The sequence below is a fragment of the Taudactylus pleione genome, unplaced genomic scaffold, assembly GCF_031769625.1.
Source record: "Taudactylus pleione unplaced genomic scaffold, aTauple2 ptg000179l, whole genome shotgun sequence".
Lineage (NCBI taxonomy): Eukaryota > Metazoa > Chordata > Amphibia > Anura > Myobatrachidae > Taudactylus > Taudactylus pleione.
The window spans coordinates 36,357,240-36,429,328 of NW_028284581.1; positions in this window are offsets into that span (position 1 = coordinate 36,357,240).

Sequence of the window (72,089 nt, forward strand, 5' to 3'; positions counted from 1 at the left end):
AAACACCTCCTCTTCCTGCACACACCCCTGTGCCAGCTCCTCCAAATCTGTAAGCTCCAGTGACACAGGGGTTGGCCCATGACCTGTCCCCCCTGCATGCCTAGCCCTATCTGCCAGTTTTTGTTTCAGCCGGTATTTGAAGTCACTCCACCTTTAGTTTTTCAAATGTTTAATATTGTTATTTTTTCATTTTCAACGTACTTTTGAAATAGGTTAGTGCATTTACGTACCGCCTCTTGACCTCTTTTGTGGATCGGACAAAATCTCCCACACCATTGACAGCACTGGCTATGTCCTCCCACAGTTTCCATCTCTGTGTTGCACCCATATTGCGTGATGCCTGTGACAAATTATCGATGCACATTTGCACCAAAACCTCCATCTCTTTTCTTGTGAATTGTGGCTGCCTCTTGCGTTTGGTCCGGCCCTGGCTACTTGGCCTCGCAGCCTCCTCATTCTCAGCCTCAACACCTTTAAATTAAAAATGTTTTTGGTTGTAAAGTTTATAAAATGTTATTTTAAACTTTGGTAATACTTTTGTGTGTCCTTACTTGGTGGTCCAGGTTGTTGGCTTTGCTGCTGTTCGGTGGACATGTTGTTACACCAGAATTGAGCTGACCAATTTTGGACTGTCATGACGTATTTATAGATACGTGTGTGCGGCTATTGTGCGTCATTGATTTGTGCGGGAAAATAGGCTATTTAAGGGCTATTGGTTTCCTCATTTAGGTGTGGGTTGTTGGTTGGAGTGTCGTGGTTGGAGTGTCGTGGTTGGAGTTGGTTTTTTTGTTTTTAACTTTTGTGGTTTTGTGAGCAAAACTAATATATTATTTTGAAGGTAAGTTTTTTTTTAACCTTTTTTCTTTTTCTATAATTGTCAAAGAATAATTGTTAATTAATGTTTTTACTTTGTTTACATTTAGTGTGTTGTGTTTTCGTCTGGGTGCGGTAAGTTCTTTTTTATATATATATATATTTTTTCTACATTATAATATATTTTGGTTGCGATCAGGTTGTGCAGATTGGTAAACCTAAAAACACGTATTTGCACATTCAATTTTTTAATTTTCATAAATTTAATTTATTAACTTTTCAAAAATAATTTGCGTTTATTTTGCGATATCATGTCTGTCATTTAAGCGTATTATAATTCAAAAAGTAGAACTGTGGCGTACTGTTTGGCGATCTCATGTCTGTCATTTAAGCGTATTTTAATGCAAAAATTATCAATGTGGCGTACTGTTTGGCGATCTCATGTCTGTCATTTAAGCGTATTATAATGTGAAAATTATCAATGTGGCGTACTGTTTGGCGATCTCATGTCTGTCATTTAAGCGTATTATAATGCAAAAAATATCAATGTGGCGTACTGTTTGGCGATCTCGTGTCTGTCATTTAAGCGTATTATAATGCGAAAAATATCAATGTGGCGTACTGTTTGGCGATCTCGTGTCTGTCATTTAAGCATATTATAATGCGAAAAATATCAATGTAGCGTACTGTTTGGCGATCTCATGTCTGTCATTTAAGCATATTATAATGCGAAAAATATCAATGTGGCGTACTATTTGGCGATCTCATGTCTGTCCATTAGTCAAACATTAGAATAATTGTAACTCCAAAAGAAAAACCTCATATGTGTAGTACATGCAGTGGTGTTCTTGTGTGCTTAGCCTGCCTTGTTTTGTTTTTATAGTTTAAATTTGTTTTACATCTAAAAACTGTAGGTTTTCGACAAGATGACCCTACCCAACCCTGTAAGAATCTGCCTTTAATTAATTATGATAAGTATATTTTTCAAAACTCAAATATCTAATCCATTAAAATTCTACATAACATTTCAGATTGATGTTGGTCATCTCATAGTGGCAATGGTCCCAGACCCCGTCCAACCTGGATATCCTCCTAGGCATATGCCTCATAGGCATGCAAGGCCCCAGATATTTCGAACACGTGTCACCCTTTTTGGAATGCCTGATGATGTGGTGTTAAGGCATCACCGCCTACCACCAAAAATTATCCTAGACACTCTTTCATTAATAGAGAGTGATCTTGAAAGGCAAATTACCAATCCAAGAGCAATACCACCACTAACGCAGTTTATGTCGATTTTACATTTTTGCACCTCAGGATCCTTCAGACCACAGTTGGAATAGTGGCTGGAATTTCACAGTCCTCCTTTTCCAGGATCCTGAGGGCCATGATGGATGCCCTATTTAAGCACCTGCATCATTTTATTAATATGCCATTGGATATGGGGTCCATAACTGTGGTTAAGCAAAAAATTTTCAAAATTGCTGGCTTCCCACACATCATAGGGGTCGTGGATGGCACTCAAATACCACTTCAGCCTCCAGCAGTGCTGGAGGCTATATTTAGGAGCAGGAAACATTTTCATTCGAATAATGTAATGGTGGTATGTGATGCCTCCCTCCAGATCCTGTCCCTGAATTCCAAGTTCCCAGGAAGTGCACATGATTATTTTGTAATCTGGCAATCAGGGCTTTGGCAAAAATTAAACAACCTACAAGCTGGTTATGCATGACTTCTGGGTAAGTGGGACCCTTAATGTTTTTTTGTTACAATATTCATTTTTTTTATTTTAATTTTTTTTTTTCGCAGGAGACAGTGGTTACTCTTGTACGCCCTGGCTGCTCACTCATTATTTGGTCCATACACCAGGGCCACAAAGTCAATTTAATTCCACACTTACTGCCACCAGGCAGGTGGTGGAGCACTGTATTGGCCTTTTAAAAGGCCGATTTAGATGCCTCCACCACTCTGGTGATGACCTAATGTATTTGCCGGTTATGGTTTCCAAATTTGTGGTCTTGTGTGGGATTTTTCATAAAATTGCCATAAGGAGTGGTGTCTCAATGCAGCCAGAGGATGCCTTGCCGGAGGATGACCCCCCGAGGTTGGTCGTAGGAGAGTGTCTGGGGGGGCCATATGCGATGAAGTTGTTTTACGTTATTTCAGGTAATTTTTAATTTACTTTGATTTTTTAAAACATATAGAAGAAGGTAATTCATGTGTGTTCACTTTCCTATGTTTTATTTTTTATAATGGTTCTTTTCTTGGTTTTTCCTAAACAAACCTGCATACTCCCTGAAAATAAACGACTGTGACACTAATGATCAAAAATTGGACTTTACACCTGGACAAATGTGTCTTTTGCCTGATTTGGGACAACATGTTGGCATACGACATCTACAACCAGTTCTTGATTTTTTTATTTTTTCGGTTTGTGTGTATTAATCCTGTATTATTGATTTGTGTGCATTAAATTTATTTTTTTTTAAATTGTTTGTTTTTTTGTTTTTTATTTTAAAAATAGGCCGGCAAAAATGGCCAATACCTTTGACATTTGTATCCAAGTGTAAACTGTTGAAAAGTTTTGACCACAAATATTTGTGTTAAAAATGTAAAAACATGTTTTCTAATTTGACTTAGAAATTCACATTTGCATATTTTTTTAAAAAATATAAAGAATGCATTAACTACATAAGGGTATTATGGAGAACCATTATGGATTTAAACCATGAATGTATGTTCTGACATTTTGAAAAAAAAAACTTATATTTGCCCCAAAAAAACAAAAATTTTATCTGAGGAACATTGTTTGAATTAGTTAAAAATATTTTTTGAAAAAAAAACACATACAAACATATTGAATGTCCTTGGTATATAATGTGTGAGGCAATGAATGAGATTTTGGAATTTGTAAAAATGTTATTCATTTAAACATAAAAAAAAGAAAATTAATAATGGTGCATTAAGGACACCAAATGGTCCAAAGAGACTAAAATGTGGATCAAATGTCCCCGCATATTTTGCAACTCTGCAACAATTTCTTGATCCCGCATCCTTGACTCTGTTGAAAGAGAAATGTGTGTATTAATATAAAATAATCAAAAAATTTCACAAAAAAGGACAGTATGATTAACAAAGAGAACAAGTTACCATAACAAACAAATTGTATTTGTCAAATATCGTTGTTAACATTATGTTCACTTCAAACAATAAACAAAACTGTAATCAATTTGAAATTTAGTTTAAAAAAAAAACATAAGAGTGGTTAGAAATATCTCTTTTGCATTTGAACTAATCCTAAAACAAGTTGTCTTTTAGTTGGTAATAGCAAATTTATCAAATCCACAAGAGTCGTGTATTGGCCTGTGTCATATGTGCAATGAATAAATTACATAATTTAAAGTTAAAATTGTAAAACAATTAAACAGATTTAAACTACAAAGACATTTTGATGTACACATAAAAAAAAATATGGGAGATATTTTAATTTAAAAAAAGGTTCCCTAATTTAAAAAAAAAAAAGTGAGTGCCTCCATGTGAACAAATTTTAGCAACAATAACCCCAAAAAAATTTAAAATTATTGAATGTCGTTAGATTGGATTCCATTATCCCACAGTGTATGCATATAGGGCACATTTACAGTAATTACTTGCACAAAAGGAAAACAAATTACCTGCAGCTTCCGGAACAGGGGCAGATGGCCCAGATCCTCATCAGAAGATGTAGGCCAATGGAGATGTGAAGAAGGAGGAGTAATTCGGGATGGTGAGCAAGGGGAGGGAGTGGAAATTTGAGAGGGTGGATCAGGGGAGGGTGTGGAAATGTGGATGGGTAAGACAGGGAGGGAGGGGTAATTTGGGATTGTGGTCCAGGAGAGGGAGGGGAAATAGGGATGGCCAGGTCAGGGGAGGGTGGAGAAATTTGGGAGGAGTGGGCAGGGGAAGACATGTTGGGAGTTGGGGAGAGGGGTCGGGCACACCTTCGGCGACGTCTCAGTATCCGCTCTTGACCTAAATGATGTATAGTTTGGAATATTACCATTTTTTAATTACAAATAACATTATTATTAAAAAAACATATTTTTCATCACTTTAACAAACAAAATTAATTTAAAATAACAAGGTCTCATTTAACACAAAACAAGGCCATACTGCACACATGCACATGCATTAAGGCAAATTTACATTAGCAAAGTACAATATGCAAATAAGATTGCCAGAGACATTAAACCATTCACATATCCACTTACGCCGATGGATCCGCATCCGAAGATGTTCGAGCAGGCGTGGTGACCTGCAGCGCAAATCGGACCATCGGCATTCCAACTGCCCAATGGTCCGACGAAAGCCCAAAGAACGCAGCCGCCGGCGTACCTCCGCGTATGCCCGCCGCTTGAGGAGGTTGGTGACAGGGGGCGGCCTATCGGTAATGTGCTGGTCTATAATTTCCGTGAGAACCAGCAACTCACGCCGTGTAAATGCACTGGCTCTCATGATGGCAATGTTTTTTTTTAACACACATCAGTTTTATTACAGGGACCAAAAATATCTAATTGGCTAATGTACTTTCAGAAATAACATGAACAATTCTATTGGTTAATGTGTGAGACATGTGAAAAACCCATAAAAATATATTGGGACTTATGATTGGCTTGATGCATTTAGGTGCGTAAGCAAAATTCAGATTAAACTAATTATCATATGTTAATTATTTATGACAAAAAAAAAACAAATAAACATTCTTTGGAATAAATAAAAAATACAAGTTTGTCCTTTAAAACCGGACGGATTCAACGGAACAAATGGAACACAAAACAAACAATAAAGTTTATTGACATACAAAAAAAAACCATGATTGAAAACATTCGAGCAACAATTAAGTAAATTAATGTAATAGTGATTGGCACCAATCGATTCACGGATGTTTGCAGAACGAGGAACAAGGCAATCGAAAAATGACAGGCCTACTTCCGGAAATTACTTGTGCGAGTGCAACCATCAACAAAAGACGAGTAGAGCGTCGCTATTTCGGACGCTCGCTAGCTAGAGGGGTTGGGTAAATATGTTTAACATATTTATGCTCGTACCTACTGCGGGCGAACACAGTTTTGTGTCCGGTTCTGAATCAGGCCCAGTATGCCTATGAAAATTGAAGGATACACAAAAACACTGATATACTCAGACAGAGTGAATTTGAAAACAATTGTTAGGCATTTAAGCTATCGTTAGCCATGGTAGGCATGGTATCTGATGGGGTTAAGCTAAATAAACCATTGTATTTAAGTCTGAGGCTTAAACAAATTAGCCTTACCTGTGTGATCTCATCAAGCCTCTTTTTGATCACATGTGTAAACACATTGCCTGTCATTGTTGTAACCTTGATTAATGGACGTGTGTGTCCCGAAATGTTTGGATTATGTATTGACTACAATACACCATTTATACTTTTGTCACAAGTCCCGGAGTGCCGCTGTTTGTTTATGCATCGTCGCTATCCATTTCTATGCCAGAGGGCACCAGGGCATGTTGCTGTGGCTGTACTGAGTGCCGATCCGAAGCTGCTTCTATATATATATATATATATAGTGAATTATTGGTTGAAGTATAAAACTCTGCATGCTGAGCCTGTGGTTAATTTAAATCAATTAAAGAAAGACAATGCAATCTAGAGAAGATTGGACATACCCCTAGAACTGCACAATAAGAAGATCACCCACGAGCAAGAACCAATGGAATTATGTCTGTCTATCTACATTGTTGTTATCATGATCTGTAAGGTATATAGCCTCGTCTCGACCCCAGTTAGGAGCCATTCTTCTTGGATGACCACAGGCTTCTGGATTGATGACTGTAACTGGGACTGGTGGGCTGGCGTATGTAACAACTGTAGCTTGGGTCTGTATGATTTATTTGCGCTAATTGTATTTAGATCACAGCGTGCAACTATCTGGTTTTATATTGAATAATAACTTTTTGTGCTTTGGAACCACAATCAAAGTCTGAAAGTATTTATTTCTTTGTGCAACTATTGATAAAGCTATTTAGCGTCATTTAGGGTTTAGAGGTTATAGGCAGGACTGCATAGAGGTTTTGATTAGGAATCGATAGTTGAGGGCTCGCAGTGTGAATCACGCTACCGGACACGCGGTAACACACGGTCAGCGTTCTCTCAGCAAAAGGGTGGAGGCGCCATAGCAGGAAAGAATGCGTTTTGCCTTCACCTGCTACCATTTTGTTGCTGAGAGCGTGCTACACGATATTGTGTGAAAGGAGAGCTGATTAGAATCCAGGGACAAGGAAGGAAAAAGTTTGTTCTCCCTCGTTGATAGAATTTCATGTTTAAAAGGCAAGTTGCAAATAGCGTAAGGGTAATAATAAGTTTTGTGTAGTAGTCGCATTATTGTGTATGCGACTAGTCGCACAATAGCGTATACATATTTCCTGTATTGCTGCCCCGTGTTTTAAACAAAGCCATTGAGATTGCATGGTGATATTGATAGATAACATTGTTGTAAATATCTTGGTCAGTGTTGCCATAGTCTGGGAAAATGTGTATTTTTCTGGGCAGGAAAAGGGTATGTAACAGTGAATATTCGTTGGTAGGGGTAACATGTTCCCTAGTTAAGGGTATCATAGGACCTTTAAGTGCTAGGCGCCTGGTGTCAGCCTAGTGGCTCGGTAGTAGATACCGCAGTCTATACACATAAGCAGGTGTAGTTGTTGTCTTTGTTGCAGTTTCGGCTCTCAGTGTGATTACAGTATTCAGTGATCAGTTAGGGTTATTTGAGCATTGTAATTGAACCGCACAGTTGTGGCAAAATTGTGATTGTGAACTGAGTAGAGGGTGGATGAACTGAAGGGTAAGTGTTATTGGAATACTTACATGCTAGCAGTTGAAAGGTAGTCAAAAAGGGATTAGGTGCGTGGAAGCAGCCTGGTTATTCTTCCATAGGTGTGTGGGCGCATCCTGTTAATATCGTCCACCAGTAAGTGAAAGTATCTTTCACCAGTCTAAATCTCTATTGAAAAACTTAAGGTTCTCTCAGAATGGGAGCCAAGCAAACGGTAGAGATGTTAGATGATGTGCTGCTGTTGGAAGCGCCGCTCGGGTCGGCATGGCATATTATGCATACTAGGTATGGTGCTTATGCAACTAGGTACTATGCCATATGGTTTAATATGATGAGGAAGAGTGTTAGACCTTTCCCCAGAATTGGCAGCTTTGATAAGGGAGTATTGAACAATGTCCGAGATAGCATCTGTATGGTGCGCTATCGAGTGAAAAAGATAAAGTATAACGATTGTTTAAAATTATGGCAGCATGAGGGGGATGCGTGGCTTAAAGGTGTGCACGTGACACAAACTAGCATCGCAAGCACGTTACAGGAGTGTGCACACACAGCGCTAAACTGCGGTGCGGGCGCGCCACTAAATAGCGGGCATGTGCAGCAAGGTAGCGTTGTGGAAGTTATTGACAGTGGTTCACACGCACCGCCACTGCCCTATGCGGATGGGGGTGCAGGCACAGTCATTGTAAAAAACCCATAAAAATGTAACAAGTAACTTGTACCCTCTTTTGAGTAATCACAAAGAAAATGTTTATGATGTGGATGATGAACCTGTTGTTATGTCTGCCATTTGCCATGCTGTACACATGTTAGATGCACCATCACAACAAGCACGAGTGGTGCTTTATCAGTGATAGTACAGGAAGTGTTAACATCCACTGCACCCGTAGAGGAATTTGTTAACCCTATATGTAGCAGTAATAGAATAAATACCCAGCCAGGTAACAAGGTCAAAGGTAGCAGTGCGGCCGGTCTGCATCCCATCCGGACAATAACTGTTCCAAATGGGAACGCGGATGCGAATGGTGTAGTGCCCACAAGGGAGATAGCAATGCATTGTCCTTGGACAAGAGCGGACCTAAATTCCATAATGAATTATTTCCCTGATCCTAAAAAGGAATTAGCCAAATGCCAAAGATTTTTGAAAAATTTGGGTAGTGCTCACGAGCCAACCAATAAAGATTGGCGAGTGGTGTTAAGGGCTTGTCTTCCACACAATACCGACGTGAAAAAGTTTATCACTGATTGCGTATTGGATGGAAATGGTCCCTTAACAGACGAAGATAACCAAGGTAACATTACCCGTATAATAACTCAATTGGGTGTATACTTTCCAGTAGTAGTTAACTGGAGTAAAATTTCATCACAGGGGATGATTATCACGGTACTCATGGATGGTCTAAAAGACAATCTAATGACCTGAGTTCAGACCTCACTACCTGGCTGGAGAGCAGTTACTGTAGACACACTCATTGAATCTGCTATTGAACATTATAAAAACATCCTCAAAAAGAGAGAGACCCAGAGCGAGAAGCTAATGGCTGTTAGTATTCAAGCTCTAGAAGGAATGAATGTAACATCACCTGCACAGCTACACGTCCTCACCAATCCTGCACCACCACAAACACAGCCCTACCCCACTTATCACACACATCCACAGCCACCATACTATCCTCAAAATCCTTATCCACACCCACAATCTTTTCCTAACATGCAACCCACACAGCAACCCTTTTACCCACCCCACTCACGAAGGTTCTTTAACTGCAACCAAGTGGGACATGTAAGTAGGAACTGTAAGGTAAAGAAGGTATGACCCCCTAACCAGGGAGTACCTGGATATCCATGTAAGGGATATACACAGAGTACAGGAAATTTCCAACAGTCACCAGCTCCAATTGTGGCCTTAAAAGCTGTATTGGAGAGTGAGAGTGAACGCTTGGGGTTAGGTCATACTTGTAGTCTACAGAGAGTCAGGTTAACGGGAAGTACTAGGGAAGAACCGGTGGTGATGGTTGATGTAGCTGGTACTAAATATTCTTTTCTTATAGACACAGGGGTGACCAGATTTGTGATAAAATCTTCAGCCAATTTACAGGTGACCAGCGAGACAGTACCTGCAATGGGTGTAACGGGTAAAGTGCAACATTATCCCTTAACTAAAACCTCAGAGGTTACTATCGGGCCATTGCATACCAGGCATTCTTTTCTCCTGGCATCGGCGACTCCTACTAACCTACTGGGAAGGGATTTGTTATGTAAGATGAGATGTGTCATATATTGTACCCCCGATGGTATATTTCTAGATATCCCAGAGAGAGTTGCACACAAGGTGAGGGATATGTTGGACACTCCCCAAAGGATAATGTATCACTCTACCAGTTCAGGTAAAAATCCATCTCAGGTAGATCAAATGTTATCCCAAATTCCAGGTTCTCATTGGACCAAAGATGGACAGGACATTGGATTAATGGCAAATGTAGCTCCCGTAATGGTAAATCTAAAAAGCGGTAGGCAAGCCCCAAAAATTCCCCAGTACCCATTAAAACAGGAGGTAGAATTAGGGGTGTTTCCCATAATTGAACGGTTATTACAGCAGGGATTTTTAGTCCGTACAGCAAGTATAGCCAACGGTCCCATCTTTTCTGTGAAGAAGAGTGGTGGGATGGGTTATAGGCTGGTACAAGACCTTATAGGGGTTAATAAGGTAGTAGAGAGCCAATTTCCCGTACTGTCATTCTTATGCGGATCCCACCAAATGCAACCCATTTCACTGTCATTGACCTTTGTTCTGCTTTCTTCTCTATACCTCTTCATCCTGACTGTCAGTACCTATTTTCTTTTACATACAGGGGTGTACAATACACATGGACATGATTGCCCCAGGGTTTCATAGACAGCACCAGTATCTTTTCCCAGGCCTTACACAACTGTTTGCAATCTTTTCAACCTGCCAATGGATCTGTTCTATGTTCGATGATGTTAAATGATACTAAACTGTTGTGCTTCATCTCTCACACACAGGACACAAGGTTGCTAAGGTCAAATTGCAGCCATGCCCAGCTAAGGTCAAGTACTTGGGATACTGTCCAAACCCAGGGGCTAAGACACTACCTAGAGCAGTAGCTATTAATAACAGGGTTTAATTGTACAAAAGGTTGTATATAGATACGGTATCCCTAGAGTATAGGGATACTCATTTCACAGGTGTTGTTGACGAGTACCACATCCTTGAAGGTGGCTGAGAGAGATACCTGGGTCCATTCCACTCACTGAAGGAAGGTTAACCAACCGGTGGAGATGCAGGGCGGAGTCGAGGCAGATAAAGAGGACCTGTCAATGGCGAACCTGTTCCGGGAGGATTAAAAGGTAGCAGTGAGATATCTGAGCTGAGAAAAAAATTGTAGATCAGTGTTGCAGCGATGGATTGGTCTGCTGTGTTCATTTTTGTATTTTCTTCTAGAGTTTCCATCATCATGGCTTGTCTGGGGATTTCTGGTTTCTGTGACAGAGGACAGATAAAGGAGATGGGAGCAGATGTTGATGTTAATGGAGTGGAGTCGAGAAGAGGAGTGCTGTGCCAATCATGGGAGTGTCTGACCAATCTTAGTACCGTAATTGTTATGTTATTTGGGAAGGATACGTCCAGAAATATGACCCCTACACATGGTGAAATGCTTGGTATCCAATAAAAACACCCCATCTCCACATCTTCATACACATGTTGAAGTGCAGGAAACGTGCTAGGGCGAATTGAGAAATCGAGATGGTAGTGGTAAGCGATGGAGATATCGATACCAAGGTTAAGGAAGAGCTGTATTAAAACCCTGAATTAGAATGTACCCTATGATAATGTGATCTAGATTTTGTTTGGGTGTGCATGAATATATATCGATAATGTTATTTTAAAACATCCTAGGTAATACTGTCCCAATTCCCCCTCAAAACTTCCTTTATAGGCTAGATGAATTCCCACATCCTGCCAATGATCCCTTAAGGATCCACAGATGGCGTATAAGGGTTGTTATACCCTCCTTGAGACGCATTATCTAAATGGTTCAAATGACCAACCTGTGTCATACCATAATAACATTAAACGGTATATTCTCATGCATGGCTAAACAGATTCAAAAGGTTATGATAGCATTTGATTGGCTATCAAAGGGTGAACTGTCAAAGCTGGATAATTGGCTGAGACAGAATCTGTTTAAAAACCAAGATCTGCAAGATGCCATTTTGCGACTGGTTGCAAAACGCCATTTTAAGCTACAACTAAAATAATCCATACATTAAATATTCAGTGATGACAAGACAGGTTTGGTAGATTTGTCTGTAACAAATAATTAAGAATACACAAAGGTATGCTCTGCACACAGAACAGTATGCCTATGAAAATTGAAGAATACACAAAAACACTGATATACTCAGACAGAGTGAATTTGAAAACAATTGTTAGGCATTTAAGCTATCGTTAGCCATTGTAGGCATGGTATCTGATGGGGTTAAGCTAAATAAACCATTGTATTTAAGTCTGAGGCTTAAACAAATTAGCCTTACCTGTGTGATCTCATCAAGCCTCTTTTTGATCACATGTGCAAACACATTACCTGTCATTGTTGCAGCCCAGTAATATTAAAACCAAGTAATGCATAGAGAGAGATGTGTGTGTGTATATATATATATATATACAAATATTTGTGTATATATATATATATATGAATTCATGATAAATACATGCATGCATATAGACAATCGCATGTGTACCCACAATGCGTGCATATATATGTATACAGTTGCTATTTCAGATATAAACAGACACATAATGCATACTTACATATAATCATAAATATACACACAATTACATTAAAAGGTTCTGCAGTATTGTAGGTTAATATTCAAGGTTTATTCAGTGTTATTAATGTTGTGAAATAAATTTTATATGATATCTATGGTTTAGTACATGATAATCAGACCATGTTTGGCACCATTCTGATCCGCTGTTTATTTGCAGATCTCCGGTTATATCAGCAAGGAAATCGGATCATGTGTTCGGGAGTTATGAACCATAGTGAATTATTGGTTGAAATATTAAACTCTGCATGCTGAGCCTATGGTTAATTTAAATCAATTAAAGAAAGACAATGCAATCTAGAGAAGATTGGACATACCCCTAGAACTGCCCAATAAGAAGATCACCCACGAGCAAGAACCAATGGAATTATTTTTGTCTGTCTACATTGTTGTTATCATTATCTGTAAGGTATATAGCCTCGTCCCGACCCCAGTTAGGAGCCATTCTTCTTGGATGACTACAGGCTTCTGGCTTGATGACTGTAACTGGGACCGGTGCACTACCGTATGTAACGACTGTACCTTGGGTCTGTATGATTTATTTGCGCTAATTGTATTTAGATCACAGTGTGTAACTATCTGTTTTTATATTGAATAATAACTTTTTGTGCTTTGGAACCACAATCAAAGTCTGAAAGTGTTTATTTCTGTGTGCGACTATTGATAATGCTATTTAGCGCCATCTAGGGTTTAGAGGTTATAGGCAAGATTTTAATTAGGAATCAATAAAGTGGCAGTGCAGTGTTATTCTTTTCTTATTCAGAAAAAATCTTGTGACACTAAGTGGTAGCGCAGTGTGTTTTGCTTTTCTTATTCATAAAAAATCTTGTGACACTGTAAGTGGTATCGCAGTGTGTTATTCTTATTTATAAATAATCTTGAGACACTAAGTGGCAGCACAGTGTGTTATTCTTTTCTTATTCATAAAAAAATCTTGTGACACTGTAAGTGGTATCACAGTGTGTTATTCTTATTCATAAATAATCTTGTGACACTAAGTGGTAGCGCAGTGTGTTATTCTTTTCTTATTCATAAAAAATCTTGTGACACTGTAGGTCATTGATACCGTAGTGTAATATTTAAAATTGGTACAAATTGACATGTGTGCTGTACTTCACTTTATTTGTGTTTGTTGATATTATTATTATCCTTTATTTAAATGGTGCCACAAAGGTTCCACAGCGCCTTACACAGTACATAAATGAGTACACAAGAAAAACAGTTAATAGTAATACAAAACAATGTAGGACAAGGACATGGTTTAGACACATTGCTGCATAACACAAGCAGCAGGACATGAGCAACCAGGTGTTAGGTGCCCTTGTGGGGATTTAGGAGTAAATTATACTATAAGTAGGGATAGGAGAAGCACGTGAGGGACAAGGGCCCTGCTCGTGAGAGCTTACATTCTAAAGGGGAGGGGCAGACAGGCAGGGGAGAACGATCAATTGAGAGGAGAGCAGGAACCACATAATAGTGCTGGAGCTGCTTCCAGTGCCCAGTCATGATGATACTAATCCATCTACATCATCTACTAAAGCCGATGCCCAAGGACATACAGGGCTTAAGTCAGGGCATCTAAAATCCAGAACCAATCTTTTACAGTGGTAAAGAAAAAAACATCAAAGGGAAAGTTAGCTGCAGAAAGACATTAAATTGTCAATATGACTTTCACCACATGAAGTGGCAAGGAAAGGCTGAGGCCTTAACCTTTATTTATGACTGGTGGTTCTGCCTTTTATGATGATGTAAGCACAAGTGAACATGCTGACATAGAAATCGAGGATGCTTCTGTGGAAGTGCACCAGGATGAGCAGGATATTTGTGTAGCTGATGCTAATAAGGATGTTGTTGATGAGGATCTTGTTTGTGTAAATCAGGAACCAGTGGAAGAAACAGTTAGTGCCCATGATAAGGAAAAGCCCATTATCATGTCTGGGCACTAGACAAAGAATTTCACTTCTTATGTGTGGAATTATTTCTACCCAATTCTGGACAACAATTGTCAAGTCATCTGTACCCTTTATAAAGCCAGAGTAAGTAGAGGTAGGAACCTTAACCATCTAGGAATCTCCTCCCTGTTACATCATCTGCAGCGCATCTATCCAAAAAGTTTTAGTGTTTTGTGTTGACTTATCTGCATCACCAGTGGGTGTTTTGGGAAAGTTTTTCATTTTTTCTCGGCAGATGCACTTGCTGGAGAAACTGAAGGAGAAGCCATCACTGCATCATGTGCCACTTGAGCTAGCAATTTGCTTACCAACAGCTCTGCGCATAGCTTCAGATCTGTGTCCGTTGGGAAGAACACAATGTATGACTTAAACCTTATATCTTAAATCTTGCATTTGCTCTGTTTAGCTTGTCCACATACCTGTGGTTAAGTGGATAGTGTGTACAATGGCATTGTGGAGGCCACTAATTAATTTTTTTTAAATGTCCCTGTACAGGTTGGGAATTGCTTTTCTAATGATGTGGAATCTTGGTGGGACACAACCTCAATTAACTATCTAAAACCCACTGCATTATTGGTGGATATTGGATGCACATACCAGCATAGATGTTATGGCATGAGTGATCTGCTATGCTAGTGGGTGACTGCTGTCATACTTGCTCCCACTTGCAAAGGATTGTTTAACAGTCAATTGTTTTTTAAAGTATTACTAAGAGTCTTCCTGGTCCCCTTCTGGGATGAAAATGCACTCCCAGCAGCAGCAGGCATATCACTCAAGGATTCTTATGGGGCAAGGACTGATGTGAATGAGTAAAATATTTTTTGTAAATGCCTCCCCTCCAACTTCCGGTTCCAGCTGTGATGTAGGAGGATGCGGCAGAATCAGCTCTATTGCTACCATAGCCCAGCATTGTAATTCTTATGGCAAAGTTCCCCTAATACCTTGCTTGGTGTCTCTAGTGCCTCCTCTGGCTCTCGGCTGGGTGGGGCGGTGGTGAGGACTGAGCAAAGGGCGTTGTGGTGACAGGCTGAGAGGTCGGAGTGGAGTGGTGGAGATCCGGGCGCGTGGCTGTCTTAGGGCTGGGAGCCGGAGGTGCGTCTCAGAGGGGTGCCTGTTTGCAGCTGCCTCGCTGATCACGTGGGTCGAGATGGTTTCCTGGCGCCGCTGACTGATGTAATTTGCCAGCGACCTGGACAGACGCCGGGAGGACAAGTGGAGGGAGAGACAGTCTGTATGGTGGGAGAGACCAGGCCCGACCTAGCTGACCCTGGGGAGTAAAGGAGAACATTGCCCAGATGGATGGTATGGACACTGGAAGAGGAAGGAACACCAGAGGGTGAAACAGTCAGTGGTGTGACGTACTGAGTTTTTCTCTATTGATACCTGAATGGAAATGTAGTAGTATGCGTAAAGCATGAAACCATATCTGTAGAAGTGTTTTGCCCTCCTGCAATGTTGGTGTGAGTGAAGCCTGAATAACTGGACTACATGAGACTGCTCCATATAGCATGTAAGAGGCTGAGAACCAATTGATGTTTAAAAGCAAAAGGAGACAAGAGATAAAGGGAAAAAGCAAAATAGACACTTACAAAGGAATCAATAATATTGGTATATAATTTCATTAGCTGTTAAAGAATATATAGCTCATATAAACCTGGTGTTGGATGTGAGGAAAAAATAAAAGGAAATAGCTAGAAAAGATTCAAGCTTTAGCTGTAAAAGACAGTACAGCAGTGGATGACACCTCCCCCTGATAATAGTAAATAAAGAGTGAAATATTGATCTCCAAAAAAAAAAATTGAACAGATTTTTAATATCAATAAAAGTATATGGAAAAATATCTGATTTCTCCAATGACGGGGAAACAACAAAAAACAAAAATGGAAAGAGGGTAAGCAAAAGCTATACAAAAAGTGGCTAATATAAACTCTCCTCAGATGAGAGAAAAAACACAGAGAATAGAGTGAACAGTTATCAGTATGGCTCCCAGCTCGACCCCCACATCACCAGAAAGTACAGAGGGGGTCCTGCCATTGGCATATGCAGATATTGTGCAAGCTATTAAAGAAACAGTGACCCCTCTACTGAAAGAGCAAGCCAAATAACAAAGTATACTAATACAGCAAGCCCTTAATGAAATTAGAGATCAAATACACCAGATAAATCAAAGGTTATTGTTGGTAGAGTAAAGAAGTGGAGCAAATTTCCAAGAAACAGTACAAATAAAAACAAAAGCAGCTAATTTAAAAAAATCTGAAAAACAAATATGGTCAAAATTGGATGACTTAGAAAACAAAGCAAGACGAAATATCTTAAGAATAAAGGGACTCCCAGAGACAATTAAAGGACCAGCTTTGCATCATTTTTTGAAAACCATGCTCCCAGATATATTGAAGATTCAGGAAGGCTGTACTGATTTAATAATAGAAAGAGCCCACAGAGTAGGGCCCCTAAGAGGAAACGAAGAAAGAAACCCAAAAATAGTATTGTTCAGATATTTAAATTATCTGCACAAAGAAATGGTCTGGAACATATCTAGGAAAACTCGAGATATAATGTGGAAAAGTTGATAATGTTCCAAGACTATTCACCAGAATTAGGGAGACTACGGAAAGCCTTTTCTCCACTGTGTACAAAATTATTTAAAGAGGGACGTAAATTTTCTCTTACTGTATCCAGCTCGACTGAGCGTATATGAAGGAGACACCATTAAAGGTTTTTTTGACACCTATAGAGGCAGAAGAATATATTGAAATGTTGAAGTAACGAATTAACATACCTCTTTGAATTATTGTGTTGATCCTGTTTTCTCTCTCTACACACCCCACCCCTTCCCCCCTTTTTTTTCTTTCTTCTTATGGAGATATAATTGAGTTTGTTTCCCATCATACCTTTTATTAACTAAACCATATTTTGAATCCATATTGTGTTTAAAGAAGAGTTTAACTTTGATGACAAATTTTTATTATTATTTATATTATTATTATTATTATCATTTATTTATATGGTGCCACAAGTGTTCTGCAGCACCTTACAAAGTACATAAACAAATAGATTGTTTTACAGTGACTTACAGTACAGTACAACACAATACATTACAGGGCATGCAGGGCCGCCATCAGGGGGGGACCGTCGGGACTACTGTCCCGGGCCCGGACACTTAAACAAAGACAGGGGGCCCGGCCCGCTCCTACCACCCACTGCGGCTATAGCCAGTGTAAGTGAAAGGGGACCCCCATCCTATGCCCGCCCGTCACCGCTACTGCCAGTGCAAATATATGGGCGCGTCACTGCTGCCCGCCGTGAGGGAGGTCCCGGTCTGCGGTCCATCCTCCCTCTGTCGACGGATGCACAATAAAGTTTATTCAGTGTGCGTGCGCCACGCGCCACTGCAGTAGAGAAGAGCCACGGCGCCGGAGGAGCAGCAGCCGCCTGGAACAGAAGAAACGAGGTAAGATTCACATGCTGGCTGAGGAAAAAGAAGGCTGCAACACCACTGCAGAGGCAGAAGGGGGCTAAAAACGAGTGAGTGCAGGGCTGGATAGACATGTAGGCTGTTAGAGATTATATATTAATATATATAGTCCACAGTAAAAAATAAATATGCTGGCGCTATAATCAACTTTATTGATTATTTATTATTGATGCCAGGAGTTCTGCACCTTCTGTGGACCATTTGCATTTCTGTGAGGGCACTATATATATATATATATATATATATATATATATATATTATATAGTATGTTTGGAGGCATATCATTGTTATCATTGGCATCTAGCAATATCAAAGCAGGCACATATGCTGCATGTGTAGTTGCAGTTGCATCTTGAAGTGCGTATAATGCTGGGTACACACTGGCAGATATATTGGGCAATCAGTTGATCGGCCAATATATCGGGTGCCCGTCGGAAAGTGTGTACCAGTGATATGTCTGTGAATTACGTCATTCACAGACATATGTCGGCAGTGTTGCACAGCCGATGCCCAAATAAATCTGCAGATATATTGGGGCATCGTGCTGTGTGTATAGGCGGGCAGTCGGCCGACCACCCGTACACTTGCTGCAGGGGCCTTGGGGAGGGGGAGGGCACCACGCCCCCCGGTCAGTGGGACCTGCGGTCAAAAGACAGGTGATGGTTGTTCAGTGTGTATGAACAACCATCATCTGCAGATATATCCGTTAGTGTGAACCCAGGTTAACTCTGCACATTGATATACAGGGCCGTAAGGAGGAGTGGGACTAGCCGTATCTGCCGTCGATTCAGCCCACGCCCTCATCTGGCTCACGGTTTCCGCACTCTTTCTGACAATTTTGTGAGTCCCGGGCCCCACAATTTCTGATGGCAGCCCTGAGGACATGGATAATATACATTGCTACATTCGCGACCATAACACCCAGTGCCCTGGTAGAGAGTAAGAAGTAGATGAAGGTAGAATAAGGAGAAGCACAAGAGGGTAGAGGGCCCTGCTCATAGGAGCTTACATTCTAAGGGGGAGGGACAGACAAACAGGGGTGACACAGATGGGGTAGGCGGGGAGGAAGGAGTATGTAGCAGCAAGTTAAAATGAGAGCTGGAAGGCTTTGATGAAATAGTGGGTCTTGAGAGCCCGTATGAAGGATTGAAGAGAAGTGGAGAGTCTGATGGGAAGCGGGAGAGAGTTCCAAAGGTGGGGAGCAGCACGGGCAAAATCTTGGAGGCAGGAGTGGGAGGAAGTAATCAATTGGCATGAGAGGCAGCATGCATTTGTTGAATGAAGAGGGTGGACAGGAGAGTGAAGGGAGATGAGATCAGAGATGTAAATGGGAGAGGAATGACTGGAGAGGAATGACTGAGGGCTTTGTAAGTGAGCATGAGAACCTTAAATTGGGTTCTAAAAGGGAAGGGGAGCCAGTGGAGAGCTTGTAGGAGAGGGGAGGCAGATGCAGAGCATTTTGAGAGGAAGATGAGCTGAGCAGCAGCATTGAGGACAGACTGGAGAGGGGAGAGAAGGGATTTGGGGAGGCCAGATAGGAGGAGGTTACAGTAGTCCAATCTGGAGATGACCAATGAGTGTATGAGGGTTTTAGTTGCATCATGGGTGAGAAAGGGTCTAATCTTGGAAATATTTTTAAGATGAAAACAACAGGACTGTGAGAGATTCTGGATATGTGGTTTGAAGGAGAGGGAGGAGTCCAGGGTAGCTCCAAGACAGCGCACTTTGTGGCTAGAGGAGATAGTTGTGCCATCAATTGATAAAGAAATGGTGGGAAGTGTGGTTATGTAGGGGGGAGGGAAGATGATTAGCTCAGCCTTAGACATATTAAGTTTAATAAATCGCTGGGACATCCAGGAAGAGATGGCAGAGAGACAGTTGGAGACACGAGTGAGGAGAGAGGGAGAGAGGTCAGGGGAGGAAAGGTAGATCTGAGTATCATCAGCATAGAGATGATATTGGAGGTCAAAAGAGATGATGAGTTCACCTAGTGAGGATGTATAGAGTGAGAAAAGGAGATGTACAAGAACAGAACCTTGGGGAACACCAACTGCAAGAGGCTGTGGGGAGAAGAGGAGTCATGAGAGGAGACAGAGAAGGATTGGTCTGAGAGGTAGGAGGATAGCCAGGAGAGGGTAGTGTCACATAGACCAAGGGAGTGAAGGATTTGCAGAAGGAGAGGGTGGTCCAGAGTGTCGAACGCAGCAGAAAGGTCAAGTAGAATGAGCAGAGAGTAGTGGCCCTTGGATTTAGCAGCAAGGAGGTCATTGCTGACTTTTGCGAGGGCAGTTTCAGTGCAGTGGAAAGAACGGAAGCCAGACTGAATAGGGTCAAGGAGGGAGTGAGAGGAAAGAAAGGTGGTAAGGTGCTTGTAAACAACATGCTCAAGGAGCTTGGAGGCAAAAGGGAGGAGAGAGATGGGATGGTAGTTGGAAAGAGTGTTAGAATCAAGGGTAGGTTTTTTAGTATGGGGGAGACAAGGGCATGTTTGAATGCAGATGGGACAGTGCCTGATGAGAGAGAGAGATTAAGGAGGTGGGCAAGAATGGGAGCAGACAGAAGGAGAGAGGTAGCGGAGGAGACGTGAAGGGATATGGTCAAGGGGGAGGTGGAAGGGGGGGAGGACCAGATGAGGGACATGACTTCCTCTCCAGATACAGGGGAGAAGAAAGTTGGTAAAATGGAAGGAGAGGGGTGACCTGGGAAGAGAGGAGGTGGATAGCAGGGGGATTGGTGGCATATGATGTCCTGATGTATGGAGTCAATTTTAGATGTAAAGTAGGTAGTGACGTCAAGGGCAGAGAGCGAGGAGGGGAGGTGAGGAGGGGGTGGGCGGAGGAGGGAGTTGAATGTGGTGAAGAGATGTTGGGGATTTGAGGACTGAGAGGTTCTTGAAATATGACTGTTTAGAGAGGGAAAGGGCAGCACTGTATGATGAGCATACATTTGAAATGGAGAAAATCAGCCTTAGAGCGTGATCTTCTCCACTGTCGCTCGGCAGTAAGCCAACACTTTTGCAGGTATCTGGTGCATTTGGAGTGCCAGGGTTGAGGCGAAAATCTGCGAGGGTGAATAGTGATCGCCAGAGCAACAGAGTCCAGAGCAGAAGTAAGGGAGGTATTGTATAGGGAAATGGCTTGTTCAAATGGCAGGATAGAGACAGGATAGGGGAGAGAAGTGAATCAAGCTGGGAAGAAAAAGAAATGGTGTCAATAGCGTCAATGTTACACTTAGTGATGGTGGCCTTAGGAGGTAGAGGAAGGGAAGGAGAGAAGGATAGGTTAAAAGAGAGAAGGTGAGGGGGAATGGGGAATTGGAGTAATCAGAAATATCACAACAGTGAGTGAAGACCAGGTCAAGCGAATGCCCACTCACATGGTAGGGTGAGGAGATCCATTGGGAGAGACCAAATGAAGATGTGAGGGTAAGGAGTTTGGAGGCATAGGCTTCTGTGGGGATATCAATAGGAATATTGAAGTCACCTAGGATAATAGAGGGAAGGTCAGAGGAGAGGAAGTGAGGAAGCCAGGAAGCAAAGTTGTCAATGAATTTGGAAGAGGGCCAGGGGGACGGTAAATGACAGCTACTCTAAGGTGAACTTGTTGGAAGAGGCGTATAGCATGAATCTCAAATGTAGAGAAAGTAAGAGATGGTTCAGAGGGTAGGAGTTGGTAGGAGTAACCGGGGGATAGAAGGACCCCTACCCCACCACCATGATGACCCCCAGGCCGAGGGGTATGAGAGAAGATGAGGGCCCCAGAGGAGAGAGCAGCAGGGGAAGTGGTGTCAGAGGGTGAAATCCAGGTTTCAGTAATGGCTAGAAGATGCAAGTTTTTTGAGATGAAAAGGTCATGGGTAGATACAAGTTTGTTACATACTGATCTGGCATTCCAGAGGGCACAGGGTAGAGGGACAGTGTATGTGGGAGAGATGTGAATTAGATTATTTGGGTTGCTGTAGCAAGAAGGTGAGTTTAATATGGGTGGCCGAGATGAATGTAGTGGAGAGATTATGCGGGGACCAGTGCTGGGAAGGGAACATGTAGGTGGTTGGCAGGGAGAGAGTTTAATATGATGGTGGTGGGGTGAGGTGACACCCTCAGGGATTATCAGTGGGGTAGTAGGACATATGAGGGGTAGAAGAGAATGAAAGTGTAGTAGTGGGAGAGGAGAGGAAGGACGGCAGACAGAGGAGGGGAAATAAAGGAAGTAGGAGTTGGAGGAGATAAGGGGGAATTGATTTAGGTGGAAAAAGGGAGTAGAGCAGAGGATTAGGTAGACAATGAGTGGAGGGGGAGGTACAAATGATAATGGTGAATAGGGGGAGGGAAACTAGATGTAGGAATAAAGTATGAGTGCAGAGAAGCAAGTAATAGTACAATGGAGGAAAATGTGCCTGCAAAATTTCCAAACTATTATTGAGCAGAGGAAAAGAAGAGATATGGAATATTAAAGTAAACTGAATTAGAAGACAGATGACAGGCTAGGGAAAGAAAAGAGATGGTAAGTCATTATTTCTAAGAAATAAACTGAAATTGGCACTGAATACAGTAAGCTATGAGTTGTTTGTGAAACGAGCGAGTCAGTACAAATATTAGCAAGACATAGAGGTTTGTTTCATATGGAGTGCGTCACAGGTGTTATGTTCTGTATAATGTATTTTTTTGTGTGTGTTCAGCGGAGACAATGATGGTAGTAATAGAAATAAGGAGCATTTGGTAGCACAATATGTGATATAATTGGTTGTATTGCTTGGATTTAAGCAATTAGTGAGATTAAAATTGGTTGTAAGACAAAGAGGTGGTGATAGTGAAAATAAGAAGCACGTGATATAAAAATGAAGGATACAGTATATAGGGTTGTATTGTTTGGAAGGGATGGGAAAGAAATAATAGAAAATATAAATTGTATTAGAACACTTAGAGACAATGGGGATAATAATAAGAAACACTTGATATAATAATATGAGATTTAGGATAAGGATATTTTGTGTAATTGATAGTAAATAATAGAATGAAGTTACTATATAAAAAGAGTGTGAACATTTTGATGAGTAATGATAAGAATTGGAAACTCACAGATAAATTATATTTGCTTTTTTTATGTATTTTTTTTTGCATTAGTAAACAAAATAGTTGTGAGGATGTGTTAGCATAAAGGTATATAGATGGGATTAACATCAAAAGGGGAAGGGACTGTATGCGGGGGGAGGGGGGAAGAAGGGAGGAGAGGGAAATGGAGAAAATATAAGAGTTAATAACAAGAGGGGAAAATATTATGGAAAGGCTATGGAAAGCAAAGAGCTATTAGATAGAGATAAGTCAAAGAAAGAAAATAAAATAACTAGGAAGTCGATTGATAAAGGAATATCTTTGAGTTAAGAAAACGCTCAAGGAATGGGGAGAATGTCATAGAGAGTGTATGGTATGAAGGTAGTGGAAAAAACAAACTCATCAAAAGCCTAAGGTATCCGGATAACAAAAAAGTAGGAATATAATGGAAACATTTACAATAAGAACATGGAACGTAGGAGGAGTGGGCAGCACTGACGGTGTAATGGTTAGCGTTACTGCCTCACAGCAATGAGGTCATGGGTTCAATTCCCACCATGGCCCTAACTGTGTGGAGTTTGTATATTCTCCCTGTGCTTGCGTGGGTTTCCTCCGGGTGCTCCGGTTTCCTCCCACACTCCAAAAATATACTGGTAGGTTAATTGGCTCCCCTCAAAATTGACCATAAGTGTGTATGTGTGTGTGCATGTAGTAGGGAATATAGATTGTAAGCTCCACTGGGGCAGGGACATATGTGAATGGCCAAATATTCTCTCTGTAAAGCACTGCGGAATATGTGTGCGCTATATAAAATAACTGGTAATAATAATAATAGGAATAGGAATTAACTCCCCGATTAAAAGAAAAAAAATATTAATGTGCATAAAAAAAATGCGTCTAGATATAGTCTTGCTGCAAGAAGTTCGTTTATTATCCCCAGAAATAGAAAAGCTCAATACAATGGGTTGGAGGGTGAAAGCAGCTGCACCATTTAATACAAGATCTAGAGGAGTGCTGATATTAGCAAGAAAAGGGATACAGGTGGAAGTCGAGTCCTCTATAAAAGGGTCAGAGGGAAGATATCTCATAATTAAATGTTGACCAAAGTAAAATGGTGATATGCAACATCTATGCTCCTAATTTCTATTCAAAAGCTTTTTTCATAAAGATAGTAACAACATTATATGCATATATGTCATTACCTATAATAGTGGGAGGAGATTTTAATTTAATTGCTAATAAGTATATGGATACTAACTCAATGTGTAGATGTAGGAAGGAGTTGCCAAAAAAGGGGGTACAATATTTTATGAATCAGCTGAAATTAATTGATATTTGGAGAGCCCAACATCCATTAGATAGAGAATTTACATGTATTTCAATAGCACATGGCATATTATCTAGGATCGATTATATCTTTTTGACGGATGCTTGGATTACAAACATGATAAAAACAGATTGAACCTGGGTCCATATCAAATCACTCTCTGATGTGGGCACAGATTGCAAGTAAAAAAGATAAGGGTAGAGTGCGACAATGGAGATTTCCGATGTATATCTTGCAATCACTACATTTTAGAACAGCGTTAGAAGAATTTTGGGACGAATATGAAAATAACAATAGACCCATTAATTATTGGCAGGCATCCAAAGCAGTTATCAGAGGACAGATTATAGAATATGTGGCGAGAAGACGGAAAGAAATAACATCCCTTTATAAATATGCACAAAGTACGTTAAAAGAAACATCAAAAATATAAAATAGATCTGTCGCAAGAGGCCAAGCGAAAATATAAAGAAGCAAAAATTAACTTTGAGGAAATATTGGAATGAGTGGAGAGATATACATTGAATAGACATTATAGGTTCCATGCATATGGAAACTGATCTGGAAAATTAATGTCTAATCTATTCAAAGGCTCTAAATCTACATCAGTAGTAGTAACCAATATGCGTAAGTCAGATGATACATATGCAAAAAGTGGAGAAGAGATAGTAGAGGTATTTAGAATTTTTTATAAAGAATTATATATGAATCAAGGGGTAAATGAGGAAATAAAGAAAGGCTTTTGGGAAAAAATAAGTTTACCACAATTAGAGGAAGAAACAGCAAGAAGTCTTTGTGCCCCAATAACCAAAACATAAATAATAAAAATGATATCGGGTCTGAAGTCAGAGAAAGTGCCAGCACCATATGGGCTACCAGGGGAGTATTATAAACTGCTAAACAATAAAATTATAGATACATTAGTAGAAGTATTTAATATAATAATTGTAAAGAGGTGTATACCAAAGTACTTTAATGATGCTACCATTAGAATAATTCCAAAGCCTGGAAAGAATTTAGAAAATCCAGAATCATATAGACTAATATCCCTGTTAAACTCTGATTATAAAATAGTAACTAAAATATTAGCAGAAAGGATGAAGACAATACTTCCAAAATTAGTACAAGAGGATCAGACAGGATTTATACGAGGAAGACATTCGGTTAGCAATGTAAGGAAAGTTTTAACAGTGGCTCAATATATACAGGATAAAGGAGAAAAAAATCCCCAATATATACTATCAGCAGATGCCGAAAAGGCTTTTGATTTAATAGCTTGGGATTATTTATATACAGCTTTGAAGAAGTTTGGGTTCCCAGAAGAATTTGTAAATATATTGACCACACTATATAAAAATTCAACTTCTAGGATTATTTGTAATGGATATGTCAGGAGAGATTCACATTGGAAGAGGGACTCGTCAAGGGTGCCCGATGTCACCATTATTGTTTGCAATGGCAATTGAACCACTAGCTGTAGCCCTTCGGAAAACAGAGAATTTCAAGGCATACGAATAAAACTAACAGAGCTAAAATTAGCAATGTTCGCGGATGATATGATAATATTCATAGCAAATCCAAGTAGATCTATTCCAGCAGTGTTGCATGAAATTAATAAATTTGGTAGTTTTACAGGATTTAGAATTAATACATCAAAATCAGAACTTCTCCCACTAAACCCAATCCCAATTACACCTAAAACATTAAAAGATATAACTCAGGTAATATCAAATAAAATAAAACATCTAGGTATATATATCACATATCCAATTGATAAGATATATAAAGCAAATTATGGGACTTTACAGCTTTCCAACTTACTTTTTATTTTGTTAAAGAAATGAATCTATCACTATTGGGTAGAGCAGCTGTGATAAAAACAATAATATTTCCCAAATTGGCATATGTGATACAAATGCTCCCGATAAAGATGACAAAAATTGTTGTACAAAAATGTTTTCGGAATTTTTGTGGAGAGGGAAGAAAGTGCGTATATCTATGACTAAATTAAAAATGAAATAACAAGATGGGGGTTTGGCAATACCTGATATTATGACCTTTACTAAGGCAACCCACTTTAGATATACAATAGATTGGCTGTTAGATAAGACAGAATATACGAATTGTAAAATAGAACAGGAAATGATGGAACCATATACATTAAGTGCAATGTTACATACCCCCAGGAAAATGCTACCAAAACAGTTTATGACAAATATGTTTAAAGACACATACCAGTTATGGTGTTATATAAATAAACGAACAAAAGAAAATCCAAGATTTTCTAAGTATGTGGAGATATGGGGAAACCCTTGCTTTGATGCAGCATTGGTGAATGGTCAGTTTAGACAATGGAGATCTAAAGGAATTAGTTAAATTAGAGATGTCTTCGATCCAGGAGGTGAGATAATGACTTTTGAAGATTTAGTGAGAAAAAAGGGGTTAGAAAATAAACAATTCTTTGTGTATCTACAAATGAGAGATTATATTCGATCAATGACAAAAAATAGAGAGGAGGTGGAAGAAATTAACAATGTGTCAAAATTGTTATCTAAGGCAAAAGGGGAGAAATATAAGATAAGATATTTATACTGGGAGATAGTTAACCTAAACGAAGATAAGATTTGGGGAAAAATGAGAGAGACATGGGCGAAGGATGTATCGACAGCAATTAAGATAGAAGATATAATTGGAAATATGGGGAAGGTATTAAAAAATCTTTTTTCAGCACAACTCCAAGGAACACATATCCGAACAATACACAGAGCATATATAGCACAGGGGCAACGTAAATATATGGTTAGAGAAGAAGAAGGAATATGCCCAAAATGTTGAGCTCAAAACGCAGTGTTTATACATAATTTTTGGTATTGTCCTAAAATTATGCAGTTGTGGAATAAATTAGTGGGATATTTGAATAGAATATTTAAAATAAATGTGAGTTTAGATCCAAGAGTATTGTTGTTTCAGAGATAAGAAATAAACAAATAGGGCCTATACTCTCAATTATTGTTACAGTAGTAAAAAAAGTGATATTAATGAAATGGTTGGAAAAGTCGCCCCCAATGATAGAAAATGTAACGGCAATGCTACTGCAAATACTATATATAGAGAGAAGACTAATAGGAGTAGATAGAAAAGTAAGATAGAAAAAGGGGGAAAAAGGTTCTATAAAAAGTGGGGACCATATATAAATACCTTGGAAGGATCTACTCAAGTTGCAATACTACAAATTTTTGAATCTACAAATTGGTATGCCTTCATTAGACTAGAAAGGTAGAGAGAAATAGGTAAATTTGAAGAGTTTGGGATAATTGTAAAAGAATAGATGGGTTGTATGGTGGGAGAAAGAGAGAAGGAAGACAGGGGAAAGGGAATGAAAGTAAGGTATATAAGGTATTAGAAATGTATATTTTTGTATTATTTATATGTATGTGAAATAATATGTAAATGGATTATAATGTGAAAAATGAATAAAATATATTGGAAAAAAAAAAGCCTCCCCTTTTCCCCTCCCTCATAAATTTGCTTCGGAACCAAAAAATTCCAATAAATTTACTACTAATCAAATCTTCCTTTCCCTGCCATCAACTACATACATACTCCAACTCCTTCAGGCCTCTTGAATATTAAAAACATTTGTTTTCTGATGTGCCATGTTGGAAGTTGAACTGCCACTGCTGCTGCAATCTTTGACATGCAGTTGCTGAATGCCAAAAATGTCCAGATATGTTTATGGCCACAGACAGCATCTCCTGCATGCCCTTTTACTTGAAATAAATATTCTGTACCACCAGGTTGATTTTGTGTGCAAAATATGAGAGATATCGTTCAACCATGCTCTCCTCTACTCCCTCATAAATTTGCTTTGGAATCAAAAAATTTAATTAAACTTAGTAACCCTTCCTGTCCCTGCCTTCAACTACATACATACTCCAACTCCCTCAGGCCTCTTGATTAATGAAAACATGTTTACTTATGTGCCATGTTGGAAATTGAACTGTTTAGTTAGCCAGCTAGATTGGTGCAAATGTTGGGCCTAAACCAGATGAAAACAATATTGTGAGCTGTGAAGTGGTCAAAATTGACTGGAAATGAGTGGAAATTAATGTTATTGAGGTTAATAATACTGTAGGAACAAAAAAAAAAATTATGTCATTTTAGCTGTTTTTATCAATTTTTGAAAAAAATACAGATCAAAAACCAAAACCAAAACACGCAAGAGGTGGTTTTTGCCAAACCAAATCCAGATTCAAAACACAACGAGATACAGATCCAAAACCAAACCCAAAACACGGGGGTCAGCGCACATCCTATTTTGAACACATGCAAAGTTGCAGATGAAGCACAATGGACCTTGGCGTGAGAAAAAGGCACAGCCGCTGCATCATAGGACTTCGTATACAGATTCAGACTTATTCGCACACAGATGTTCAAATGTCACAAACTAATTTGATCAGGATAATCTAGAAAAGTAGTTTTGTTCCTTCCAGTTGTTTTATTTATGCGAATAAGATGCACACATTTAAGAGAGAAAGATGCTCAGTCCAGCCAAGCAGGTCCATAGGGAGGGTGGTGCGCCGGTGCCTCCGCACAGAGCGGAATCCTCTAGCGGCACCGGCCACACACTTCTCTGCGCCGCAGTGGTGCGCGCCACACAGTGAATGTCGGCGTAGGATCCTGCCCTCCCTCCTCCCTTCGGAAGTAAGGGTAAGCACTCAGGGGGGGAGGAGGGTGGCGGAAAGGGAGTGAGAGGGGCGGCAGTCCTGCACAGGGCGCACTGCCGTCTAGCTACGGCGCTGCAGCCAAGACATCCAGGACCAGGAGCTGATAAGAGCTGTTTTATTAGAAAAAAGTTTTCTAATTAAACCCTCTTGGTCTCCTTTAAAATACTGATCTGTGCAGAGCTTTGGACAAATGTGCTGCTCTAAGGCAGATCTATAAATTTTGTGCATTGTGCTGCGATTTTAGTGGGATTTTGATTAATTTGACCAACACGATTCTTAGTAAATCCATAACCTCAATTCTTGCCAATGTTAGCCATACAATCATACTTGCCTACTTTTGAAAAAGCATTTCAGGGAGATTGTGAAAGCAGAACCTATGAGCGCGTGTTACAGTGGGCGTGTACTGATAAATCTGAGAGGCGTGTCCTAAACCTGACCTACATCCAAATGTAAACCAGCCCAAAAGCATTTAGTTAGATCTGTTTTTTTATGAAAACACACTAATACTTTTCAGAAATTCATAGGGATCATTGTGCCTTACAATAACCAATGCAAGGAAATTACACTAATGATCCCATTGGAATGTATATATCTCTGTTTTTTAATATAACAGTTTCATAATGGGGGTAAGGATGAAATGAGGGAGATTGCTAGACTCTTCAGGGAGATTGCTACTATTTCAGGGAGTCTCTCTGACAATGAGGGAGAGTTGGCAAGTATGCATACAATGTTTGGTCCGATGGTGTATTGCCATGTATTGGAGTGTGAAGTCGTGTTTCACCTGCAATTTGCCATCAATTTGGGTCTTAGTAAAACTCCAATTTGTAAAATCACACCCAAATCTCAGAAAAACACCAAATCGACAAAAAACAAGTCTTAGTAAATCCAAAATGTCTGCAGTGCAGTATAAGGGAGTAAACATATTAGCATTGTAAAATAACAGAGCATACTGTAAGTACAAAATACAAGAAGTAACTTCTGTATAGTGTAAGCACATAGCATAAGTGCAAAGCATTACTAAAACACAGACTCTGTAGTATGAATAACACAAGTTACTTTTTTTTTTTAAGCTGTATAAAAACAAGAATTCAATTTGCTTATCAACATTATTATTACGAAAAGAAAGGATATAAATAGCACATTGTGGATGTTTTCCTTGCAAAGAGCAGGCGGAGATTGATTCTTGAACTATACTTTTCATATAATGAATTTTCCACCTTCGTGTTCTACATTGCCAAATGTAAAACAAAGCTTCCAACATGCAAGAGTGGTGGGACCTCTTCCAAGTTATTATACAGTACCATAGTGTGTTGTAAAGCCTACTGTAGAGGATTAATGAAATTGCTAAACAATTATGGAATTTATATACAAGTAAAAACAGTTTTAGTCCTTTTACCTAAGCATCCTTATTGCAGGAGCTGTGACTACTGGGGACATCATTTACATGGCAGCTATTTCATTTCATGCTACAGTATAGTGACTTATCCTCCTTTTATTCTAATCTTGGCACAAATCTATAGTTTAACAAGGTGAGTGCTGAAACAAATTCTCCACAACAATACACAATACTGTACCCCTACTGTAATGATATGTGTTTACCCCTGTCCTGTAAATGGTGTTTCCTATAGTATGCTGTACCATTTAACAATATGCAAATTATGTCTGTAAGAAACATATTACTAGTATATACACATTGTGATTAATGACTAAACAAAGTGTATTTAGCAGGATATGAAACCAATAAAGAAAGATAACATATGAAGGAATTGTTTTGCTGCATAAACAGGCTACTAGAAAACGCCATCTCCCAGGAGAGATGGTCAGTGGTCATTGTATTCTGGAGGCATTTTGGATAAAAACATATTGGAGCTGCTGTCATACTCGCTTCAGACAGAGCCTACAGCATGGATAATAGAATAGCCAGAGCCAGTTCCAAACCAATCTGTGGGCTTCATTCAGAAAATCCGATGGTACAGTACATCTCCGATGGTGGGAAGACTGTGCATGTGCAGGTTGTGCTCACTTGCAGTGTCTCCAAGCCACAGTCTAATTGACTGGAGGTGGCCATTTGGGGGCAGGGAAGGGGAGGAAATGCCCTGCTTTCCTGGAAACAGCAGCATGTCACCCCTGTTTTCTGATAATGCTGGTGCCAGTGTCTGCCCAAGAGAGATTGTTACATTATCATATTGTCTGCTGTATATCTTCTATCACCTGTATCCTATTATATTTAATAAAACCTACTCTGGTTTGCAATCAACGTGTGAACTAACCTCCTTGTTCACATCCACTACATACCTACCAACTTGTAGGCATGTGCCAATATATCTGTCCTACTCTATCCTTCCTCACTTTACAGTGAATTCTGTGCGAGGTGAACGCCGGGTCAGCATTCGCTGAAGCTCCACCTACCTCCTGTCTATCATTCTGGGATCAGCCCGGATTGGCTCCTGCGTCCATGACCTTCTCATATGAACGCTGCTCCAATGCCGGTGATAGCGTTTCACGTGTTTCCGGTTCTAACGTGGTCTCCTGTATTCAGTCGAGTTACCTGTATCCAGTCAGCTTCATTGTTCCTGACGTTTGTGTCATCTAGGCGGCACGGTCTGCATTTGTTCTACCTGCTGCTTGTGTCATCTTGGTGGCTTGGTCTGCATTCCTGCCTCCTGCTGTTTGTGTCACCCAGGCGGCATAGACCGCACTCAGTGTCCAGAGTGCACAACCCAGCGTCCTGTGGCCGGTGTCAATCCGGTGGCACAGGTCGCACGTCAGAGTATGCAATCTTGTGTACTGCCGCTAGTGTCATCCCGGCGGCACTAAGCGCACCTCAGTGTACTGTGTACGCAATCTTGTGTACTACAGCTGGTGTCATCCCAGCGGCACTAAGCGCACCTCAGCGTCCTGTGTATGCAAACTTGCTTACTACTGCTGGTGTCATCCCGGCGGCAATAAGCGCACCTCAGCGTCCTGTGTACGCAATCTTGTGTACAACCACTAGTATTATCCCGGTGGCCAAGTCTTTCAGCCCTCAAGGCTGCTACACAGCCCAGAGTCTGCTTCACAGCCCAAAGGCTGCTACTCCACACAGTGACTGATATTTCAGCCCAGAGGCCGCATCAAGCCAGGGTTTTCCAGCCCTCAAGGCTGCTACTCAGCCCAGAGGCTGCTACCGGCCCAGATGCTGCATCTCAACTTATTGGCCCTCAGGCCACAACCAGCCAGAGGCTTCTATTGTCCCAAAGTCCGCATCTCAACTTATTGGCCCTCAGGTCACAACCAGCCAGGGCTGCTACCGGCCCAAAGGCTGCATCTCATCTTACTGGCCCACAGGCCACAGCCAACCAAGTCACTTCCAGCCCTCAAGGCTGCTACCGGCCCAAAGGCCGCATCTTGCCTTACTGGCCCACTGGCTACCTTCAGCCAAGGCACTTCCAGCCTTCAAGGCTGCTACACGGCCGCATCAAGCCAACGTATACCAGCCCTCAAGGCTGTAGCAGGACTAATACTCTATTGTCTGGCCTGAGCCTTAACAACAGCATTACTTTATATGTTCTTGTTTTGTAAAAAAAAAAAAATGTGACATATTGGCTTGTCCTCCCAATTCGATCCTTGTTGTTATCTATTTCTTGGCAAATGAGATAGAGGTTCTATCAGAGTGAAGCCTTTTTGATTAGAGTCCTGATTCCTTAAAATAACAACACTGAATATTCAAACACTGACACAGCTGCTAATTATTACTCTGCACGGTTTTAATAATGATAGGAATAAAAAAAAACTATGGGCCTGATTCCAATTTGTACAGTATTGCACAGCCACAGGAAAGTGGTACCATACAAGTAAAATGCAGCAGAATGTGTCTGTAGGAAATAGACACCTCCTGGCTGTATCTGCAATCTATGGGTGCAACATCCATAGACATGATGGTCGCTGCCCTGGGCAATGCTGTGTAAGCCAAAGCCTGGTCCTAGGAAGCCTTCTGCTGGGTCCATGATGTCTGCGTCTGATGAAGCAGACCCTGGGTTCTACACACCTACAAAATGGGGGCGACACACTCCTCTTTTGTAGCATAGTCCAGGTCAGCCCCCAAATGCCTCAGCATGTCAATCATGCTGCGGTTATGGGGGGATTGCGAGCAATCATCCAGGACCCGTTCTGCACATGTGCAGAACGGGACCTGCGCAGACCCAGATCCATCAGATTTGTACGTAAACCATTAGGTTTGCATACAAATCTGAATCAGGCCCTATGTCAGCTAGGATTACCACCATTTTATTTTCAGATTCCCGGATAGGAGGTGTGATTAGGAGGGATTGGCAAGGGGCTTTTACTAAATGTGCAATAGGATTAGAATCAATGTATTTGTCAAGCTTCATGCCATGTTCTTACCACTTGAATAAAGGTATGAAACCACTCCAAATGTCCCTTTATATTAGAGATGTGCACTGACCCCCGTGTTTTAGTTTTGGATCTGGATTTCCCCTGGTTTTGGATCTGGATTGGTTTTGCCAAAATCTCACCTCCGTGTTTTGTTTTTCGTTTTTTGTTTTGGATCTGGATTTTTTCTTAAAAAATTGTAAAAACAGCTAAAATCAGATAAAATTGGCTTTTTTTTGCTCCTACAGTATTATTAACCTCAATACCATTTATTTCCACTCGTTTCCAGTCAATTTTGATCACCTCACAGCTCACTATATTGTTTTCATCCAGTTTAGGCCCAAAATTTGCACCAAGCTAGTTGGCTGATTAAACTAAGCTACAGCAGTGGGCGGCACAAACAAATGGCAGTTCAACTTCAAACATGGCACATCAGGAAAAACTTTTATTATTCAAGAGAGGCCTGAGGGAGTTGGAGTATGTATGTAGTTGAAGGCAGGGCAAGGGCAGGAAGTGTTGCCAACAGTGCATGTTTTCCAAGTCTCCTCACAGAATCACAACTGTAATAAATAATTAACTTCACCTGTGGATCTTTTCAAATGTGGTGCTGAGTAATGAATACGCCTGTGCACCTGCTAGGTGGTCTGGAAAGCGTAAACTGGTAGTAGCTCCCGAGGACAGAGTTTGGCTACCCCTGATTTAAAGCCTTACATTTTGATTTTCTTGAGAATCCTGTGCCTGCTTCTGCGGTTAGGAGTGGATTTTCATCCCAGAAGGGGACCAGGAAGAGGGCTTTCCAAAAAAAATTTACTTAAATAATCCTTTGCAATCCTTCTGTAAAGGCATTTCCCAACCTGTACAGGGACATTAAAAAAAATAGAATAATGCTGCATATACACGGGACAATTTTCCTAAATGATATGAACAATAATGATATCGTTGAATGATATATCATTCATATCGTTCATTTTTAGGCAGTGAAAGATCGACCAACGATGCGCATTCCTGCATGGATGATAAAGATATCTTTCATCGTCCATGCATGCAGGCCAACTTGGATGATATCATCAATTTTCCCTGTTCAGAGATGTGGCAGGATGACGCACTGAAAGATATCTTTGAAAGATACCTTTCAAGTCATTGGTGGTACAGATCGTACCGTGTGTGTGCACCTTTAGTTAGTGGCTTTCAAACTGCCGTTGTTCCCACTGTCCACTTAACCAGATCAAATATGTGATCAAGCAGAACAGAGCATTAAATGCAACATTTCAGATATAAGGTTTAAGTCTTATATTGTGTCTTTCTTGGGAATTCTTGAGCACCATGCCTGCTTGCTGGGAGTGGATTTTCATCCCAGAAGGGATGAAGAGATTGTTTTTTCTTCCCAACAGACACAGATCTGAAGAGAAAGAGCTACATGTAAATAACTACTGCAGGAAAAAGAGACAATTTGGGGATATATTAAGTTTCTAATTAAAAATGAAAAGTGTTCATGTTGCCACTTGCTATGGGCAACATGAAGAACGTTAATGTTCTTTGCTTTACCTGAGCTGGCCACCCACCTTCCAGTGTGTACTCACTCAGAAAGAGTTTTCAGCACAGCCAGGAACTTTGTCAGTGATCGGCCTGAGACTACTTCCCCAAAATGTGGAAAAGATGATGTCCATCAAAATTAACTACAAATTCTACGAGAAAGACCTTTACCGTCAATTATGTGCAAAATTTACAGAGGCACCTGTAATGGTGGATTCCAGTGCGGACAATTTAATATTGCGTGAAGAAGATGATGTATACATCACCCTAGATTATACCATCACCCAAGCCTATATCATCATCCCATCCTGTGTTGTGTATAAAAAACAGCTGCGCTCCCAGTTAGATTGGACATTCATTGTCCACTTTAGTGGATGTGAGCTCCATTTTAGACCATATCATCACCAAACCCACGACATATCTTCTGACCTGGGCTACAGGAGGAGCAGCTGCACTCTGGAATACGGTTGCATGGAGTTGCCCCTCTGACTCACTGAAATTCAGGTAGAGGGTCCATGGGTAGGGAGTAGGGACACTATAATCAGAGAAAGCAGTTTTAGCTACTATATTCCATTTTTTAAACCATATCCTCTATTTTCACCTTTGAAAACGTTTATGCAAATCTCAGCAGAAGAGTTTGTGATGCCATGGCTAACGCACACACACACAGAAAAAAATAGATCGATTGATTGATTAATTAATTATTTTTTAGGGGGCACTTGGGAGAGCGCCCAAAAGAGGCAGCAGCTTTTTGATAAACGACACAGGCAGCACCTACGTTGCTGATAAATGTGGCTAATGCGCACACACAAAAAGAATGTTTTTATTTTTTCACTGGTGGTGTGGCTAACACGCACACACACGAGAAAAAAAAATATTTTAACACTGGTGGTGTGGCAGGCTAACATGCACACACAAAAAATAGTTTTTATTTTAACACTGGTGGTGTGACAAGCTAACACACATGCACAAAAAAAAATTTTATTTTAACACTGGTGGCATGGCAGGCTAACATGGGAACAGAAAAAATTGTTGTGTTTTTTTCACACTGGGAGTGAAGAGCACCCCTGAAAGAGGCAGCAGCCCCTTGACAGACAGCAGCACAGCACCCCTGCGAACCTACGCCGATGACAGGTGTGGCTAACACACACACACAAAAAATTGTTTACTTATTTTTGGGGCAGCAGCCCTTTGACAGACAGGAGCACAGCACCCCTGCGCACCTTCGCCAGTGACAGGTGTGGCTAACAATACGCAAACAAAAAAATTTGTTTATTTTTTTGGGAGCAGCCCTTTAACAGACAAGAGCACAGCACCCTTGCGCACCTACGCCAATGACAGAGGTGGCTAACACCACGCACAAAAACAAATTTGTTTATTTATTTTTTGGGAAGCTGCCCTATGACAGACAGGAGCACAGCACCCTTGCGCACCTACGCCAATGACAGAGGTGGCTAACACCACGCACAAAAACAAATTTGTTTATTTATTTTTTGGGAAGCTGCCCTATGACAGACAGGAGCACAGCACCCTTGCTCACCTACACTAATGACAGAGGTGGCTAACACGCCACACAAATTTTTTTATTTTTGTGAAAACAGCCAGCCAGCCAGCCCCTCTATAGACAGGACAACAGCAAGCCCCTATATGGACAACAGTAGCCAGCCCCTATGCACAGCGTCAGCATGCAACAACAGCACAGATCCCAGCTCCCTCCCTCTTCACTCTCCACAGCTGGAATGAAAAATGGCGGCAATGGCGGGATCTTTATAGAATCCATAACCCGCGAGAATCTAACAGTGGGGGGATGATGACGTTTTGCCTCGTTTTCAGATCCGAGTAAGGTGGGAAAACCAGAGCCGACTCGGATCTGCCTCAGATCCCCGTAGTTCAGGTGGGTTCGGTTTTCAGGAAACCAAACACGCTCGTCGCTAGTTTATATGTCATCAGCTTCACATGTCCCTTTCTATGCTGTCAGCTTAACATCCTCCTCCATATGCCATCTGCTCCACATGTCCCTATATGCTGTCAGTTACACATACCCCTTTATATGCCATCAGAACTCCCTCATCCCCTTTTCTACAGTATGTCATCAGACCAGTATCCGCTTCTGTTCACTGATACATGGGGAAGATGCCATTGGTGAGCGTGCATCAGTGCAGGCTCTATTTGCACCAGGAAACCAGCAGAGGGCCTTCCTCTTCACCAGGGACTTATGTATCATTCACCCTCTCATCCCCTGTTTGATTTAGACAGGTGCGTGTGCGCAATTATATCCCAGGCCTTACTTCCTTCCTTACTTCCTTCTAATATTTATCTATCCATTTCCTAAATCAGCACAACTGATTCAGACTTTTGTCAGTAACACAATACCATACCAAACTGATGATATGTTGGGTTATCATTTTTTACTCTGACTCTTTCCACACTGACAAGATTGTGGATGACTCTCTTATTTATTTTCGTATATTTTTTTGAGTGTTGCATTTTTCTAATAACATTTGTGATCATTAGACACATCTTTTTGGGTAGTAGGGTGTTGCATCAGAATATATATATTCGCCATATGATTGAAACGGATAATTGTCCTGCAACAGAGTTATTATATGTGCAATAATTGATGCTTTTCTCTGATTAGAATTCTTTAAATTTCTCATAATTCGCAGTGAATTTCACAATTATGAACAACTTTGTTTGTGCTAGTTATCACCTCATTGTTACTATTCCAAGTGGATTGATTTTTTTTATATATGTCCCTCTCATGTGTATGTCATTTATTCAATGTAGCACATCTCTATGATTGACTCATACCTTATCTGTGAATAACCAATTAATATTCATACAACAGAGATATTATATGTGCAAGTATTTCACCCCATGATTAACTCTGTCTGTACTAGCGTTCACCTTGATTGACCTAAACTTTATCTGTGAATAACTAATCGATATTTAATATTCTTACAACAGAGTTATTATATATGTGTAAGTATCTCACCTCATGATTAACTCTATCTATGCTAGTGTTCACCTTATTGATCACTACTATCCCGAGTGGATTGATTTTTATGTGTATGTCTTTCTCATGGGTATAGAGTATCATTTATTCTACGTTGTACATCTCAAAGTTTGACATATACTTTTTTGTGATTAGCGAATCTACTATCAATATTTAGAGTGGATTCAAATTAGGGGTGAGCGGGTTCGGATTTCTGAAATCCGAACCCCCCCGACCCCCCCGATCCGAGGCCAATCCGAGTCAGGCTCGACTTTTCCCGCCTGACTCGGATCTGAAATCAAGGCAAAACGTCATCATCCCGCCTTCCGGGTCTCACTGGTTTTGGACTCTATATAAGGTACCCGTGTCGGCGCCATTTTCTCACTCGGCTGTGGACAGTGAAGAGGGAGGGTGGGAGTTAGGGTTTGCTGGGCTGTGTAGTGTAGTGCAGTGTAGTGTTGTGCTGTGCTGTGCTGCTGTTGTCCATAGGGGCTGTGTCCACTCCTCCAAAGTCCATAGGGGCTGGCTGTGTTGTGCTGTGCTGCTGTTGTTCATAGGGGCTGTGTCCACTTCTCCAAAGCCCATAGGGGCTGGCTGTGTTTTGCTGTGCTGCTGTTGTCCATAGGGGCTGTGTCCACTCCTCCAAAGTCCATAGGGGCAGGCTGTGTTGTGCTGCTGTTGTCCATAGGGGCTGTGTACACTCCTCCAAAGTCTATAGGGGCTGGCTGGGCTGTGTTGTGCAGTCAGTTGTCCATAGGGGCTGTGTCCACTCCAAAGTCCTGTGCAGTGTTCCAGTCCTAAAGCGGTGCTGTAGTGTTGTCCAGGGGGTGCTCTGTCCATCAGGGGTGCTCCCCCCAAGTGCAAACAAAAATATATTTTTTCTGTGTTTGTGAATTGTGTGCACAGTAACCACACGTGCATCAACAAAGTAGCGCCAAGCGTGCGCCTGTGTCATAAGTAAAGGGCCGGCTGGCTTGACCGTTAAAGGGTGCTGTAACCCCCAAAGTGCACTCCAAACAAAATAAAAAATTATTTTCTATGTTTGTGAATTATGTGCACTGTGGCTGCACGTGCATCAACAAAGGAGCAGCGCCAAGCATGCGCCTGTGTCCCCTAAGTAAAGGGCTGGCTGGCTTGTCCGTTAAAGAGTGCTGTAACCCCCAAAGTGCACTCCAAACAAAATAAAAAAATATTTTCTGTGTTTGTGAATTGTGGGCCTGATTCAGACCCGCTCGTGAGCGCTGAGCGCTCGCAAACGGGTCGATGTTGCCCAAGTGCGCATGCGCACGACGGAGGTGGCTCCATCATGCGCATGCGCAAGACCCGAATAATAACGGCCAAGCCGTCGTTATGGGTCTCGCACCAAAGGGGGCGTGCTGTCGATGGTGATTGACAGCACACCCCCTTTGGTGGGCGTGCCGGGGGCGTGGCTGCCCAGACGGAGGTGTTCCCATGGGAACGCCTACCGTCTGGGGCCGGCCCCACTGACATCACTAGTGATGTCAGTGGCAGTGCTTGCGGGCTTGCGGCAGCGAGACCCTACCACAGGGTCTCGTCGCAAGCCCGATGGTCGCGATGATCTTGACCATTGCGACCATCATTTTGGCTGCTCGCTATAGCTGTGGGTGGTCACCCACAGCTATGCGAGTGGCCAGGAAACCGCTCCAAAAAGGAGCAGGGATGGCTCTGATTCAGAGCGAGCGCTCTGTCACAGCGTCCGGCTCTGAATCAGGGCCTGTATGCACTGTGGCCACAAGTGTATCAACAAAGTAGCGCCAAGCGTGCGCCTGTGTCATGTGTCATAAAGGGCTGGCTGGCTCATCTGTTAAAGGGTGGTGTAACCCCCAAAGTGCACTCCAAACAAAATAAAAAATATTTTTTTTGTGTTTGTGAATTGTGTGCACTGTGGCTGCACGTGCATCAACAAAGGAGCAGCGCCAAGCGTGCGCCTGTGTCCCATAAGTAAAGGGCTGGCTGGCTTGTCCGTTAGAGGGTGCTGTAACCCCCAAAGTGGACTCCAAACAAAATAAAAAATTATTTTCTGTGTTTGTGAATTATGTGCACTGTGGCTCCACATACATCAACAAAGGAGCAGCGCCAAGCATGCGTCTGTGTCCCATAAGTAAAGGGCCGGCTGGCTTGTCCGTTAAAGGGTGCTGTAACCCCCAAAGTGCACTCCAAACAAAATAAAAAATTATTTTCTGTGTCTGTGAATTGTGTGCACTGTGGCCGCACGTGCATCAACAAAGTAGCGCCAAGCGTGCGCCTGTGTCATAAGTAAAGTGCACTCCAAACAAAATAAAAAAATATTTTCTGTGTTTGTGAATTGTGTGCACTGTGGCTGCACGTGCATCAACAAAGGAGAAGCACCAAGCGTGCGCCTGTGTCATAAGTAAAGGGCCGGCTGGCTTGTCCGTTAAAGGGTGCTGTATCCCCCAAAGTGCACTCCAAAAAAAATTTAAAATTCTTATTTTTTTTCTGTCTTTGTGAATTGTGTGGGCTGTAGCCGCACCTGCATCCTCAAAGCAGCAGCGACAAGCGTGCGTCTGTCTGTTAAAGGGTGGTGTAACCCCCAAAGTGCGCTCCAACCAAAATAAAATTATCTTTTTTTCTGTGTTTGTGTGTGAAATGTATGCGCAGTAGCCATACCTGCATCCTCAAAGCAGCAGCGATAAGCGTGCGTCTGTCTGTTAAAGGGTGGTGTAGCCCTCAAAGTGCGCTCCACAAAAAATAAAAAATTCTTTTTTTTCTGTCTTTGTGAAATGTATGCGCAGTAGCCGCACCTGCATCCTCAAAGCAGCAGCGACAAGCGTGCGTCTGTCTGTTAAAGGGTGGTGTAACCCTCAAAGTGCGCTCCACAAAAAATAAAAAATTCTTCTTTTTTTTTCTGTCCTTGTGAATTGTGTGGGCTGTAGCCGCACCTGCATCCTCAAAGCAGCAGCAACAAGTGTGCATCTGTCTGTTAAAGGATGGTGTAACCCCCAAAATGCGCTTCACAAAAAATAAAAAATTCTTCTTTTTTTTCTGTCTTTGTGAAATGTGTGGGCTGTAGCCGCACCTGCATCCTCAAAGCAGCAGCGACAAGCGTGCATCTGTCTGTTAAAGGGTGGTGTAACCCTCAAAGTGCGCTCCAACCAAAATAAAATAATCTTCTTTTTTTCTGTGTTTGTATGTGAAATGTATGCGCAGTAGCCGCACCTGGATCCTCAAAGCAGCAGCGACAAGCGTGCGTCTGTCTGTTAAAGGGTGGTGTAACCCTCAAAGTGCACTCCACAAAAAATTTCAAATTATTTTCTTTTCTGTCTTTGTGAATTGTGTGGGCTGTAGCCGCACCTTCATCCTCAAAGCAGCAGCGACAAGCGTGCATCTGTCTGTTAAAGGGTGGTGTAACCCTCAAAGTGCGCTCCACAAAAAATAAAAAATTCTTCTTTTTTTTCTGTCTTTGTAAATTGTGTGGGCTGTAGCCGCACCTGCATCCTCAAAGCAGCAGCAACAAGCATGTGTCTGTCTGTTAAAGGGTGGTGTAACCCCCAAAATGCGCTTCACAAAAAATAAAAAATTCTTCTTTTTTTTCTGTCTTTGTAAATTGTGTGGGCTGTAGCCGCACCTGCATCCTCAAAGCAGCAGCAACAAGCATGTGTCTGTCTGTTAAAGGGTGGTGTAACCCTCAAAGTGTACTCCACAAAAAATAAAAAATTTTTTTTTCTGTCTTTGTGAATTGTGTGGGCTGTAGCCGCACCTACATCCTCAAAGTAGAAGCGACAAGCGTGCGTCTGTCTGTTAAAGGGTGGTGTAACCCCCAAAGTGCGCTCCAACCAAAATAAAATAATCTTTTTTTCTGTGTTTGTGTGTGAAATTTATGCACAGTAGCCGCACCTGCATCCTCAAAGCAGCAGCGACAAGCGTGCGTCTGTCTGTTTTTTTTTTTTTTTTTTAAACTGTTTATTGAACAGTAAAAGAGAAAATTTACATAGTATATAAATATGCATTTCAATCAATCAGAAATTTGCACATACACATACAAACAATGTTAATTTAAAAGACAAATACAATAATTACTGTCCCCTTTTTATTTTTATTACAGTAAAGTAGAAATAAAGATAAGAAAACATGGAGATAACCATGAAATAAAATAAAAAAAAATGAAATTAAGTAAAATTAAAAAAAATAAAGTAGAATAAAACAATACGTATATCCCGCAATGGTATCTCAGTTGATATAACAAGGTATGCAGTCTTGTAAGGGTTAAGTGTTACCAGCAGGTTTTCGCAAAGAGTTCCCATGTCATACTCGGGTCAAAAACTTATAATATCAGAAAGTATAAGTACAGGTCTAAGCACTTAAACCCCTAAACCAGGCACCTATCCATATAGGAGGTAGAAAAGAAGAAATAGTAAAAGTGCAATTAAACGAGTAATTGAACAATTTGTCTCTGTAAGAACCATTCCGTATGTTCGAATACCTTCCAGATGTTATCTTGTAAGTGATCGGGTAGCTGAGCTATATATATTTCCCATTTTTTGGAAAAGGCCAAAATACCTCTTTCTATATCATACGTGGCCATCCACCTCTCATGATATAACACTTCTAGTATAGCAGTTTTCCACTCAGCTAACGTAGGTGCCGAACTGGAAATCCAATGTTTGAGGATCAAATGTTTAGCTACTGTGACCACTACAGTCAACAGGGGTTTCCAAGGTTGTAAAGGATGGATTTTCTCCCAGGAGGAGAATTCCGCAAATAGGAAAGGCGCAGCTGTTTTGGGTAACTGTATGTGTAACATGGAATTTATGTGCTCCAATAATTTATTCCAAAATTTAGCTACTTTACCACATTGCCACAAATTATGGGATAGCGAGGCTTCAGACTGACCACACTTAATGCAATTGCCCGAATCAGAAGGAACAAAATACTTCCTTTGGATGGGAGCTATATAAGTACGATTTAAAATACGGATGTGTACTTCCTGTAAACGGGCTGATTTAAGGGCTGGTAAAATCTTGTCTAAACCATCGATAATTGATTCAAATTCCGGTAAGTCGGTTAATTCTAATTGCCATACCTGGATGGTGGATGACCACGTATGAGGAGATGCTTCGACTAGATGAGGGTATAGGTGTCTAATACGAAATTTTATTAGTTTGCATGAAGATAATATTGATAATAATACATCTGGGGGGCTAGAGGTAGTCAGAGGAGGATCCAAGGATTGAATGTAATGGCGGAGTTGTAAAAACATGAAAAAATGTGCTTGGGGGATATCATACTTCTCCCGCAAATCTGAAAAAGAAAGGAGATGGCCACCTGGATCAAATACTTCTTTAATAGAAATTATGCCTTTCTGATACCAAATTCGAAATTTTGAGAGTGAGAGAGGGGATGAAAGATGGGTTACCCCAGAAAGGTATATAAGGAGATGAGAAAGGGCTCCTCTTTAAACTTTTATTTATAGTAATCCATGCTCTATAGGTGTCCCAGAATAATATATTAGATCTAATCCCTGAGGGGATTTGTGTAATAGGGGTGTGAAATAGAGCTGCTGGTGCATACAGATGGAAAAGGGCTTCTTCTAGAACAGGGTCAGTGAAGTTACTAGTGTGTAGCAGCCAATCTGTTATATAACGAAAGAGGGCAGATCTGGCAAACCCCTCAATATGTGGCACACCAAGTCCACCTCTAGTTTTAGGTAAATAAGTGTGGGAACGGCTCATCCTGGGTTTACGATAGTGCCAAATAAATTTAGAAAAGACCTGCGTGCATAATAGAGCATCAGCCTTCGTAATCAAAATAGGTAGCATTTGTAACAAATACGCCAACTTGGGAAATATTATATTTTTAACTACTACTACTCGTCCTAATAAGGATAGTTTAAGGTCTTTCCAGTGTAGTAATTGGGATCGGATTTTATGAATAACAGGTGAAAAATTATAACTATATAATGATGAAAGTGTTGTTGATATGAAGATACCCAAATATTTAAGTTTATGCGTCGCAACTGTAAATAGTGAGGCAACATGAGGATGAGAGTTTAAGAAGGAGGGTGCATTAATTGGAAGTAGTACTGACTTATCTATGTTAATACGGTAGCCTGCAAAGGAACCAAACATATCAACAATTTTTAGTATGGCTGGAATAGAATGCAATGGTCTTGAGATGAAAAGCAGCATATCGTCTGCAAATAAGGACAGCTTGCATTCCTGGTATCTAACTCTTATACCAGTGAAGTCTTGGCTTTGTCGTAGGGCTATGGCCAATGGCTCGAGGGCAGCTGCAAATAAGAGAGGGGAGAGGGGACATCCCTGTCTTGTACCAATTTGTATGGGAAAGGAGGGTGATAAATAATTATTGCGTTTTAGAGGAAGAGTATAAAGAAGAAATTAGGTGGATAAAAGCAGGGGGCATGCCAAACCGTTTAAGAGTCTCGAACAGATGATCCCACGTCACCAAGTCAAAAGCTTTTTCAGCGTCTAATGAGAGAAGAAACCCGGGATCATCCGTCGGAGAGTCACGAAGGAACTGCAAAACAGCAAGAACTTTCCTGATATTAATGGCTGAACTACTGCCCCATATGAAACCGGTCTGATCCGGGTGTATAATAGAGGGGAGTATAATTTTAAGTCTTTCTGCCAGTAATTTAGTAAAAATTTTATATTCTACATTAAGTAGAGATATGGGCCTATAGGACGAGGGGAGAAGAAGGTCTCTACCAGGTTTTGGTAGCACTTTCACTATAGCTGAGTTAAAATGTTGCGGAAGGGGTTCCCCGGCTAGTAAAGAATTATAAAGGTCAGTCAATGGTTGTACAATATGCGGACGAAGTATTTTGTAAAACTCTCCACTAAAACCGTCCGGGCCCGGTGAATTCATGGGTTTAAGCAATTTTATAGCTTTATCAACTTCATCAGTAGTGAATTTATTAGTTAAGTTCTCCATTTGTGTTAGTGATAGTTGCGGCAGAGAGACTCCACTCCAGAAAGATTGTTTCTGTGGTTCAGACTTCAGATATAGGTTCCTGAGAGTATAGCTTCTGATAATATTGATAAAAAATATCTGCTATTTTATCTCCCTTGAACTGAGTGTTTGAGTGTTCATCCCTAAGTGCTGCTATATTAGTATGACCCCTTTCTCCTTTTAACATATTCGATAACAAGCGACTAGACCTGTTACCATGTTGAAAAAAAAGAGATCTACCAGACCGTTGATATCGGTCATCAATCTGGGTAAGAACTTGGTTAAAATGTTGCCTACATTCATAATAAGCTGTTTTATTAACCAAAGAGGGAGATGCTTTAAATGTTTGAAACGCATCAGTCAGGGATGATTGAGCAGATTTGTACATGGCTTCTTGATCAGTTCTATATTTTTTCATGAAAGAAACAATATCACCATGTAGAACTGCCTTAGCAGTTTGCCAAAAAAGACTAGAGTCATTTTTGTGGCCTTGGTTATTAATCTCATACTCAGTCCAAGCGGCCTCCAATCTAGCCTTAAATTTAAGTGAGGAAGCAAGTTTAGCTGGAAACTGCCATTGTGAGCACGGACCCAGAAGAAATTTCCCCTGTAAATCTATCCATACTGGTGCATGATCTGAAATAGAAATGGGCTCGATGGCTGTGTCCAAAACCATTGGGGATAAAGAATTAGAAAGGAAGAAATAGTCAAGCCTGGAGAACGGATTATGGGTTGCTGAATAGCAAGAATATTCCAATTCATCCGGGTGTCTCACTCTCCAAATATCTGCTAAATTTAGTTGGGACGCCATATGCTGAAGCCCAACTTTGGGCTGGTTAGGACGAGTGCGTGAAGTAGATTTTCTATCCAGGATTGGAGAAACAACTAAATTAAAATCCCCGCCCAATATAATTTGTGTATCAGCGAAAGGGTATAATATATTTATTAAATTCAAAATAAAGTTTTTGTCATAACTGTTAGGCCCCTAAACATTGCACAATGTGTATCTTGTGCCATCTATGGTGACATCTGCCACGATATATCGACCATTTGGATCTATAATAGTTGAATGTACAGTATGAGCAATCCCTTTTCTAATTAATATAGCCACTCCATGTGCTTTGGTAGAGTATGAAGAAGAAGCCAGTACTTTTTGATGTAACATGCTTAACTTGTCATGTTCAGAGGGGGAGAGATGGGTTTCTTGGAGATATGTAATATCCGCTTTCAATTTATTTAAATAAGTTAATATTCGCTTCCTCTTCACCGGGGAGTGAATTCCCCTGACATTCCAAGTGCAGAATCTAATCTTGGAAGTCATGACGAAACATAAGCATGGAATAATCTACGGATCAATAAGTAAAATCGATTTATATACCGTTTTCTATATGACCCCCTACGAGGGAAATTTAATTTTTGAGGACCACCAAGGAGACAGCATAGACAGCAGGAGTGACATGGGTAGCAAGAGAACTCAAAATATTTGAAAGATAGTCCCCTCATGCCTCACAAGCTCTAGTAATTTACCACTGCTAGAAAACACATTTAAAAATATCATATACAGAAAAAAACAAAAGTTAAAACAAAAATAACACCAAAATAAAATAAGAACATGGTAAAGAGAAGGTGAATTTACCATAACAGCACAGTCACAGCCAAACATATAAACTATCAAGAAGTTAGAATTGACTAGATCAAAATCGGTGTATAGGAACTAACTAGAGAAGTTCCATTCAGTATGACCAAAAAATACTTGGAATTATCTAATGACGGGCTCCTTCAAATAGAACAAGAGAGCCATATTTAACACAGATAAGTATAAACTTCAAATTATCAGTAAGCAAGAAAAAATTAGCTAAACAAATATCAACAGTAAATGGTTACTTAAGTGATATTGGGCTGAAGATCAATATGAATCCTGAAGGGCTAGAGTCTTATCAGTCAGCTTGATCCATGTTAGGCGAACCGGTTGCTTGTTCCATTTCCCGTAGGTAGGCTTGAGCATCCGACACCTCTATAAAGTCCTTTATGCCTTCGGGCGCAAAAATACGAAGCCTGGCTGGGTACATAAGAGTAAATTTGATTCCCGTTTTAATCAGTTGGGAACATATAGGTGACATATTTCTACGAGCCCTTGAGACTTCGGCTGAGTAGTCCTGGAAAATCAGGAGGCGCTGGCCCTCAAATTGCAAAGGACCCTTCTGTTTTGCCGACATCCAGATAAGTTCTTTATGTTTGAAGTTTAGACATTTAAAAATTACAGCTCTGGGTCTGGAGTTATTGGAGTCTCTGAAAGGTCCCAAACGATGAGCCCATTCAATCTCCAACGAGCTCAATTCCGAGGACAGGCCCAACAAGCCAGGAAGGTCTGACATCAAAAATCTAGTAAGATCTGGACCCTTTACAGACTCCTTGAGGCCTATGAGTCTAAGATTACTACGTCGAGATCTATTTTCTAGGTCGTCTACCTTAGCTAATAAATGTGTTTGATTAGACGTTAGGGACGAGACCTGTTGCTTCAGTTCAGAAATCTCATGGAAATTAGTCCCGATTCTATTTTCATTCACAGATACTTGATGTGTTATTGAGGATATTTGTGATTTTAAATCGGCTACAGCTCCAATGAACTTGTCTGCCTGCTTTTGAAGCAAAGGTTCCACCGTTTCCTTTATGGCTCTGACGATCTCAGCATAGGATAGTGATGGTGTCACGGAGGTAGAACTGGCATTACGGTCGGTGGTGTTAATTGAGGGGACCGATGTATCATCTGCGGTATCCATGGTTTGATCACCCTTTCTGCCACCGCCCCTAGCTCTTTGTGTTTTAGGGGTCGCTGTACAAACTGGCTCTATTTTACCTGAGCTGCCCCCCTCCAGTGTGTACTCCGAAAGAGTGTTTAGTGCAGCTGGGAACCTTGTCAGCGAAAGGCGTGGGAGGTTGCTTCCACAAAATGTGGAGAAGATGGTTTCATAAAAATGAATTATCAACTCTTCCAGGGAGACCAGCCTCCAGGACGTACAGAGGGACCTGTGGTGGTGGATTCCAGCGGGGAAGAATTAATACTCTGTGAGGATGAGGATGTACACAACACTGAAGAAGGTGAGGAATTGGTGGATGAGGAGGATGAGGATGACATCTTGCCTCCGTAGAGCCAGTTTGTGCAGGGACATATTAATTGCCAGCTTGTTTTGTGGGGGCCCAAACGAACCAATCATTTCAGCCACAGTCGTGTGGTAGACCCTTTCGCTGAAATGATTGGTTTGCTAAAGTGTGCATGTCCTGTTTATACAACATAAGGGTGGGTGGGAGGGCCCAAGGACAATTCCATCTTGCACTTCTTTTTTTTCTTTGCATTATGTACTGTTTGGGGCCTAGTTTTTCAAACTGCCATCCTGTCTGCCACTGCAGTGTCACTCCTAAATGGGCCACATGTTTGTGCCGCCCACTCGTGTCGCTTAGCATAGTCATCCAACTACCTCGGTGCAACCTTTTGGACATAAAAACACTATTGTGAGGTGTGAGGTGTTTAGAATAGACTGAAAATGAGTGGAAATTAAGGTTATTGAGGTTAATAATAGCATAGGAGCAGAAAAACCCACAAATTCTGTGATTTTAGCTGTTTTTATGCTTTTTTTAAAAAAATACAGATCCAAAACACAAAACCTAGAACCCAAAACACGGAAGGGTGGTTTTGGCAAAACCAGTCCAGATCCAAAACACGAAGAAAGATCCAGATCCAAAACAAAAACACAAAACATGAAAAGTGGCCGGTGCACATCCCTAATTCAAATCCCCTTTCCTTTTTTAAGGTTCATTATTAAAAGTTAAGTTTTATTTTTTTTTCCATCATATCTACATCATATTTAATTGATTATATCAAAGATGCCCCAATATAGACATAATTTGTCTTTTCTCCTTTTTGCCTAGAGCAAAAATACCTTCTCCTGTGTACTGCACAAAGTCTATGGGTGCACCACCAACCAAAAGTTATCCAGGATTGTTAAAGTGAGAAACTACTACGTGGTTTTCACAATGATCTCATTATTACAAGCTCTTTTATATAGCTGCCCTATACATTACTAATGCGGACTCACTCCTCCTTCTCTTTTGATTCACTAATTAACTGGATCCAGGTTTCTTGGAGGGGCCCAGGTCTGCCGCCACCCCCCCTCTCTCTCATGTCAGCAGCCTCTCTCCCCACTGGCCCGCACTGGGGCTAGGCAGGCTGATGATGATGATCAGCAGCAGCAGTCCCCTCTGCCTGTGCGGGGTGGGGAAGAGTGATCACACTGATTGTGCCCCCCCCTTGGCTGAGGAGCTCACAGCGCTTCCCTGCTCGCCTCATACCGATACAAATATTTTATTTTATTTTCCCTAAGGGGGCATGGTCTTACCTCCTGCTATTAGGCCATGTCTCCAAAAAATTACTGGGGGCCCAGACTGGCTCTTTGCGGGCCTGACAGCCATCACCATATCTGACAGCGCGCTCCCTGCAACAACACATACTCTTCAGTGTCTTGGCTAAGGGCCACTTTATACTGTAGTAATCTATTCGATTGCTAATATTTTTCTGTTTCATTAAAATTAGTCACATTGCACAGCAGGGAGGGTAACACTGAATGAATGTACAGACAATAAAAGACTACAGGTCACATCTGTCTACCTCATAGTGCTAACTAAAGGCAGAACAGCTTGGTGGTATTTATGCAATCTGCTTATACAAGAATGGTGGTGTAATCCAGATTCTAACACACTTTGTAGTACAGTTTAGAAAATGAAAGTATTATACTGTCAGAATGGAGTTTAAAATGTTTTACAATGGGAGCGATTTATACAACTAATAATACATGTGATATTGGGGAACACTGTAAGCCTCCAGGGTGAGACTTCAAGGAGGCCCTCATATACCTTATATAAACTATTAGTTCATATAAACTTTCAGTGAAAACAGATTATGATAGAGGTCTCGCTAATGCTCTGTATTGATAATCAAGTGGTGACACAGATCTAGGATCTGTTAGATGGAGATGTTCTTTGCCCTGAGGAAGAGTTGTGCAGGAACGGGAAGAAATAGGGGCGGGATAGTGTCACATGGGGGGGATGGAAGAACATAGGAGGGTAGGGGAAGACAGAAGGAAAAGGGGACCTGGACTGCACTTGGACTAATATATTTAGTATATTATGTGTATGTATACACACATGAAGGCCGAGACTCCTTCAATCTGGACTAGCACCCTGCCCACCTGCCTCTGATGTTTTTAATTAGGGAACCCATCATTTGCTGACTGCCCAGTCTGTAGAGCAAAGCCACAGGTAAGACTTACTTGCATTTAGTACTATGTAGCAAGTCAGTTATGGGGTGAATTTTGGGGCATGGGGCCCCTTGAACTGCTCTGGCTGGACTTCTTTGGGGCATTACCACATAACATTTGTAACACTTTATATCACTCTGTTTGTGTTTTGTTTATGTTACATTTTCACACATTTATTTAAAATTTTTCTAACACTTTCAATACTAAGCAGCCACCTTTACTTACCTAACACTTCACACTTTACTGTTTTTTTTTAATTTTATTTAGTGTGGTGCCCTGGGGTGGTTTGGCTGAGATGGTTTGGGGGTGCCGCACACCCCAGACATGAACCCCCATAGTGTTAGGGACTTACCCGATGAGGTTACCTTGAAACAAAAAGTATGGTGGTCGCTCACATCAACTTAATGACATTGCACAGGTGCTCGTAAAGGGTGGGGTTTACACTGAGCTACAGAAAAAAAAAGGGGATTTTCCCTCCAGCACACTGCAGCAAAAACAAAAATACTTGAATCCTACATGATAATAGAAATTCAGAGGTATTGGTTTACATACATTTGCAAATATATGAATAAGCGCTGGGCCAAACGTCAAGGCTCCTCTATACCAGCGTCCCTAACGTTTGGGCGTGGGGCCCCCAAGGTTGCTCTGGCTGGGCCTTTTTTCAGGGCATCACCACTTAATTCACATAGATATTTTTTTATCACCTTTCTATTTGTTTGTCTATTATTTATGTCATTTTAACCCCTTACCATTAACACTTATTGATTTATCTTTACACAACTATACTTTACACTTCACTTTCACCCTTTTTTCCATTATTCGTGTGATGCCCTGGGGATGGTCCTTGGCTGGATTCTTTTGGGGTTCCCTGCATCTCGGACGTGAACCCCATAATGTTAGGGACGCTGGTATAGAGGAGCCTTGACGTTTGGCCCAGCGCTTATTCATATATTTGCAAATGTATGTAAACCAATACCTCTGAATTTCTATTATCATGTAGGATTCAAGTATTTTTGTTTTTGCTGCAGTGTGTTGGAGAGAAAATCCCCTTTTTTTCTGAGGTTACCTTGATGCTGGTGGGTAAGCTCATAATTTTTTTGGTATAAATTTTCAAATTTATACCAAAAACCTTGCATATTATGTATAATTATTAATGGTTATATGGTGCATCTGGTCTCTCTTTTTTTCTATGTTGAAGACAGAAGGAAAACAGGGGGAAAAACCTTAGAGATTGGGAGAAAGACAGGGGAAGAACAGAAGGAGACAGAGGAAGACAGCAGGATGAAATGGGGGAGATGATAGGAAGACAGGAGGAAATGACAGGAAGACAGGGGTAAAAACAGGAGGAGACAATAAGAAGACAGGGGAGACGGGAGGGAGACAGGAAGAAAACAGGGAGAACAGGGGGAGACAGTAGGGAGACAGGGGGAGATGGGAGAAACAGAGGATGAAGAACAGGGAGAGATGGGAGGAAGACAGGAGAAATGGGAGGCTCCTCAACAGTTGCAGGCAGTAATTCACATAACAAAAAGCTGCAGACGCGCATTGGGCCCCACGTTTAAGGTATGCTCATGTGAACAGGGAGAGCTGTGAGGGATGGGAAAGAAAAAAGTCCAAAGTACTTGGGTTAGCGTACTGTACATCTCTGACTCAAGCACTTAATTAGTACCTCATTCAATTTGATTTATAATTGTGTGCTCAACCATGGATATCTTTAAAACCAGGACTGTTAGAGTGCTTTGAGCATTGAGTTAGGATTACACTGGTTTAAGGTAGGGGTGAGCGGGTTCAGATTTCTGAAATCCGAACCTCCCCAAGCCCCCCCGATCCGAGGCCGATCCGAGTCAGGCTCGACTTTTCCCGCCTGACTCGGATCTGAAATCGAGGCAAAACGTCATCATCCCGCTTTCCGGGTCTCACGGGTTTTGGATCCTATATAAGGTACCCGTGTCGGCGCCATTTTCTCACTCGGCTGTGGACAGTGAAGAGGGAGGGTGGGAGTTAGGGCTGGCTGGGCTGTGTAGTGTAGTGTAGTGCAGTGTAGTGTTGTGCTGTGCTGTGCTGTGCTGTGCTGCTGTTGTCCATAAGGGCTGTGTCCACTCCTCCAAAGTCCATAGGGGCTGGCTGTGTTGTGCTGTGCTGCTATTGTCCATAGGGGCTGTGTCCACTCCTCCAAAGTCCATAGGGGCTGGCTGGACTGTGTTGTGCAGTCAGTTGTCCATAGGGGCTGTGTCCACTCCAAAGTCCTGTGCAGAGTCCCAGTCCTAAAGGGGTGCTGTAGTGTTGTCCAGGGGGTGCTCTGTCCATCAGGGGTGCTCCCCCCAAGTGCAAAAAAAAATAAAATATTTTCTGTGTTTGTGAATTGTGTGTGCAGTAGCCGCACGTGCATCAACAAAGTAGTACCAAGCGTGCGCCTGTGTCATAAGTAAAGGGCCGGCTGGCTTGACCGTTAAAGGGTGCTGTAACCCCCAAAGTACACTCCAAACAAAATAAAAAAATATTTTCTGTGTTTGTGAATTGTGTGCACAGTAGCCGCACGTGCATCAACAAAGTAGTGCCAAGCGTGCACCTGTGTCATAAGTAAAGGGCCGGCAGGCTTGACCGTTAAAGGGTAATGTAACCCCCAAAGTACACTCCAAACAAAATAAAAAAATATTTTCTGTGTTTGTGAATTGTGTGCGCAGTAGCCGCACGTGCATCAACAAAGTAGTGCCAAGTGTGCGCCTGTATCATAAGTAAAGGGCCAGCTGGCTTGACCGTTAAAGGGTGCTGTAACCCCCAAAGTACACTCCAAACAAAATAAAAAAATATTTTCTGTGTTTGTGAATTGTGTGCGCAGTAGCCGCACGTGCATCAACAAAGTAGTGCCAAGCGTGCGCCTGTGTCCCATAAATAAAGGGCTGGCTGGATTAACCGCTAAAGGGTGCTGTAACCCCCAAAGGGCACTCCAAACAAAATAAAAAAAAATTTCTGTGTTTGTGAATTGTGTGCACTATGGCTGCACGTGCATCAACAAAGGAGCAGGGCCAAGCGTGCGCCTGTGTCCCATAAGTAAAGGGCCGGCTGGCTCATTTCTTAAAGGGTGGTGTAACCCACAAAGTGCACTACTCTCCAGCAAAAATAAAAAAATATTTCCTGCGTTTGTGTGCGCCTTAGCCGCACGTATATATCAATATAACATAAATGGAGGACCAAACTTTCTCCGATAAAAATAAAATAGGGAAAGATCAAGAACCACTTCCTCCTAGTGCTGATGCTGCTGCTGGGAGTTGTTCATCATCCCAGAGAGGAAGTAGGAACACCAATACTTTTACTAAACAATTGACCCTCCAACAGTCCCTAGCGAGGAGGATGAAGTACGACAGCAGTCATCCTGAAGCAAAACGTATAACTGAGGCCTTGACTGCTATGTTGGTGTTAGACGTGCGTCCGGTATCCGCCATTAGTGCAGTGGGATTTAGACAATTGATGGAGGTAGTGTGTCCCCGGTTCCAAATCCCGTTTAGATTCCACCTGCATCCTCAAAGCAGCAGCGACAAGCGTGCGTCTGTCTGTTAAAGGGTGGTGTAACCCTCAAAGTGCGCTCCACAAACAATAAAAAAATTCTTCTTTTTTTTCTGTCTTTGTGAAATGTGTGGGCTGTAGCCGCACCTGCATCCTTAAAGCAGCAGCGACAAGCGTGCGTCTGTCTGTTAAAGGGTGGTGTAACCCTCAAAGTGCGCTCCACAAACAATAAAAAAATTCTTCTTTTTTTTCTGTCTTTGTGAAATGTGTGGGCTTTAGCTGCACCTGCATCCTTAAAGCAGCAGCGACAAGCGTGCGTCTGTCTGTTAAAGGGTGGTGTAACCCTCAAAGTGCACTCCACAAACAATAAAAAAATTCTTCTTTTTTTTCTGTCTTTGTGAATTGTGTGGGCTGTAGCCGCACCTGCATCCTCAAAGCAGCAGCGACAAGCGTGCGTCTGTCTGTTAAAGGGTGGTGTAACCCTCAAAGTGCGCTCCACAAACAATAAAAAAAAAATTTTTTTTCTGTCTTTGTGAATTGTGTGGGCTGTAGCCGCACCTGCATCCTCAAAGCAGCAGCGACAAGCATGCGTCTGTCTGTTAAAGGGTGGTGTAACCCTCAAAATGCACTCCACAAACAATAAAAAATTCTTTTTTTTCTGTCTTTGTGAATTGTGTGCACTGTAGCTGCACGTGCATCAACAAAGGAGCAGCGCCAAGCATGCACCTGTGTCCCATAAGTCTGTTAAAGGGTGGTGTAACCCCCAAAGTGCTCCAAAAAATAAAAAATATTTTTTTTTCTGTGTTTGTGACTTGTGTGCGATGTAGCCGCACGTGCATCAACACAGTAGCAGCGCCAAGCGTGCGCCTGTGTCATAAGTCAAGGGCTGGTTTGGACATCTGGTCCGGACTGAAGGACGTGCCAACAATTTCTGACAAGTCTACTGTCACTGCATATGATACTGTCCTCAAAGCAGCAGCGACAAGCGTGCGTCTGTCTGTTAAAGGATGGTGTTACCCCCAAAGTGCGCTCCAACAAAATAAAATAATCTTCTTTTTTTCTGTTTGTGTGTGAAATGTATGAGCAGTAGCCGCACCTGCATCCTCAAAGCAGCAGCGACAAGCATGCGTCTGTCTGTTAAAGGGTGGTGTAACCCTCAAAGTGCGCTCCACAAACAATAAAAAAATTCTTCTTTTTTTTTCTGTCTTTGTGAAATGTGTGGGCTGTAGCCGCACCTGCATCCTTAAAGCAGCAGCGACAAGCATGCGTCTGTCTGTTAAAGGGTGGTGTAACCCTCAAAGTGCGCTCCACAAAAAATAAAAAATTCTTTTTTTTTCTGTCTTTGTGAATTGTGTGGGCTGTAGCTGCACCAGCATCCTCAAAGCAGCAGCGACAAGCATTTGTCTGTCTGTTAAAGGGTGGTGTTACCCCCAAAGTGCGCTCCAACAAAATAAAATAATCTTCTTTTTTCTGTGTTTGTGTGTGAAATGTATGCGCAGTAGCCGCACCTGCATCCTCAAAGCAGCAGTGACAAGCGTGCGTCTGTCTGTTAAAGGGTGGTGTAACCCTCAAAGTGCGCTCCACAAAAAATAAAAAAATCTTTTTTTTCTGTCTTTGTGAATTGTGTGGGCTGTAGCCGCACCTGCATCCTCAAAGCAGCAGCGACAAGCATGCGTCTGTCTGTTAAAGGATTACATCAGTGACAGCATCCAAGTAGGCATGTCAGACAGTCCGTACCTGTACTGGCAGGAAAAAGAGGCAATTTGGAGGTCCCTGTACAAACTGGCTCTATTTTACCTGAGTTGCCCCCCCTCCAGTGTGTACTCCGAAAGAGTGTTTAGTGCAGCCGGGAACCTTGTCAGCGAAAGGCGTAGGAGGTTGCTTCCACAAAATGTGGAGAAGATGATGTTCATAAAATGAATTATCAACTCTTCCAGGGAGACCAGCCTCCAGGACGTACAGAGGGACCTGTGGTTGTGGATTCCAGCAGGGAAGAATTAATACTCTGTGAGGATGAGGATGTACACAACACTGAAGAGGGTGAGGAATCGGTGGATGAGGAGGATGAGGATGACATCTTGCCTCCGTAGAGCCAGTTTGTGCAGGGACATATTAATTGCCAGCTTGTTTTGTGGGGGCCCAAACGAACCAATCATTTCAGCCACAGTCGTGTGGCAGACCCTGGCGCTGAAAAGTTTGGTTTGTTAAAGTGTGCATGTCCTGTTTATACAACATAAGGGTGGGTGGGAGGGCCCAAGGACAATTCCATCTTGCACCTCTTTTTTTTCTTTGAATTATGTACTGTTTGGGGCCTAGTTTTTCAAACTGCCATCCTGTCTGCCACTGCAGTGTCACTCCTAGATGGACCACGTGTTTGTGCCGCCCACTCGTATCTCTTAGCATAGTCATCCAGCTACCTCAGGGCAACCTTTTGGACATAAAAACACTATTGTGAGGTGTGAGGTGTTCAGAATAGACTGGAAATGAGTGGAAATTAAGGTTATTAAGGTTAATAACAGCATAGGAGCAGAAAAACACACAAATTCTGTGATTTTAGCTGTTTTTATGCTTTTTTAAAAAAAATACAGATCCAAAACACAAAACCCAGAACCCAAAACACGGAAGGGTGGTTTTGGCAAAACCAATCCAGATCCAAAACACGAAGAAAGATCCAGATCCAAAACCAAAACACAAAACACGAAAAGTGGCCGGTGCACACCCCTAGTTTAAGGGCATGTTTGAATTCTGGGAGGCAGAATTCAAGTCTGTGAGGGAATTCCAGGAGAAAGTAAGGGCACAGGAGAAATTCTACAGGTCAGGGATGGACATTTCTAACTAGGTATATACAGTAATTATAATCCTATGGACAGCGTGTTATCCATTTCAGTAATATATAGCCTTTGATATGTATGAATGTCAAAAAGTGCCTTTAATTCCTAGTTAAGTTAAAATCAATCTTCAGACGCTATTTTTAATCAGTATTCTTTCAGCTTTTTAATGTAAAACATCAAACGAACATCTAAGGAAAAACAATAATGAGCACCTGTGACTAAATCTCACCGCCAAATAATGATATGAACTAAAAAGAGCCTTAAAAAGATGATAGAGAAATTGAAAGAGAAATTGCATATGTTGATGGCCACTGGAATGTTTCCTTTTACTTCATTAAAAAATAGCTTTTTACATTCTATTTCTTCCTATTTTCCTATATATAAATATTTGCAAATTAACATTGGAATAGACTGCAGGTACAGTAAGCATAGACAGTATGCTACACTAAATGGCTAAATTGCTTTTACATAAATAATGACATTTTGTCTGTGGCCAAATGCATCGCTGTGTAAGTAGTGAGTACAATTACTAACTTTAGCTTTTCACTTTGCACAGACATGAATTCAAAGCATTTATCATTTCTGTATTTTCCAATGGATTTATTTAAAAAAAAAAAAAAAAAGTATTCATTCATAGTGACTTGTTACAATTATTTTTTTTTATATTTCATCTTAATCATACTTAAAAAGAAAAAAAAACCTTAATAAAAGAGTACATCAAAATATAGAATGAAAGGAAATGAGACAGGGCCTTATTTAGACCCAGATGCAAGTAGGGATTCAGGGCCTGATTCAGACCCACTCGCGAGCGGCTGTCCGCTCGTAAGTGGGTCGATGGTGTGCACTGAGCATGCGCACGACGGAGGGAGCTCTGTCGTGCGCATGCGCCAGACGCGACGAGCGAAGGACTTTCCTTCGCTCGTTGTGTCTGATCAAAGGGGGCGTGCTGTCGATGTTGATTGACAGCACGCCCCTTTGGTGGGTGTGCCGGGGGCGTGCTTCCCAGACGGGGGGCGTTCCCAAGGGAACGCCTACCGTCAGAAGCCGGCCTACTGACATCACTAGTGATGTCAGTGGGAGTGATTTTGGCTCTGATAGAGCCAAAATCACTCCGGGCCTTGCGGTTGAGAAACTCAACCGCAGGCTTCGGCTCGCAGTGGCGATGGTCGCGATGGTCAAGACCATCGCGACCATCAACCTGCACGCTCGTATAGGCTGTGGGTGGTGACCCACAGCTATACGAGCGTCCAGGAGGACGCTCCATTTTTATGGAGGACGGCCCTCATTCAGAGCGAGCGCTCTGCTCAGAGCGTCCAGCTCTGAATGAGGGCCTCAGTCACTCTAGCCCGATATTTTGGTTACTGCACCTGCGAGGGAGGCAATGCGGACCTATATGCCTTAGCACTGGATACACTAACCTTGATAGGTCGCCTCCTGTGGTCCATGCCGTAGCCTGCTACAGAAACTCACTGCCACAGAGAGACAAAAGTCACTGCAAAACAATAATGATTTCAAAGACAGAGATGGCTGCCTGAAGTTCCAGGGCTGTTGATAGAAATGTACCGACCCCAGCTCCAAATTAAAAACGTATAATATTATATAGATATCAGTGCTAACTTTAATGCATGTATAGACTTCTATGAAAAAGCCAATAGCGTATTTTTGACCAAGACAAAACAAACCAAAGACAAGCACAGTAGTGTTTGTTCTCTGTTCTGAAAACAATGAAGCTGAAGTGTCTATTGTCCAGACTGATCTATGTGAGTGTAAATAAGTAATATGTTATTCATAAATTGGTATTGGTACAGTACACGCAGGAATAGGTGAGGAGTTCTAAACTAATATTGGTACAGCAGGGGCAGTGGTTTATCTATAATGGGTGTAGGGTGTGAATCCATGAACCTGTGTGCACCCAGAGATTCACCAATAACCATGCAGCTGCCCCCTCCCCTATAGCAGTGCCATCTTACTGGTCATGTATTTAGAAAGATGTCACCACACAGCACATACAAAGGCCATATTTCCGGCTATGTATTTGGAAAGATGGTGTCTGGAGACTGAATTGGAGTCCAGTGGCCAGGAAGGAAGGCTGGACACTAGAGGATAGTGCAATAAGGAATGGTCAACAGCAGATGTATACAGTACACCGATTAGTAAATTAGACAAAGGGTTCAGGCAGATGTGTAGTTGACGACAATCTGAGGTCAGTACATAGAGTAGTGAATAATAGGATGCAGGATGCAGCAACAGAAGATAGATTACTGTCAGGAGTACAATAATCTGGTAAGGAAAACAGAAACAGGCAAGGTTTATATAGGAAGTCAAGGGGGTGGAGCTAGAACATGCTGGAATCACAAGATAATAGTTAGGGATGGCCTTCGGTGTGGCTACAATCGATTGCAAAATAGCAATATTCCATCGATGGTAACCAACTATGCAATGGTTGACCATCGATGGTTTCACCAAACAAACATCCAAACATCCCTATTGTTTGACTGACTGGCCCCATGGACCAATCAGAACAGGTGGTGGGGCTTCGCATGTGTTGGGTGTGGCAGAGCTATGCTCCCTGTCCCGGCATCATGTAAAAAATTTGGTTGTGCTGTTCCATCAATAGAGGGAAACCATCTGGTTCTCCCCCATCGATGGTAAAAACATTCAACATTGGCCCTAATCTATCGATGATTATGAATAATCGCTGGTCATTGAAAATCCCTAATAATAGTAAAACTGAGTTAGTACACAGAGTGAAGGCAGGGATCTGTCCAACAGCAAGAATAGCTCAGTCAACAGAGCAGCAGTTTCCAGAGGCAGAAGCTCTGAGTTTTAAACTGTATTTAAATCAAGGGTTGGGGAACAGGGGCAATACTTCTGCTCTAGTGGGTAATATTAATATATCAATACCAAAGCCCCAATATTTTGATAATAGATTATATTAGATTATACATTGCACTATGAGGGCCTGATTCAGCAAGGATTGCTATTCTGCTAGAACGCACGCACCGCATTTGCTAATATTAGCGGTAAAATGTAAATATCTGCAATCGCATTGCGATCACGCCCACTTCCCCATACACACATCCGTATACTTGGGCAACATAGCAAATTAAATCAGTAACATCGAGAAACATCGGACCCATATGCACAGTTAAGGCAGGTCAGACGTCACTCAGGAAGTGCTAACTTCAGCACACGCTATGAGGCCTCAGGCTGCGTATGGTATTGCAGTGGATAATTTATGCACGCCCCTGAAATGCCATCCCAGCACACTGTCACGCCTACGTTCGCCCAACAACCTCCCCCCCACCCCGTCACCACACACAAACTGCACTTCCTGTCAATCACTGTGCTCTGGGTCTGCGTAGCCATCGCAATAGCTAGTTCGCGCATGCGGACTGCGATGCATACGCACGTGTAGAGCTAAAGCGTTCTCTCCTGTGCGTTCCTTGCTGAATCAGGCCCTGAGCTTGAATCCTAACAGATAGAGCCGCACAGCACTTTGCTTTCTTCCGCACATGTACTATCTTTTCACTATTGCTTGCCCTGCACTTCATGGCCACAGGATCCTTTCAGTCTGTGAGCTCATATGTTATATATATTAGATGTAACATATATTTAACGTGAACAATATGTTGGCAACATGGATAACATTCAGTCACTGTTTTTGAGGCAAAATAGCAAAGACAAAAATTGTGTGTAAACCGAATTTTTACTTAACATAAAATGTCAATGACAAAATTCAACAAATGAACACATCTCACCTGATTCAGAGGTGCCCGCTAATGCAGCAGGGGCTGTGTCTTTATACAAATGCATGTTTCCGCCTTCCCCTTGTGTACTAGCGTGCGCTGGAATGTGCAAGCCTTTACATGCTGCAACTCCGCTGGTGCAGTGTCTCCTCCTGAACTCTGTCTAATAACATGGCCTTTGTGGCTGCAGCTCTGCATATGAGAACGCAGCTGCATTCAATGGCACGCCCACGGCACTCCCATAACAACGCCCATGAGACGGCCTTTTTTAGCATCACTTCATGCTACCTCCCAGTCACCACCCAAAAACGCCCATGGTCTTGCTTCACCATTTCTTTTGTCAGTTGTCCTGTACGAAACAGTGCATTTGTGAGTACACACTGGCTAACGCATGCGCCACAGGGGTTTTCAGACTGTTTTGTGCATGTGCAGTAGCAAATAATCACTCAACTGCGCAACCACCTGCATTGTGTGCACCTCTGGATCAGGCTCATAACCTTTATCTATTTGTCCATTTATTTTACCTACTTTTCTGCATCTGACCATCTTGACATTCCTCTCTTGTGACCACCCCTGACCCTCACAATCTCTCTCGGTTTGGAAGTAGCTGCTGATGCTGTTGGGGGCTAATTGTGGCTGATGGATGCTGAGGTAATGGGTGCAGGTAAATGATGGGTGAGGACTGAATGTAGCTGAGTAATTGCTGCACTTTTTTATTTCCCGTCATTTCGACATTCAACCATCATTCAACCATGTCGACATTATGCATGTTGACATGATGAATGTTAACCTTATATACCATACTCGTGTTTGCTATAAGTATTCTTGTGAACTGGGAAGTTGTATTGTGGTTGCACAGCATATTTTTTTGCAGATGTAGGGTATGGTTTTCACTTGTTTGCTTTGATCCTGCATAAATTGGAATTGGAATTCATCCAATGTCCCATGCATACTGGACATCGCAGGTTCCATTTGTTGCTATGGAGGTATCTGTGGTTCTTATGGCTCTATTGGCTCAATAGTGACTGGTAAATTCTTCTAAGCCATTTCTCCTCCTGCAGTTGAGGTATGCTTGTTGGAAAGACATACGAGTAACCTGTCAATTCTATCATAAACCAGCACAATGCTGCTCACAAGGGCACAAAATTTCTCAAAAGTGTAGCGCATATTTCTCACTGACTTGGTTTTCCCAGCGACACAATGAGTTTATCTCTCCTCAGCCCCATCTCCACCCTTTCTCGCTATCTGTTGGGGTCCCCAAACATCTTCTTCCTAATTCAACTCTCTAGCCCATTGCCTCTTAGAAACAAACAACATGTACAGTAACAGCGAAAAAATAAAGATGGTATAAACACAACAACACAACACTCACACAGAAAAAAAACATGACAGACTAATAGTCACAAAAGACAAGCACAAAAATGATTAAACAAAAGCAAATATACAAGACAGGATACAATTTAAAACCCAACGGAGAGGTTAGGGTTGGGGGTTAGGATTAGGCACTATGGGGAGAGTTAGAGTTAGGCATTAAGAGGGGAGGGTTAGGTTTAGGGTGTGGGGAGGGGGTTAGGTTTAGGCCCTGTGAGGGGTTAGCATTAGGCACCAAAGAGGGAGAGGTAGGGTAGGAAAAGGAGGAGGGTTAGGAATCCGACCAACAGTGTCAGTATCAGTATTCTAACCCTGTGGGGACGCCAGGGTTGGGATTCTGACCACCGGGATCCTGAACGCCAGCATCCCATACCCATCCCATACAAGACACAGAGGCACAATGACAAATCAAAAACCTCCACATAGCTCCTTCCCAAATCTATCTACAATAATTATATTATTGTCAAAAAATGCTTGCAATATATAGGGTTGCTGATGTCAAGCTCGCATGACTTCTGTATTGTATGGTCAACCAATGCTTAAAATGGGTTTTAAAACATAACTCCCTATGTAATGAAAGCCATCAACAGACTGGCCACTTCTTTTACAGGTCACAGCTCCACAGGAGCTGTAACCTGCTGTAAATTGCTATAAATTGCTATTGAATTAAATAAGACCCTTCTAAATTACTGCCTATTTCATCAGCAAATTTGAATGTAAAATCACCGGAAACTCACTGCAATTTGTAGCAATTTAGAAATCGCCAATAATTCACACTCTATTACATTTCCCCCTTCAGGTTTCTGGTACATGTGTGTACAGATAACACACTGTGGTCGCAAACTATAGTCATGATTCAGAGATTTTCAGAAAGCCGATATTTACGCAGAGCGAGCAATTGTTTGCCATTGTGCATATGCGAAAGCCACCCTTCACACGCGCAGCGATTGCATTGCGAATACGCTCATACACAAAGTGAGTGGCAGGCAGCCAGAATTTGGGGATGGTACCTGTGGGGGTGGTTAGAAAAATGCAGGCATGACAAACCATTGAAACACCATTTCACGGACATGCATAAATTAGGCATTGCAATCTCCTTCACAGCATGAGAGCTCTCAGTGTGTCAGGAGAACTGCAGTGTTTGCAGCAGGTCAGATATGACGTACAAGCTGCATGACTGATCGATGTGAGTTGATGGTACCGAAGTTTACACTGTTTTACCCCGCCTCTCTCAGCCAATGAATGGCTCCCTCCATTGAAGTCAATGGTGGTAACCGCAGAATAAACTTTTGTAACCCTGAAGGTCTCCATTGACTTCAATGGAGGGAGCCGTTCATTGGCTGAGAGAGGCTGGGGCTGACCTCTCTCAGCCAATGAATGCTCAGATACGGCTCTACAAAGGCAGAAGCCGCATCTGAGCTCTTCATTCGGGAGGTAACAACGATCGTGGTTGTTGCCAGTTGCATTGATCGCGTTACTCATTTTTTTTATTTTACCAAGACCATGGATGTCTACAGGGAGAAGTGGACCAGTCCAGGTAATGTAGGTGAATATGTGTGAGTGTGTATGTATGTATGCATGTATTAACACTTTACTATCATGGTGTGTGTGTATTGTGTTTATTTAAACATTTTTTTACAGTTGAACTACAGGTACCAGCGGGCCCTTAATGCCATGCATGCTGGTACTTGTGGTCTCCATGTACCAGCATGCGGGTGAGGCTTGCTGGGACCTGCAGTTCTACTGTACAGACATTGTTTATACTTTTCATTTTTTACACTACACTTACGCTATCAACCCACCACCCACCGCCCAGGGGTGGCTGGGATAGCCCTGGACTATCAGCCTAGGCCAGGGGTGCCCTGGAGAGGGGGACCCTTTATTGGGGGGGTCCCCAGCTCCCCAGGGATCCCTGACCTGGGCTGACTATCGGTCAGGGTTAATGCTTCGGCTGGGTGAGAGGGCTTCCATGACTGTGGCATTAGAAAATGTCCAGTGCAGGTTCTGGATAATACAGGGGGACCCTACGCATTTTTTCCCCCTGTATTTCCAGAACCAGGACCAGATCAGAGCCCAGTGCTGGTTGTTCAAAGTACGGGGGACCCTTACATCATTTGTCCCCCGTATTTTGGCAACCACGGCTGGTTCTGACTAGCCCAGTGTGAGTTGTGCTTAAGTATGGGGGACCCCTACATCATTTGTGCCCCATATTTTGCACAACCAGCACTGGTGCACTAAAGCCCGGGGCTGGTTGCTCTTTTGGGGGAGGGGCCACAACATTTTTGGGGGGTTTTTACACAGGTTTTCATTTTTTAAATACAGCAGCATGGACAGGTCTCACTGAACCCGTTCATGCATCTTTGTTTATTTTTTTTGCAGACAGATGCATGCATCACGGATATCCATGATCCGTGCAAACATCTGTCTGCTATCCTGCAAAGATTGGTTTTGCTGCACATCGTGTCCTGGAGTGCTGGGGAGCTGCTGGAGAGTTCAAGGGAAATTGCTCACGATATTGCATCGTGAGCACATCGCTTAGTATGTAGGCACCTTCATAAGTGGCTGTGCTGGCAAAGTGACTATGTATAGGGGGCACACTGATGTATGCTGTGCTATAGTCTGCTGATTAAAGTGTTGTGACTCACAAGTGGCTGTGTGTACCAAAAAAAAGTTTTAAAAAAAAAACAACTTATTTTTGGGTGCTGTACCCCACTGTGTATACAAGCAATGTGACTCAATTGAGCAATAGCTCTCTGTGTGTATAAGCACCGTGACTCCTTGGGCTATAGCCCTCTGTGTGTATAAGCACCGTGACTCCTTGGGCAATAGCCATCTGTGTGTATAAGCACCGTGACTCCTTGGGCTATAGCCCTCTGTGTATACAAGCACCGTGACTCAATTGAGCAATAGCACTCTGTGTGTATAAGCACCATGACTCCTTGGGCTATAGCCCTCTGTGTGTATAAGCACCGTGACTCCTTGGGCAATAGCCATCTGTGTGTATAAGCACCGTGACTCCTTGGGCAATAGCCATCTGTGTGTATAAGCACCATGACTCCTTGGGCCATAGCCCTCTGTGTGTCCATAACACACAAGTTCTGTGACTCAGTAGTGAGTGGCAGTGAGTGGCAATGTTCATAGCTGTGCTTTAAACTGCGGTGTCTGTCGCTTAGTAACCTGCCAGCTCACTGCAGCCTTTGACCAGTAATGGTGAAAACAATATTGTGAGCTGTGAAGTGGTCTAAATTAACTGGAAATTAATGTTATTGGGGTTAATAATACTCCAGGAACAAAAAAAGGCCAAATTATGTGATTTTAGCTTTTTTGTAAATTTTTGTAAAAAAAATCCAAATCCAAAAACCAAAGTCACGGCAGGTTTGGCAAATCCAAATCCAAAGCCGGACGACGAATCTGAACCAAATCCAAATTGAGCGAAAATGGTCCGGCGCACATCCCTACTATTTACTAAGCCTTGGCTAGAGATAAAGTGAACAGAGTTAAAGTACCAGCTAATCAGCTCTTATCTGCCATGTCACAGGCTGTGTTTGAAAAATGACAGGAGCTGGTTGGTTGGTACGTTATCTCCATTCACTTTATCTTTATCCAAGGTTTCAATTTCAACCTACCTTGTGGCGGTTCTAGGTGAACACTGGGCAATATGTTAGACTCTGTATTAGGGAGGGCAATCTTGGCCCATTCTTTCAATTCCGGAATTCAGGATTGAAAAAATGTAAATCCCGGGATCCTAGGATTGAATTGTATTCAAATCTTACTTACTTTACGGCCCGGGGATTAAGATTTTCATAGTACTGTAGTACTAATTTTTTTTTCCCAGGCAGTGGCTTCTGAGCAATTGACGGCTGTGCGCAGCGTGACCTCGCTGAGTCTGAGCTGTGCGCTAGTGCTGAGCAGAGCTGCCCGGCTCAAAAAAATGCAATACTATGAAAATGTTTATCCCCGGGCCGGAAAGTAAGTAAGAAAATACCATACTACTATGCAGATCTTAATCCTGCGAATCCCGGAATTGGAGGCTCTAATCCCTGAATTCAAATCCCGGCAATTTTGGCCTCAGATCCTGGGAACCCGCTGATTCCAATCCTGGGATTGGCCTCCCTACTCTGTATACCACCTGTGGGAGACTGATCAGAATCTGTAAACAAACTGTGTTGTGATAGTTATTTTGCATTTATAAAAGTTAAAGATAAAAATATTTAAAAAAATTTTTTGCTAGCTGTAAAAGTTGTTATGTTAATCTTTATAACAAAACAAAAAGGTAATGAAACCATTTTTTGGAGTATAAACGTAATTATTATAACTGTAATTAAAAAATTGTTTTGTTAATCTAACATGATATACCTTTTTTCACTAATATCTAAATGTCTTTCTGGAGAAAATAACATCAGGGATAGTGAACTTCTGTAAAAGAAGTTGATTGTAGATGAATGGGATGATTATTAGAGGGGGTTATGCATCCGATTGCAATTTACACTAATCATAAGAAAGTACAAAATCTTCAATCAGTACAACTAAATCCTCAACAAACACACAGCACATTTGTCATCCCTGATTTAAATGTTAACCTATCTTCCTGGTTCCAAAATGTTAAGGTTCATGCATTACAACATTCTTTTCAATGTACTGATTCTCAAACACAGAAGAAAGCATCTGGCATATTAAATCCTGTGTTTGTCATTACTTCTGCCTTTTCTCTCTGTAGAGCCTCAGCCAGCTATCCAATGCCTTAAACAATATAGAGATATTTATTAATTTTCTTATTTCACTCAACAAATATAATCATGTTTAATTTTTGTCCTTTTACATTTAATTGTGGTCATTTAATCAGGTTGGATCTTAAAAATAAATTGCAATTGAATAAAAAAAAGTATATAAAAAACAATTGTCCTATTTATTTTAATCCCTTTACTTCTGTATCCAAATATCCTAAAAGCCACTTCTGTAGTATGACTATTAGGATATTTGGATACATAAGAAAAGGTTTAAAATAAATAAAACAATAGGACTGTCAGGGATTCCTCTATACAGTCTGTAAATCAGCAGCACTGTCTGGTGCCTGGAGGTTACCTAATCCTGGACAGGTGGCTGTCCAGGAATCCACGGTAGAGTGCAGCATGGGTGACGTGACTGTCTGTTTTAATCACCATCCGGCCCTTTCTGCTGCTTAAGCCTGCTCCACAGCGATCTCCTCCTCTGTATTGTGGCCAGGTGGGTGGTTCTAGAGGCAGGTTGAGCCATGGGGAAGTGGGCTAAGCCAGGTGGAAGTGGCGGACCGAGCTGTTCCAGACGGATCCTGGTGGACAGAGCTGCTCTGGTGTCAGGGGGAGAGAGCTCCTCTGGAGCCCATGGGGAAAAGGACATTATAAAGCCAGCAGTGGTCACACAGAATCTGACAGTCAGGAACTACTGCGCATGTGTTACATCCCTGCATGTCTTTACTCCCTGTTGTTCATAGGGATGGTTTGATCCAGGATACTAACAGCATACAAAGCCATACAGAGCCACAATACCAAACCACGGGTACACTGCACAGGGGCAAACACCGGATTTTCTGAGTTCTAATATATATTTATATATACAGTATACATATATATGTATACATATATATATATATATATATATATACACTAATATATATGTACACAGTACACACACACACACATATATATATATATATATATTTATATAAACAACGCGATGGTGTGGCACTCAAGGCAGCAGACAAATAATGCAAACACAGGCTCCAACAAGTGGCTTCAACATTTCAGTTGTAATCAACTGTCGTCAGGAAAAAGTAACATACGTGACATATTACATACCTTATATACTACACCCCGTGAACAGGAAAACCGGATCGGGACTGCACACCCGCCTCGTGTCTCCATAAGATGATGTCATCACGCTGTAAGCGCGTCGCGTCGCTCCTTCTGTGACCACCCATTACCATGGCTACAAGAGTAAATAAACATCAATATACTTTGTAACAAAATTATAACAAAGAAACTGACAAAAATGAAAAATCCCACAAATGAGATAAACAACATATACATACATTATACACTGATGGATCATTTTATAGAAAACTACTATAAGAAACAGTTTAATTTAAACCCTTAGGAAATAAAACATCAAGTTTAGTAATCCAATAATTTTCACGCTGTAGCAGTCTCTTTGCTCGATCTCCACCCCGGGCCAGCGGGGGAACAAAGTCAATCATCCTATAATGTAAACTCGAAAGTGGATGTTTGAATTGGGAAAAATGGCGAGCTACAGGCTGTTTGCTGGAACCATATACTAATGCATTACGGATGGCGGACCTATGGGCCGCCATCCATTCCTTGAACTTTCTCTCTGTCTTCCCTATAGAACTTAACCCGCATGGGCATATTATTTGATAAATTACAAAATTAGTATTGCAATTAAGTTGAAATCTAATTGAAAAAGTTCTGCCACTATGTGGGTGATGAAATGTGTCTCCTGCAATCAAGTACTTACATGTAACACATGTACATTTGATGCAGCCTAATTTCTTTGGAAGAAAAGATGTATGTTTTTTACCATCTTTGCCTAAACGTGAGATGTCCGTCTTCACTAAAATGTCCTTTAAATTCCAGCCTCTAGAGTAACAGGGCATTAATGCAGTATTAGACAGATAAAGATTCTCATCTGATGTAATTAAAGGCCAATGCTTCTTGGCAATCTTGTTAATAAAAGGGGAAGCAACGTTATGTTTATTAACCCAAGGGAACTTGGGCTTAACCACCGTATCATGTTGTTTAGAAAGGAGTGATGCTCTATCCATAGATAGGACTCTTTCCTTAGTAGCCTTTAATTGGCCAAGATCATAACCTCTACTACAAAATCGATTAATTAAATCATCTATTTGTTGTGCTGCCTTCTCAAGATCACTGCTAATGCGATGAATTCTAACCATTTGAGAATAAGGGAGGCCTCTGATGAGGCTCTTTGGGTGGCAATTCTGTGCTTGTAATAGCATGTTCCTGTCCGTTGGTTTTGTATATAGGCTTGTACTAATTAAATTATCTTGCACAGTGATATTAACATCAAGAAAGTTGATCTCCTTCCTATCAAGGACGTATGAAAATTTAATCGGATTGCTACTCAAATTGTGGTTTTCAATTAGAGATTTTAAGATAGTTTCTTCCCCATCCCAGATTACAATGAGATCGTCTATGTACCGCGCATATAAAATAATATGCGCTGAAATAAGGGGGTCCTCAAAAAACAGGTCATTCTCTACTATAAATATCACAATGTTGGCATACACTAGGGCTGCACTCGAACCCATTGCGCAGCCTCTCACTTGTAGGAAGTAGGGATGTGCAGGCTCGGATAGGTTCGAGTTTGCACGTTGAGTTCGGATTTTTCCCTCCAAAAAAACGGAACTCAGAAAGAGGCTAAACGTCATCTTACATGGACGAACATCATCATTCCTGGACTTTTGTCCAGGAATGATGATGTTCGTCCATGTAAGATGACGTTTAGCCTCTTTCTGAGTTCCGTTTTTTTGGAGGGAAAAATCCAAACTCAACGTGCAAACTCGAACCTATCCGAGCCTGCACATCCCTAGTAGGAAGTACTGTGCATCATACAAGAAAAAGTTATTAGTGAGAATTAATTCAAATAAACGCAAATAAAAATCAATCAGTACTGCAGAGCAACCAGTCTTAGATGTCAAAATGTGTTGACACAAACAAGACCAAAGTCATGAGGAATACTCGTATAAAGGTTGTTTACGTCATTAATTGCCAACCAGCAAAAGTTTGATAATGTTTGAAAATAAGTATCATGGGATCTCTTTGAGCGATTACCATAAACTAAAGAAAATCCCAAGGGGTTTTAGAGTTCGTAACTGTCCAACGATTGGTCAACATGACCCAGAGTTTTGTAGATGCTGGATAGCGATCTTAAATAAATGTTCTTTTGATTTACTTTTATTAGTTATTGAACAATCTTCAAAGGTATTATTAAAAATCAAAGACAAGATTGCGACGTTTGAATCTATCAATTTACCAGTACTCGAAGCAGACCAAGATTCAAACTGGACTGATAAATTGAAAATCCAGCTTGCACAGTACAAAAGGGATCTAATCCGCTTTAAAAAAGAAAAACTAATTAAAGTAGAAAATGATTACGAGACTCATGCAGTTTACAGGTGGTTATCCAGCAATCGCTCACAAAATCAGAGACGACCTGTTTTCAGACAAAATAAAAGATCTTTTATGAGGTTTGAAACCGATTCATCTCAAGTTGTTAACAGCTCCAATAGTGATTCGGACAAAAGGAACACTGCCTCTGGCCCTTTAGGCATGACTACCAGGGCAGAAAAGTCCGGGCGCAAAGGCGCTATACAAGACGCGGTGGTCAAACCAAGAGGCAGAGGAAGAGCAGGCAGACCTCCTCAATACAGAAGGACATAATATTCAACCTGTCATCATACGAATTATCAAACAGTGAATATACTTTATTGAATAAAGGTCTTTCATTTGTTCCTTCTGTACCTTTTGAGGAATTACAGTGGAACATAGAGAAATATTCACTTCAGAGAAAATTAAAGTTGAAGGAATTTTTTAAAGGAGATACTTCTGGAGTGAATCAAGATACTATTCCAACAAAATTGAAACAATTTATGCCTCATTCAACTTTTGACCCTCAATCCAATAACCCTAGCATAAAAACTTTTTTTCGTGTATTGGAACAAGACATTTCTAATCCAGAGATGTCTGATAAAAAAGCAGTTTTGCATCCTAACCTCTCTCTGCTTGAAAGACAGGCTTTACGTGCACTATCTAGCAATAATAATTTAGTTATTCGCAGTGCAGACAAAGGTAGGGCGATAGTCCTAGAAGACCTAAAAGACTATAAAATTGAAGCTGAAAAACAACTAGCCGATGAATCGGTTTATATTAAATTACAGGGAGACCCGACCAGTGCTTGTAAGAAAAAATTATCTACGGTTCTACAACAAGGAGTGGATACAAATTGTATTTCAGATAAACTGATGAACACTCTTTTACCAGATTTCCCAATAACACTGATTTTTTTATACAATCCCAAAGATACACAAGGGCTTAAATCCTCCACCTGGACGCCCGATAGTGTCGGCACGAGGCTCCTTGTTTCAACCATCAGCAGTTTATTTAGACTCAAAGCTACAGAAATATATCCAGAAGGAAGCATCCTTTTTACTGGACACTACGATGTTATTAAATAAATTACAGGCCATTGAGTCTTTATCAGATAGCTGCTGGTTGGCAAGTATTGATGTAAACAACCTTTATACGAGTATTCCTCATGACTTTGGTCTTTTTTGTGTCAACAAATTTTTGACATCTAGGACTGGTTGCTCTGCAGTACTGATTGATTTTTATTTGCGTTTATTTGAATTAATTCTCACTAATAACTTTTTCTTGTATGATGCACAGTACTTCCTACAAGTGAGAGGCTGCGCAATGGGTTCGAGCGCAACCCCAGTGTATGCCAACATTGTGATATTTATAGTAGAATTACCTGTTTTTTGAGGACCCCCTTATTTCAGCGCATATTATTTTATATGCACGGTATATAGACGATCTCATTGTAATCTGGGATGGGGAAGAAACTATCTTAAAATCTCTAATTGAAAACCACAATTTGAGTAGCAATCCGATTAAATTTTCATACGTCCTTGATAGGAAGGAGATCAACTTTCTTGATGTTAATATCACTGTGCAAGATAATTTAATTAGTACAAGCCTATATACAAAACCAACGGACAGGAACATGCTATTACAAGCACAGAGTTGCCACCCAAAGAGCCTCATCAGAGGCCTCCCTTATTCTCAAATGGTTAGAATTCATCCCATTAACAGTGATCTTGAGAAGGTAGCACAACAAATAGATGATTTAATTAATCGATTTTGTAGTAGAGGTTATGATCTTGGCCAATTAAAGGCTACTAAGGAAAGAGTCCTATCTATGGATAGAGCATCACTCCTTTCTAAACAACATGATACGGTGGTTAAGCCCAAGTTCCCTTGGGTTAATAAATATAACGTTGCTTCCCCTTTTATTAACAAGATCGCCAAGAAGCATTGGCCTTTAATTACATCAGATGAGAATCTTTATCTGTCTAATACTGCATTAATGCCCTGTTACTCTAGAGGCCAGAATTTAAAGGACATTTTAGTGAAGACGGACATCTCACGTTTGGAAGAAAAGATGTATGTTTTTTACCATCTTTGCCTAAAGAAATTAGGCTGCATCCAATGTACATGTGTTACATGTCAGTACTTGATTGCAGGAGACACATTTCATCACCCACATAGTGGCAGAACTTTTTCAATTAGATTTCAACTTAATTTTGTAATTTATCAAATAATATGCCCATGCGGGTTAAGTTATATAGGGAAGA